Here is a 72,089-nt window from a genome sequence, read left to right on the forward strand (position 1 = left end):
GTGTTATAAATGATGATTGCTTTTCTAAATGTTCCTGCAGTTATTAGTATAGCAAAGGAATTTGAAATAGTTACTGCAAAACAATATTAGTAGATTGCATTTATTGAGTAAAAAGGAGATGATTTTCTTAATTGTTTGTGCTATAACATGAATGTTTAACATAATGTAAACTCTGACATTTTTTAGCACAAACAAGAATGACAGTGTTCTCATACCCTTTTGCTCAGAAAATCTGTCAAATGAACAAGTGTTAAAAAGCAGTTTGAAAACAGTCAATGCCTGCACTCACATGTTTTATTAATCACCGTAAACAGAACTGAGATCAGATACTCTGCACGCAGTATATCAACACTATTTGAAGATACAAACTTGAAAATTTCCATGTCCGGTTCTCACCTCACTCCACTTTTTAATACCAATTATGGTCATAAAGAGCTTAGGTGCAGTGTGTTAAAATACCACAGCAGTTACTTTGCTTATATCACTTGAAGTATTTGGTCTGGGAGACACACTTCAAAAACATATGCTGATTCTGCTCCTACCACAAATGGTGCCACAGGAGCCCCTCTGTGCCCAAATCGCTGTGCCAGCCAGGGAATAGGAAACGGGGGCTCAGTTCCCTCTCATCATCGTGTCTCTCCTGGCAGAGAAGCACAGCCTAACCATCTGGCTACCAATTAAGCAAAACGTAAGAAAGTGCTTTTGCTGCTTTCAGTTGAAGCTGATTTATCCTCCCTGCAGTACTCAAAGAACTAAAGAGGAAGACGATGTCCAAGAGCTGAGCACAAGACACCAGGGTGGTGTTTATTGGTTAAACAATTGGTTTAACTGGTTAAAACACCCATTCAGGTGTTTATTAGGAAAGGAACAGCATTAGGAACTGACTTCTAAACCTGTTTGAGCATTACATTCAACAGCCATCTGGTAAAATATTGAAATAGTAATTTCAAGCAAGGACCTGGAAAGAAATCACCTCTCTCCCAGAGCCTGATTTCAGGAAAAGGTTAAGGGCAGTGACCTCCACCAGGGAAATCAAAACTTTCTGCCAGGGCTATGTGAGCTACTTACTGCTGCAGCTCCAGAAAGCGTTTGGATTTAAGACAGCAGCAAGTCCAGGACTGCTTAGTGAGTAACATGGAGCTACGTACAGGCAATCTCAGCATTTCTTGGAGTCATGATTTATTGAGAATTGAGAGCATTTCTCACCTGGTGAGATCAGGGCCCCAGACAGCAACATATTTTCTTGTTCGCCAAGAAGCTCATCCACAGCTAAGAAATTAAAGAAGTGGGGAGAATTATTCAGCAGCACCAGAAACAACAAAAGAAAAGCTGTGTGTGAGCCTTGGCAAGGCTTGTAGCACAGCCCAGCTATATTTCAGCAGCAAAGAGGTTTGTGCTCAGCTAAAGGGGAACAACATTGCAGCAGGCAGCTGGGACCCAGAAACTGCTGCAAATGCTCAATCCTGTAGCTGCATAAACCCACTGGGATCCTGCTGTATCTGGGGGGAAAGGGAGGCTGAAATGTAAGCAATGGATGACATACAGCTTTTGAAAGAGAAAAGATTAATGAAGCCTACAATGAGCATGTCCTTCCCCCTCTTTCCCTAACCTTATCACGTGGCATTAGGGAAGGAAAAGCAGTAACAGAAACAGTAGTAAAATTAGAGGCTGTGAGGTCTAGCATGTCCCCTTGCCTTGCCTTGCTCGCTCAGGACTCCAAACGGAGCTAGTTAAAGACAAGCAGTGGGCTCACGCCTGCCAGGGCAAGCTGTGCTGGTGCCAGGAGGTGCAGGAGGAAGGGAAAGCTGCCTGCAAAGCTGCGCACGGGCGGTACAGCCTGCTGGAGAGGGAGCTGTGCCAGGGAGCAGAGCCCACCGCCTATCTGGCCACACCGCACCACCTCCAGAGCACCTCTTGTTCCAGTCTGTCTGGATTATTACAAAGCCATTTTGATAAGGTAGCAATGGTAACATCATAATTAGATATTAATAACATATACTTCATAAAGCATTGCACATGCTCCTGAGCACCACTGTTGTATAGAGTGAACTATCAATGACTCAGACTAAAAATGTATGTAAAGTGAACTGCAGCGGTTTTCCTGAGACTATAAGCTGGATGTACAGGCACGGGGTGATTCTGTGGGTTATACACTCAAATGGACAATTTCTTATACAGAATAATGTAACACTAACTAGAAGCTGCTGCGTTTCCCTGGTGTGACCAGGCCACCACAAAACTTTCTGTGAGTTTAGGTTGCCCAAACTGATTTTTAAGCTCCCCTTGGAGTGTCACGTCTGAAACTTCAGCTGAGTTTTCTTTAAACCTCTCAAACTGTACTTTTCATGTCTGATACCTCAAAGTGACTGAACTGATACTTCTGAAATGTTGCATTCATAATTGTTTCTAAGCTTGTCAAGCACGAAAATAAAGATTTATCTCTGGAGTGAAGTGGAGCCCTATCCCCCACCTGTATCACTAGAGCATAGATGAATTGGAGTTTAACAAAATTCCTTAATGCTACAGGCAATGACACAATTAAATCTTAGTTTTGCTTTTCATTTTCCTTTTTACTGTACAAGTAAGAAACTTAGAAATGGCTATAACTGTTACATTATCCCTAATCCCCAGTGGATAGAACCTTAGTGAGGTATGTCTATATGTAAAATTTTATGTGTTGAATTATTCTGGTGCAGTCTAAAGGTCTAAGAAGACAAGTAAACTCTTGAAGACATTAACTTTCCTTACATTCATAGAATCATAGAATGGTTTGGATTGGAAGGGACCTTGAAAGATAGTCTAGTTCAACTTCACATCATCTAGTCCAATTAGGCTGTGCAGAAATCTCTTCAGTAGATTCACTAGTCTTTAATTCAAGGGTCTTCTTTTGTCCCTTTGAAGTATTCGCTGTTGGAAGTAGGATATTGAACTAGATGATCCATTTGGCTGAGCCACTGAGGGGGAAAAAAAAAAAAAAACAAAAAAGGGATTTAGGGGTTTGGGTGTGACTTGTATTCAAATAAGTGTGACTTATCTGTCCCTCTAATAAACAACTTTCATTACATACAGCATAATAAAAGCAACTAACAAAAAATGGCTTGGGCATTTCTGAATATGTAGATCTGTGTAGTTAAATGGAATGCTTGTCTCCAAAGAAAATAAACACTTCCAAGTGATTTGACTTTGAAGAATATGAGAACAGTGATGAGTTACTAACCATAAAGTTTATTTTCGCTATCTGCCTATTAAAAAAATATATGACAAAATTCTCCAATTGCATATAATTTCTAATATTAAAACACCAGCTAAAATCAACTTAAAATATTATTAACTTGACACAGAGCAAAATAAAATGGCTCAGTATCAAATAATAAACTTAATTATTATGTTAGCTAAAATAAATATAAATTGTGGAATAAACAATTCCTGCAAAATTCAAAGGCAGAATTCATTTATTTATCAGCTACAAAAAACGAGGTGATAGCAAATCTAGTACTAAACATTGTGTTTTCACATTCAGTGTACTAATGTGAGAAGGATTGCTGCACCTGTAGGGAGCAAACCAAGTTTAAATGAAGTTTAATAACAACCATTATGCATTGCTGTAATTAAATAGACATTAATAACTAGCAGTTGAGAATGTCACAGAGAATTACAACAGTGGGTTATTTGGCTCTGTTACATTCAGTTTGATAAGGATTCCTGTTAATTAGGGACAATATTTACATGAACAGTTTCAATGAACATGACAATATTTCAGGACTTAACACCCGTTCCTTAGCCAGCCATATTTATGTGTTTGCAGCTCTGTCAGACAGAAAACCTGCCTTAACTGTTGGAGACACCGTCACCTATACATTATTTTCTCTGCTGGTGTTTCAGCCACTGGTGTAACTCCCTGTGCAACTCACCCTCTAATATCACTATAAAGACTTTGGCCATGAAGGATTAAAAGTGGGTTAAAATTCACTGGAGAGGGTGTACTGTTTCTGATGTGAAACAGTTTTCACTTTTTTTTCCAAGACTGTTGTCTTCTGTTTGGATTTTACATATTTCATGGGAAAGCCTCCAGGAGTACATTAAGCAATATGACAGTCATCCTACCTTGAGGAAGAATTTGTATGTTTGCTGTAGTGTTTTGTTCATCTAAAAAAATAATTATGCTTACGGCTTGTACTCATTGATTTCATCGTCACACAGTACTATATTGTTACATCTGACCTGAAGGTTATGAAAGTGACTGCTAAACTTTCAAGGTTTAACCCTGAAGGTAAACCTCAATACGTAGCTAGAAATTAGAAGGGTTTCCCTTCTTTTTCAGCTTCTAAGGGTTTGTAACATGGTTGTCTTCTTGCCCTTGAGAACCCCTTGTAAGGAGCTGTAGGACTCAGAACTGGAGGTATTTCCCTTCCACAGTCACCTGGCAAATACGTTAAATCAGAGCACAGCCATTTCATGTAGCTCAAGTGTTCCCTGTTTATTTTAAACATTTTCTCAGGAAAGTCACCCCATGTAAGAATGTTTAAAAGTATCTGACTAAGCTTACCACAGCAATGAGGCATCTGAACTATGACTATTTTATAACAGCCAGCCACTCAGGCTCCTTTTGGTCTTCAGTTATCTCAAGACTCCATGAAGCTGGTTTTAGATTTTTCTCTCTCCTCTCCACCCAATTAAGCTTTTAAACTTCTAGATAGTACAAAACTGTGAACAGTAGTCAAAGCCTTCCAGATACTCAATGATGAAAATTTTGAAGATGAGTAACTGTCTGATTTAAAGAAAACCCCCAACGTTTCATAATTTAAAGACAATATTAACCAATTCAGGACATCCAGGTTTATCCTGTTTCTAACAATGTTGAAGAAAAACCTTTCTCTCACCATCCTTCATGTCTGTTACTTTCCACAGCTTAAGTCTTCTTCCAAAGTAAAGTGGCTCAATAAAAGTTTGCTTTAAAAGACAGGAAAATAAACCTAGAAATACATTCTAGATTCTTGAATGTTCATAAATTTGGTTTAACTTTTTATAGAGAGAGTCTCCTGCTAATATGGAAAAATCTGAACTAATTACACATTGACATAATTTTAAATTGTCTGCTTTACATGCAACAAGAGATGTTGACCACATACTGAATTTATAATATATTTATACTGTCAACTGGAATCTGTGAATTTTTGTCAGGATGCAAGGGAAGAGACAATTTCTAAAGAACTGCTTTAACATATTGGGTGCTTTAATCTTCTCTGTCTTCTTTCACTCCCACCACATTGCTGTTCCATCACCTGCTCTGATGTTAATCAGAATGACAGGGTCATCCTCTTTTATAAGCTTGCTGGATTAATTCTTTTTCAAGGTCATCCATGAATTGACTTTAGTAACCAATTATAAATTGGATGGTATTTTAATATTCTACCCTCTCCCCGAGCTTTAATCTAGAAGTGATGAGAGAGAAAAAGAAACCCAAAGGAGTTTGCATTTTAGGAAGCAAGATGATGAATGCTGTTATCCAATACCTTTCTAATTTCTCCTGCCCTGGACATCCTTATCTTTCCCACTGAGTTCAAAGGGAGCTGAAGGAAATTCAACATCTTCCAGAAACAGTGCTTTCGTCTTTTAGCTAATATAACTGCATGATCTCTGGAGAAATCTGTCGATATTGGTATTTGAGACATTTAAGCTTGACATTCAGAGTTCTGTAGTATCACGAATGCATCTCTATTAAGGCAGCAGAAGTAGTGTGCACTCTCTCTCTGATGCTGCCTTCTGAAATGTAACATTAAAAAGCAATATTTTCCATCATTGTATTTTTAAAAGACTTTGAAACAGTTTAGGAAACTGCTTTTTGGCCATCATGCAGCAATAAACTATTTTGTGTCATCAAAGATTATTTCATTGATTTTTTTAAACCCTGTTAGATACCTGCAGAACCTTGGATTCAAAGGGCACAGATTGCAAAGACCAGTTGAACAAGGATTGCAGACCTACTGGTTAAAGATCTCACAAACATTTTCCAGAGAGACACTCACCAGATGGCTGTGTTTAGGCCCAACCACAATATGTGCTCTTAGGTATTTTTCAATGTGGCCATGCTAAAGCCATGATATTCCCCTGTCTGCCTCTTTCGTGTGTTTTCTAAAAATAGAAAGCAAGCTATGGCTTTCTTTCTGACCCCTCCCAGACCAGCAGTACAGCTGCCTCAGTTCTCCCAGACCAGTGTCTCCAAAGACCTCCAAGATATCTCCTCTACCTTCTTTTTCCTACCCCATAATAATCAGGTCAGCTCAAGAATTTCTGCAAAGGTTTAATCACATGCATAGCTTCACTTTATTCAACTTTTTAGCTGAAGAAATAGTTGAAGCAAACAGACACAGGGACATTGAAAGGCATCCGCAATCACGCTTTCTTCAGGCAGTACAAGAAATAGATATCAATTAAAATTAATTGTGTTCTTAGTTTTGTTTCTGTACTGCCCTGCAGTATTCTTTAGGATAAGTTCAGAACCAAAATAAGGATCACAGGATCTTTCCTTACCTATTTAGAGATTTTACTCTAAAATATCAACAAGTTTCTGAGTCAGTCTTTTTCAAGACCATGAGGAAAGGTAGACAGAAATTCTGTTGTTTTAAATCAAAAATGAAATGACAAATAGAATGAGAAATGGAGAACATGGTTGTGATAGAATTTGTTCCTCAAGGAGAATACTAATGTTTGACCACGAGGATTCTGCTAAGTATTTCAGACTGTGCTGCAGAAAGAGGAGATAACCCAAAACATTCGAAGTGCTATCAGCACAGCCAACCTGCAAAGCCAACAGAAAACCTGGAAGTAAAATATGCCCCATCTGCCTCAGTATTTTGGGGAAAGGAGTGAGTTTTGTTCAGGTCAAGACAGGCTTGAGTTATGGTTTTTGATGTGGAACTATGTAAAATTCTGGGTTTTGCTGGGCTTTTGTTCTAAACCACAAACAGGAGGTGACAGCTGCTTGGTGGTTTAATTTTGTATTCACAAGAATTGGAAACAAAGAATAAAACAGTTTATACGATGAACCTTTGTTCATGCTCTGTTTATGAGTGTTGATTTCACTGCCATTCCGTCCTGCCAAGGGCTGATCCATATAAGATCAAGATAATAAATTCAACTCTTGTCTGTCTCCTTTCTTTTATTTTCTTCTTTAAGGTACGTGCCAAGCAGATAGTGCTGGAAAAATAACTGCTGGCTTTTTCTGCAGAATGTATATCTCATAGGTAATTACAGTACATACTGCCCCACACTCATCAAGGCTTTAGCCATTATCAAGCAGATGATTGCAGGAATGAGAATTAGGCTCGACTCCTTGCCTAGACATGGGCGGGACATCCTGAGGCTATTCAGGTTAAGGATTACAGCATTAGGGCAGTGAAGCAGAGGAGAGTCTTAGGCTGTCATCAATACCCTGTATGAGTCTCTCACCAGACTGGGTACAGGGTTTTTTTAAATGCTTATCATCTGCATATGCTCATAATCTGAAGACAATAAGAAAGGTCCCTGTTACTCTACAGAACCGTATCAAATCTTTTGATCTTAAGAACAGAATTCAGGCTTAGTGTCAGGCATGCTGGAACGCTAAAGCCCCAGTAATTTCAGTAACCTACTTCCCTGTCACTGGATAATAACTACTTTTCACTTCTGCTGTGGGTAGTAACAAGACAATGTCAAATAAGAGAGATCTTTTTAAAAATGCATTCTCTTAAAATAGAAATGCTGTTTTCTCTTTCTGACAAAAAATAATTTTGACATTTCCATTTCAATGTCTTTTCCAGAAACCATTAATTTATACTTTCCAACACGCTTTGGGTGGCATTCTAGCCTTTCAGATTCTAGTGGCAAAAATCCTACTGCTTTAAATGGGAGTAAGGAGTTTCTTCTTCACATATGCATATTTATACAGTCCTTAGGTGCGCGCACTTGGGTAGACAACTTTAATTCAGCATTCACATACTGTTTTGCTGTGAGCCCTGCCCATTCAGCCACTTACCCCTCTTTTCAGGCACAGAGAGTTGATGTTTTAAGTGGTACAATCTACATGCAGGGAGACCGTGTGCATTCAGGCAGAGGATCTGTTGTTCATGTGCGCTAGCGATAGTCTATAAACCACACCATGGAGTACAGATTAGGGTCAAACAGGTCATCTTAGAAAATATGGCACTAGAGAGAGAGTTAGAATGGTACGTGGCTCCAAAATACTTGCCTGTGTTCATTCGGGCTTCAAAATGAAGCCATTCTACCCACGCCTGCTCACTGTTTGAATTCGCTTTCTGTCAGCACCGGAACAATTGAGTTTTACTCCTGCAAAGGTTAACTTTGTGGCTGTGTGCCTGACTATTTGAGGATGTATTGCACATTGTATGTAGCGGCTTGGCACTTCACGGGACCGTGCTTCCAGCCCCTCAGCAGGCAGCTGTGCCTAACAGAGGAGCCGCAGAAGCAAGCAGCCTGGGCCAGCTGCAGCTGTAGCCACAACCAGGTTTACTAGTGACCGCTGCAAGGGCCAGGAAAGGCAGGTGCTAGAAAATCTGGGTGTGACAGAAGTATGACTAGCATCCCTTCATTGGTCCTAGCCTCCTGAGGTTATTGCCCCTGGGCAGTGGGTAAAGGGGAGGATGTGCATGGAGGGTGATAACTTCTCAGGCCAACACAAGCTCAGGCTTCCTGTAAGTCCATCTGCAAATGCCTGAACTTGCATACATATGGACCAGGACAGGGGGAGCCGAGATGTGTCACCTGGCCCCAGATGCCCTGGTGCTCTCCCAGCCCTGCAACCCACTTCCATCAGCCTCCTTCATATCTTCTGGCCAGGACTCGAGCACAGGGATAGACCCACCCTGGCAAGCTGCTTCTCCTGGGGCGTTTGCTCCTGAGCAGGACGTACACCATTGCCCCCAGCCACATAAAGTATGATTTCCAGTACCCTCCATGCCTCTCATCTTTTCCCCTCTCTACTATTACTGCAATGAAAGAATTCAAAATGAAGACTCGACTGGGAAGGTGCATTTTCAGTCTGCTTGAGGTTTTTGTACAAGTGGCTTCTGTCAGTGATGCAGCTATGCTTCTCTGGACACAGTGTAATTTGGTGGCCTGTCGGGAACCCATTTTGCTCTGCAAAGTAACTTTTTCTTACTTTCTAACATGATGAAGAAGCCACAAAGCTGTACAAACTTACCCCCTGAACTGGGTGAGCCCTGGAATATCAAAAGCAGAGGAAATATCAAAAGCACAGACTTACAAACTCATTTATTTTCCTGTCCCGTTACCAGCCTTGTGTGAATTAGGGCTACAAGTATCACATTGGTATTCAGGAGGCCATTTGTCACACACAGAGAAATAAATTAGGGGGAATATTAATGGTAACAAGCATACAAGACTACTGAACAGTAGAAGCATTTCAGTCCCTTCGGGAATGAGGAGAGCAATGTTTTCACAGCCCTCTGGTCCAGTTGCCAGAAATCCAGCACATCAGCAATGAATGTAGTCAAGCACACCTCTGAAATGGCACTGCATATATACACGCGATTAATATGTGTGACTACACAAGTTTAAACTTAAAGTCTAAAGTTAAAGGTCTATGTAAAGCCGACTTTTCAAGGAAGGATTTTCATATAACATTTGCTTGACCTAGAAAGAAAGTAATTTAAATTATTATAGGATTCCTTAATCCTGTTTAACTTCTTTTCCTGAGAGAAACTGAAAATCCAGTGGCTCTTACAGACTTTTCTTGTGCTTATGGGATACTCCCCCCACATTAAAAAAAAAAAAAAAAAGAAAAAAAGAAAAAACCCATGTGTACATTGCATGGCCAACTATAATTAAACTGATAAGCTAATCTTGACAGTGCCAGAAGGACAGGATAAATTCTTTTTGTAGTGACTAATATGGCCAGTCTGGCAGGGGGATTCAGAGTCGGAAGCTTTATCTCATCTGTCTCCCTTGCCCGTCTCCTACCAAAGGAGTTTGCTAAATCAAAAATACGGACCAAGCCCCCTTCCTGTTTCCCCTGGAAATGTTTTCCATTGTGATCAGTGGCTTGAAGTCACAATTACTTCAGTGTCTTTATTAAAACATAATGTTGAGATTTGAGCTAAGATTAAGTATATTCATTCCCCTAAGTTGTATTACACCGAAACAGAAAGTCTTTGGGAATTACTGAAGCAAGTAATTTACCCCCTCCCCTCCCCCTTTTTTTTTTAAATATTTAAACATTAAAGAATAAAAATCCCTTTTTCATACAGTGGTGCAAAGCAAGGGTAAGACTAAAACCAATACGTTTAAAAGCAGATGATTCTCACTGGCTTTATGGCAGCAAACATTGCCACCCTGATTCTGATGTGGCAAGAGACTAATAGAGAACATTTCAGCAAAAGCACTGTTCCTCTAGATATTTCTGCAAGAGCTCCTTCCTTGTAATGCAATCCCAATATTGTACACAGGCCTCAATTTATTATTGATTTCAAAGGGACAATGCACTGGCTTATTTGAAGATGGAGACACACTGAAGCCCTTTCTGTTAGGGAAGAAGGAAGGAAAAGAGGTTTGTTTAGTCCAAAAATCCCCACTGGTTGACTTCCAATACATCAGAAAACTGATATGCAGTCAGCCTAGCCTCTCTAAATAAGAAAAAAAAAAAAAGGGGGGGGGGGGGGGAGGGGGGAAGGCAGCTCAGTGATTAATATGCTTACTTGAATGTCAAACACACATGGTCAAATCCTTCCTCTGTCAGACTGTGGAGCAGGGATGTGAAGGAAAACCCCATGCTTCAGGAGATCAGGCAATCTTAGATGGGTTTCCATGTCAATTTTTTTCAGTGGATATAAAACACAGAAATAATCACTACAGCAGAAGTAACTCTGCTTCATCATGAAAAATCCCTTAACCTTCAGGCTACAGGATTTCCGTCGTCTGTCCTTTTGCTATCTGACTGCATTTTGTGCAAGACTTTATGCAGTAGGTGTGTTTAGCTGATTTGATTCATCTCAGATCAAAGAATAAGAATAACACAGGAGGGACAACTCTTGTCAAGTGTGAAGTCAAGCTGTACACACGTGTCTAACAGGAAAAATGTAAAGTACTTTACAGGAAGGAAGATGGGTGTGTAGGGACACTGCCTCTGGAGGGTTAAATCACGGCATAGCTGAGGCTTTGAAGATCCATTCTTTAACTGGAAATGGCAGCACGATGCCTGAAGTCCTTTGCAGATCCAGTTGCATGCTCTCAGGGTAAAATATGAACAACAGTCAGAATATACAGAGGGTGGAAAGTCTGTGTAGAGCAAATCCATTGCCTTCCAAGCTTCCTTCCACTCCTCCATGGGGAGGCACGGCTGCAGTCCCATGAACCTGTCACCTTACCCTTATGCAATCTCCTTGTAAGTGACCTCTGCTCCCCAGAGCAGCCCCTTTGGCATGCCCCAACTGCCCTGAAGGAACAGGCATAAGCAGGATGTGTTCTGCCAAATAAGCATATCTTATTTGTAGCTGACACACAGTAACCATTGTTCTTGGGTTGTTTATGCTTTATTCCCTGTGGCATCTGCTAATATATTCTTGGTCTGATTCTTATCTTTTACTGACACACATCACAAGTGTTTCTAGACCACTGGGTGGAAAAGGGTTTGACATTTCTCTTCTAGTTCAGATCAATATCACATCAGCAGGGATAGGTCAAACACTTGCAGCTCTCATTCCTTTATTATTTATTAGCATTCATTTGTCTCTCACCTCTTATTGACCTTTTCAATTCAACTAATATGAAACCGAGGTCCTTTGGAGGCAGGTGCCAAGTGGTGCAGCTGGACTGCAGGCTATCGTCCCGAGTAACGGGCAGCTAAAGCAACAGCACGCAACACACGCTGCCGGCGCGTGCCTCACCTGGGAATAAGCTACTGAATATGAACTACCCGCCCAGGGAACCTGGCCTGGCTGTGGAGCTCACCAGAACCTAAAATAAATTCCTGCAGATCCTAGCCTCTCCCTCACCTTATACTGCATGTGATGGGCACCAGGGAACGAATTACTGGGACTGTGGTTTTTTACCACATAAGAGTAGACAAAGTGTGTAGTGGTTGAAATCTGAAATCAGCGGAGCAAGAGATGACAGCCTCTCCCTTCATGGACAATTTCTGCACGGCGGCAACCTTCAAGGGCAGCCTCTGGCTGGCATTGCTCTGAATGATGCCAGGAAGTGAGTCCCATTTTTGTTTTCACATCGTATTGTTCACGGCTTGTTTTAAATATGATTATATGGATATTAATTGGTTTTGTCTTCAGCTGAACAATAGTTAGGGCTTTATTTTATCCTATGAATAGATTGCATATCCTTCTCAAGGATCATCCAGAATATTAGGAGGATGAATAATCACAAATGTTCAGATACGGGCAGAACAGGCGTATGCATACCCATTGCACACAGGTGTGCAACTTGCATGTGTGCGCTTTTGCTTTGCCATACCCCCACCTGCACCAGAACAGATCAGCTCTAGGCTCAGGTGGGAGTCAGTCTGCACAGCTCTGCAGAAGACACATGATGTTTACATGTTGTCTGCAGCCCCTGAGATGTCAATATTGGCAGTACAAGGACCGTATCTTTGCTGATATTCTATGAATGGAAATAATAAGACAAGGAAACCAGGGCCTGACACACATCCATAATACAAACTTTAAAAAACAATAATCATAACAAAAAAAACCTGCTTCTGGATGCAAATATAGATCAATTCTACCTTGTGGATGCATAATTGCTAGTGCATGGAATATGTGACTGAATGTTCTGAAACGAGTTTGCTAAGCAGAAGCTTGCTTTATTCTTCATGGGAACAGCTGGTCTTTGATGCCTTTAACATTGATAGACCCTAATTTTTAAGACTTTGAAAAACAACATTCTCATATGTCATAACAGAGATGTTTATTTCATTTGAATTGTGAGAAACTGTCAGAGCTGTAGGATTTTAACCTTAGCATGAAAAAAAATGCAGGTACAACACATCCACTAACTGAGACCATGAGACATTTCTGGAAAACAGAGTTAAAGTGTGATTTTATTTTTCCTGTTTTAATTACACACAGACTAACACTCCAGGTCTGAATAACCCACATCATGGAGTGTCAGAAGTCCATAGGCAGACACTAATTTTGTTTCTTGAGCCGAACTGCATACAAAATGGACTTCTTACAGAGCATAAGGATAACTTCCTTGGGGGTTTATGTAAATTTTAGGACCCTAGGTACAATTTTATGAGTAAGTACCGCTGGACACACATTTAACATACAAGTGCAAAGAACAGCACTGTTGGCCTTTTCACCATGATAAACAGGAGAGGGAAAAAGCCATGTGTCATACAGCAAGATCCTCTAAAATCTTCTCCCTCTTCTATAGTATACAAATAAAGTGTCTGCTTCTATCTCTTGCAAGCAAACAATGAGGAACATTTAAAACATTAGACTTTCTTTAGAAGGAAATGCTTCAAGAAAGGGCATTATTTTAAAATGGGAAAATGCATCAGTAAAGTGAACTAAAATCTTTTTAGTCTGGCCACTCTTACAGAAAGAATGCCAATAAATATTTCTATAAAAGGTATGTACCTCCCATAACCTCTGTGATAACAATTATTTCACTAGGCTCAGAATATTCTTCCTTCCTTTTATTTTTTTTCATTTTGAACTAATTGCTTGTGTAGACAAGCATCTGCTGCCTCTCCATCTCACAGCTGCTCTCTCTTGAATTTATTCTTACTAGTCTGTATCCTTTGCCCATTTTCAAGCAAATACTTCAAGACTCTCTCTTAAATGGTCAGTCTGGGCAAAAGGCCAGAAAGTGAAATCACCTCTTTACCACTAGATTTCCTTCTATTTTACTTTATTTCCTTAGGAAACTTTGCCTCATCCCAAAAAGCCTGCCAGTCCCAGAAGTTTGTTGTATAATTACAATTCTATAGGAAGTTACTAAAAACGTGGCGTTTTCTCACTTTGAAAATTCCGTTATTTTTCACTTGTAAAATGTTAAGTGAAAATTTCAGTGTAAAATGTTTTTATTTAAGTCAAAACCTGATAAAAGATTAGAAATATAATAGGATATAGGTGAATCTGAATTAATCTCTCATTCTTCTCTTTTCTTGTTTTTTTCTGGGATGGAAGGACATCAGAACTGCATTCAGTATTTTCCCAGACCTCTGAAACCTATGGTCTTCACAGGCTGCTGATAGTATCCCTGTGGACCAGAAAGGAAATGGCATAAAGAAGGTGTCAAGCTTATTCTGACAATAATGCTTTTTAAGGATGGCCTTTGAGCCACAAAGTAGCTTTAAGGCTGTGAATGTCCCTCAGTACATAGCGGGTCTCCCACAGCTGCCTAAAATATCGTATTTGAAGAACCACATGCCATCTTTATGTGGTAACTGCCTTCTATTTTAGCTGTCATTGTCCTCTGCTCCATGCTGACAGCCCTGCACCGCCCAGCATCAGGCTGCTGTGGGGGCTGCCCAGCTGTGTGAACATGCCTGCGGTCACCAGCACCACCTCACAACCAGCGCATGTGCCGCACAGGGCAGTGGCAGCAGGGGCACAGCCCCTCGGCTCCCTCTGACACTGGTACTTCAGTGCTGGTGAATGACCTGACTCATGTCTTTTCTTTTGATTTCTTCCCTATTCCCTTGGTTCTGTGTCTACTCCTTTTCCTGCCTACTCATTTTATTCTGTGCTGCAGCTCTCCATTCCCTCAACTTAACCCTGTGCTGCACTCTCAGCCTATTCTATTTGATTTGATTCAATTTGATTCGATTCGATTCTATAGACATACAAACATCTAAATACAGGCACACACACAAAACCTGGAAGCTCAGATTCTGCAGCACGTAGACACTTTGTATGGACAAATAAAATATATCAAACAGTCAAAGCTCTGACCACTGCTGGGTTTGTCATTCATGGTACAGAGAAAAGAGAAGATGATGCAGGGAAGGTTGATTGTACCATGATGCATTTCAGTGCTTTTGCTATTTTTGACGTTGCTAACTGCAAACTAGACCATATAACCATACCCTACCTCCTGTTCTTGTGGACGCCCTCACACCGACACGTACTCAACATGAAGCTCAAATGACACAACCAGACAGTGCTACGTAATACAGGAGATGGGAAGAATTTGGAGGCTGGGGCAGAATCAGTACGAACTATCCCACCAACAAAAGGAAGGAGAGTGGGTTAGAGTGAGAATAAAAAATATTTATAGACCACAGTATTTTTGGAAAAGATTTAAAGTGTTTAATTTGAGAGTCCTGGAGTTCATTTCCCCCAGCTAATTACAGGATTGGAATCTTTCTTAATAACTCATTAAAGATGAATGGAAGTGTTAACTGAATACGTTATTTTCTTGCCTAATTAGTAATGGAAACATGAACATCTAAACTGAACAGGCTTTAAGGGGAACGTATGCATACTGGGTAATGCTACAGCGACATGCTTTTATTTGCTTGGTTTTGCCAATGCAGTCCATCTATTAAATGTCCCTTCAGCAGGTCAGGATTAGTTATATTTTATGTCCATGTCATAAACGTAACAGATATGCTACTGTGTTCACAACAGCAGCTAAGTACTATTCTTTTTTCAGAGTCCCATAGCCATGTGATAATGTCATTGGAAATTGTTATTACAGTAGACAGGAACTTGCATGACCCCTGCTGGGTTATCTTTTCCAAACTGTGTAAGTGAACCTTGTTATCTATGTAGCCCTTTGGAGAGATGAATAATTAAATTCTTACGGTCGTGCAAGTTGTTACAATAAGATATAAATTCTTACTTTTATCTCCTATCCCATTCCCTGGAAAAGTAACAAAAGCATGCCAGGTTCCACCTGGCGTTTTTACTCCCTGTTGGCAAGTTGCTTGATTGAATGCAGGGAAATTAATGAGAAATCTTGGCATACCTTTGAGACAGTTCTCATTGACTTCAAGAAGCTCTGATTTTTAACTTTGGTATTTTCTTGAAGAATATAACCTTTAGTGAGAAAAATACTTTGCTTTAACACAACTTACATGCGAAATGTAGGGTTGCCTTATTATGTTAAACCACTTCTTAAATACAGATATCAATTTCATGAAGCACTGAGTGAGGAAAGGAGGATTTAACCTGTAATTTTTGAGGCATCCTGTCAAACAACAGTGATTCTCACTTGTTTGAAACACCCGTTTCCATTGGGTTAAATTTTTACCTATATCTTAGCAGAGCACTGAAAGATGGGGAATATGTTTTGACTTCACTCATGATAAATTCAGCAGAAGGATGTCTGGATCCAGTAGAGAGATTGGTTGGGACAAGGGTGCAGGAGCGAGCTCACAGGGACAACAGAACCTCTCCACTGCCAACTGGCACAGACTCAGCAAGGTTGCGGCAAGCTGAAAGGCTGGAGCCATGCAAACAGGCAGTGCTGCTGAACTATCGATCTTCTTCCTTTCTCACTCCCTCTCCAACGTTTCCAACCCCAAAGAAATCCATATCATGCAACAGGCTGCAATAAGTTTCTTCATCTATACAGGCCAGGTGATAAAGGGGAGTGCACTTCAGCAGCCTTCCTTTATGTTAGCAGAAAAGAGACCGTGTAGGTGCTTCTGCCGTTAGACGCTCTTTGCAGGTTTTGTGGTAGAATGGGTACACAGATCCATTTCCAGACATTTTCCTGCACCCCCTGGGGGGATGAGAAGTATCATCAGGCAGTTTAGTGCCCTTACTTGTGCCCTACTGATCACAGTGTTATGTGATCATTTCACCTGTCCCCTTCGCAGCCAGGCAGATCTTCGTTATCATGCCACCCATCTACCTCTGCAAAGCAAAATACAGCTCTTGGTAAGAACAGGATACTGTATCTCTCTACAACACTACTCCTAACGAAAATACAACCCCTTAAGCCCTAGCAGCTGCAAAATATGTGCTTCCATATGACTGACATACTTCCTGGTTAGTCGCATAAAGAATAGTTTTAATTTACCTTATAAAAATGCAAAAATATAACCCATCCTAAATGAAAAAGTAGTTTTATTAATGCAGCCCTTCTCTCATTATCCTTAGTCAAAATGTACGTATTATTATAAGACAGACACAGTTACATAATGAAACAAAATTATTAATAGAGCCCAGTGAAACTACAGTTAAAGCAAGCCACTGCTTTTGCAAAGGCTCAGACCTTACAGGCAGAGGACTAAGGAATGACTACAGATAAATAAGGCTTTTACTACTGAGTAAACTGGCTACATCAGGACTCATATAACAATCGGCCATGTAACATTCACATTCATGTAATGAAGTCTTCTTTAAATGCAGAAGTTCTGCTGCCTCACATGCTGACTTGTATCAGCATTTGTGTGCGAGTAGCTAATCCTCTCTTTCAAGAGAGGATTTCTTCAGGAAAAGCCCCATGAAGACACTTCATGAAAGAATGTTTTCTTATTTACTTGAAAGCAAGAACTAGAAGAACATTCAGAACCAGACGAAGAGCTGTTTTCTGAAGATCTCGTTGACCTGGTATTTTTTAAATACTTTGCAGGCCTCTCAGGGGCAGCCGTAGGAGAGAAGAGCAAGTGTGCAGGCAGATCAAGCAGACATACAGCAACGGTCTCTATTTCCTAGTGGCGAAAGCCTTTGGCTTTGGCACGCAGTGTTTTCATCTTTCTGTGTGGTGTGAGTTCCTCTGACGAGAGACGGGACTGCCTGGGGCACTGGCGGCTAACCTGTTGTTTCCAAATTGCTGGTTCAAATATAGCCTAGGAAATTAAAGTCATGGCCTGTGTGAAATGAGCCAGTAGTGCCCTTCAATTACCTGGCAGAGAGGCCACCTCAGACAGCTCAAATCATGCCCTTGCTGACAGCTGAGAAGAGAAGCAAGGGAGCAAATGCTTTCACAGACTGAGCTGCATTCCCCTCCCCAGGGATAGACCCCTATGTTTGAAACATAAAATGGAAATTTGGGGGCTTGTGTATTATTCCTTCTACTTAAAAAGTTCAATTTCTATCCAGCTGTAATAAATTAACTCAGTTTTGAAAGAGAAAACAAACTGAAGCTGCAGGATTGCAGGGGCATATTAGGCACAGCCTTATCAGCATTCCCCAGCAAAACAGCAGTAGTAAAGCTGTAGCAAGCCCTCTTCACTCCCCAACCTATCAAACCCATCTGGGGAAAATGGCTCAAGATATTAAGTTGACATTTATTTGTAGAAGCGTAGCTTTTATACATCAGGAGACATCAAAGGGAAGGGCTAAAGGAATGGATTATTTAGTTTAGGTACATGTGAGGCTAGATGCAGTGAAGAACTAGAGATTTGAACAGTAGACAATAAAAGCTTCCCGATGTAAACTGAACTGCATCTTTCCAGCTCAGAGTGCAGGCCGACAGCGAGGATCCCCCCACACTCACCCGCACAGGCACACACATGGTTTGGTGCCTCTGTCCTGATGCACTGTGGAGAAGAACAAACGTAGGAGTGACAATTCCAGTAGGCAGCAGAACTCTGAAGACATAGCTGCTACAACACTGTAGATTTTTACTTCGGTGGCTGTATCATCTTTACACCTTGGTTAACCAAAATTCTGATTTCATCCAGAATTAAACCAACAGGTTCTTGTTTTGTTATGAAAACATATTTTCTGTAAAATCAAGTCTACTGGTACACAAATTTAATTACATTCCCAGTTGCACATAGCAAATTTAACATAATTATTTTTACCAAAGCAGCTTAATAGCCCTTGAAGCATAAAAACTATAAGAATATAGGCAATTTTTGATGTAATTTCATTTTTGCTCAATACCAAGAGAAGCAAAATACCAATTGAATGTAAAGAGCTGACTAAAAAGTTATAGATGTGTGAATTCAGCTTACCCCTCATCAACTAATTCTATTTCATGTATTTCAAAATGTTGCTTTGGTAACTCTTACAACTGTGATAAACACAGTTTCTGTATAGGCAATATCCAGTGGGGCTGTACAAGCATTTAGCAAGACATTTCCCCAAAGCAAACTTGAAGTAACTAATAGACGCATATTTTGGGGAGAAGCTGATGTTTGACTCTTGTATTTTTATATAGGTCTGAAATAAGTATTTAAATCATTCTACTTATCATAGAATCATAGGATCATACAAGAGACCAGGCTGGAAGGGACCCTGAAAGATCACCGGGCCCAACCTTCCGTGGGAAAAGGAGCCTAGATGAGATTACCTAGCACTCTGTCCAATTGCATCTTGAGAACCACCAGTGGTGGGGACTTTATCACACCCTGGGAAGGTTGTTCCAGTGAATAAGCATAAAAAAATTCTTTCTTGTATCTAGATAAAACCTCTCCTGGTGCAGCTTGTACTCATTGCCCCTCATCTTCTCCATGTGACTCTTTGTGAAGAGAGATACTCAATCCTCTCTGTAGCCACCTTTTAAGTACTGGAACACTTGAAAAGCCATTAACAATGCTTGAAAGTCTACTTTATTGGGTGGGTGGGTGTGTTATTTCTTGATAATTCACCAAACTGGACAATAAAGGTGTCGCGGTTTAACCCTGGATGGCAACCCAGCACCATGCAGCTGCTCACTCAGTCCCCTGTCATCCTGAGGGTGGAGGAGGAGAATCGGAAAGGAATGTAAAACTCGAGGGTTCAGGTAACAATTTAATAGGTAAAGCAAAAGCCTCACACGTAAGCAAAGCAAAGCAAGGCAAGGAATACATTCACCACTTCCCACGGGCAGGCAGGTGTTCGGCCATCCCCAGGGAAGCAGGGCTCCGTCACGCGTAACGGTTACTCAGGAAGACAAACACCATAATGCCAAATGTCCCCCCTTCCTTCTTCCCCCAGTTTATATACTCAGCATGACGCCATACGGTATGGCATACCCCTTTGGCTATTCAGGTCACCTGTCCTGGCTGTGTCCCCTCCCAACGCCCCGTGCCCCTCCAGCCCTCTGGCTGGGCCCAAGGAACCAAAAAGTCCTTGACTTAGTACAAACGTTACTCAGCAACAACTAAAAACATCAGTGTGCTATCAGCATTGTGCTCACATCAGAGCCAAAACACAGCACTGTACTAACGACTAAGAAGAAAACTAACTCTGTCCCAGCTGAAACCAGGACACAGGGAAATCAGAATTTACTCTTTTTTAGTATCTTATTTTTTGCTTTACTGCGACCTCTGTACTCAGCTGGGAAATAAGAATGCTAAGGCTATCTAGAATATTGTCAGAAAATGAAGGTTAAAAGCAGGTTCCATCAAGCTGCAGTTTCTCATCATCAAGTATTCTGGGAGAAGGCAGGCAAACCCCGGAATGGCTTGCACATTGTCTCTAACTCTAAAGCATACCGTATGTAGGAGGTACATCAGGTACTGGAGATGTCCGAACTCAATACAGATGGTATTTTTCCCCTTTACCCCTCTCCCTTCTTCTGTTAATGAAAAAAAGAGGAATTTGGGGAATGGAGACCACTGTGTGCTTCCTGCATTCTGTGCTGCCCAAGACACAGGGTCTGAGGCAAGTGGAGAAACAGAACTATAAGCTTTTGATTTTCTTCAGTACAGTTTACTGCAGTTCTGGCAATGCACTGGCAACAACAGAAGCTTTGTCCATCAAGAGAGTTTCCAGCTGGAAAACTTAACAAAATTTACTGAGTATTTAGAAATCATTATGAAAACAGGGTGTGCTTCAGAGCTTCATCACGCAGTGTGTCTGTACACCTGTCTTTCTAATCCTTCTTTGGGGTGCACAGAGAAAATGTGTCGTATCTCGGTATAGGCCTAGAGTCAATGAAATCTGTGCAGGTCAGTCACAAGCGGGCTGAAGCTGACCTGTCATCCACATTTATGCCCTCCAAAGAGAAATTAAAGTTCTTAAGAAAGGGCTGAACAGATGCAGAGCCTGCTAGCGTACCAGGGTGGTGAGGGCACTCTGTGCACCTGGAGCCTCGAACCACAACTGTAGAACACTCACCTCCACAGACTGCAATTACTGATGAAACTTAGGGGGTTTTAATTCCAAATAGATTACTTAGTTTCTGCTTTTTTGTCCATTTTTTTCTGGGTATTGAAACACTAGGAATTTTTATTGTATCACACTCACAAAACCAAAAACATTGACAGCGGTTCTTCCAAAGTGAAAGCTGGAAAACGGAATGCACGCATGTGCATGTGGGTTTGTGCCACATGAAACACCTGGGGAAGAGACTGGGACGCGCACTGTGAACATGCACGTCAGGTAACAGCGGGCAGGCAGCTGAGTAAGGAGGACGAAAACCAGAGGACTGCTCACGGAGAAACAGCTGCAGTGGATCAGTTCAACTCATTTAAGAACAGCCTACTGGAAGTCGTCACAGGTACCTGACATGCAATGCACTCAGGCCAACCTGCTGGAAACCTGTGCACTGAATCCATTTTTGGGGGGCTTAAGCTGCCTCACGTATCGGGAGCCAGGGCTGGCTGCACGGCCTCACCAAACCCCGCAGCCTCCACCCTCCGATGCGCAGGTTACCGAAGCAGCACCCCGGGACACCTTCCCCCCCGGGCGTGCTGTGCCGCAGGTGGGCAAGGGGGTGCCGGGACCCCCGCACACAGGCCTGAGACGGAGCCCGCAACCTCGGCCCCGCCGCTGCGGCTCCGGGCCTCGCCCCGCTCCGGCCGCTGCGACTGCGGAGCATCGCCCGGGTCCTCCGCCGCGCTGGGCACCCGCCGCCCGCCCGGGCCGGGCCGGGCCAACGCTCCCCGGCCGCCGCTGGCAGCTGCCGCGTACCCGCCCGCCGGCAGACGGAGGATGCCGAGGTCAGCCCCGGCTCCCGACACGCTTCCTCCGGCGGGACCAGCGGAGGGCGTGGGCGCGGGGACGGCGCTGGGGTGGGACGGCGCCGGCGGCCGGGGCCAGCCCGAAGCCCGAGCCGGGGCCGAGCGCCGCCAGAGCCGCCGGGGCAGCCCGCGCCCCCGGGCCCGCCGCGCCGCGCCGCCGGGATGAGGCGGGCCGGGCCCTGGTGCCTGCTCCTGGCCGCTGCCTGCGCCCTGCGCCGGCCCCCGCCTCCGCGGGCCGCCGTGCGCTGCCCGGCCGCCGGCGCCTGCTTCAGCGCCCACCTCGCCAACGCCTCCTACGCCGAGGCCCGCAGCGCCTGCGGCCAGCAGCGGGGCGGCCTGGCCTGGGTCAGCGGCGAGCCGGAGCTGCGGCTGCTGCTGGGGCTGCTGGCGGAGGCGGCGGCGGGGCCCGCGCCCTCGCTCTTCTGGGTCGGGCTGAGGCGGAACGCCTCCGCCTGCACCGACGTGGGGCAGCCGCTCCGCGGCTTCTCCTGGGAGGGCGCCGGCGGCGGGGCGGCCCCGCGGGAGGTGCCGGCGGCGCTCGGCCGGTGGGTGCAGGAGCCGGTGCGGACCTGCCTCAGCGCCCGCTGCGCCGGGCTGCACCTGGCGGCGGCCCCCGGCGGCGGCCCCGGCTGGGGCTGGAAGGAGCTGCTGTGCCAGCGGGAGAGCCAGGGCTACGCCTGCAAGTACCCGTACGAGGGCGCCTGCCCCGACCCCAGCCCCGCGGGCGCCCTCGACTTCGACTACCGCCTCCCCTTCGAGGCGCGCAGCGCCGGCCCCGGCTTCAGCCCGCCGGGCACCGTGCTCACCGTGACGTGCCCCGGCGGGGCGGTGCGGCTCACCTGCGAGCCCGAGCGGGGCGGCTTCGCCTGGAAGGCGGCGGAGGAGCCCCTCTGCCCCTGCCCCGGCGACCACCGGAGCCCCGGCAGCGGGCTCTGCGCCGGGGCCGCCGGGTGCCGCGATGCCGCGGGTGGCGTCGCCTGTGCCAGCACCCAGGACGGGCGGGCCGGGCCGCCCAGCGCGGCCACGGCGGCGGCGCCCCCCGCCGCGGGCAGCCCCGCGGAGCCGCCGGCTGTGGAGGCGGACGAGCGCCGGCCCCCCGCCCCGACAGCCGACGGCTCCGCGGGGCCGTCCGGCGCCGGCGGGGAGCAGACGGCAGCTCCGCCGCCCTCCTCGTCCTCCTCTTCCAACTACGTTTTTATCCTGGTGACGGTCGCGGTGGTGGTGCTGGTCATCCTCGTCATGACCGTCCTGGGGGTCTTCAGGATCTGCTTCAACAAGAGCTCCGAGGGTGGCAGGGGCAAGGAGCCGCCCGAGGCCGGCAGCAAGGCGGAGGCGGGCGCGGCGGAGCCCCGCGGGGCAGCGGGCGACGACTAGCCCCGGGCCAGCGGGGGCCCCGTCCGGCAGCTCTGCGCCCGGCGCCCCCCGGCTCCGCTGCCACCGTGGGACCTACGGATTGCCGGGGCGCGACCCCCGCCGCGGGGGTTTGAAGCCTTTGGGCAGGCAGGAGCTTTCATCGGTCTGAAAAGCAGTGATTTAGGTGCTGACATAAGTAAAATATAAATAACGCCAGCCTGGCCGGCGGAGCGGCGGCTTATCTTGCAGCTGCAACAGTTGCGGGTTTTTATCTTCTCAGAAACTGTTCTCCGGGTGCTTTATTTGGAGCAAGTGGAAAGGGGAACGCTGTGAGCGCTCCTATCTCATAATTTCGAAGCCACTCTGTGTCTGAGTGGTACTTGGAGGCTCTCGGGTGTTTTCCAATTGCTGGAACATTTGGAGAGGTGAACAGCCATAATTTTGGAAGGAGCTGTGACCTGTACTCTTTCAGGCTGACATTCTTGAAAATGAAGAGCATTTCTATACTTAGAAGGTCATTAAATTGCTGAGGAAGTGGGAGGTTAATGGGGAGCCAGTTTTATACTTCAGCTGATGAAAAGAATAAAGGATGATGTTAAATCTAAATCACTGCTGTTTGTTACTTCATGCAATATTCATTTTTATTGGGGCAGGGCAACAAATTTTTCATTTGTGGTTTTTCTCCTGAGGAGGGTCTGTACAGAGGCTGCTTTCTGCGTGCAATGCGCAGCTGCCTTACAATCCGCCCAGGAGCTGACAAACTTCGCCCTGTGAGAGGAGTGGGTGAGAATACATCATGCAAATCCCATTCTTTTTACTCATACAGTTTTTCACCCTGACCTTTGAGAATAAGGAAAGAAGGATTCACCCTTTGTGCCCCTTTCTAAATGAGGTGAACACTTCCCCTGTGATTTCCCTTGGGAATTCCAGTAGAGCAGCTTTCATCCTGGCCGCAGAGCTTGCTTTCTTTGCAGTTCCGAGTCGTGATGCTCACTTATTATTATTACTATGGTGTCGGTTTTCAATCAAAGTGGTAATGCCAAATACTGATTCAAAGTTTTCTGAGTGCAGTAAGATGCAACTAATTGGATCTCATCCAAGCCTTTGGGGTACAGGGAAGGCAGAGAAATACTTTCTTCCCTTAAAAGAACTTTAAGTTCTGAAATGTCTTTTTAAATATGCTTTAAGTAACTTTCCTTTTGAGTTTAGAGAACTTCTTTCAAACAATAATGTGTATCGTTACCAATTTTTCTTGCAAGCAAAGTCTGGAAGGTTAATATAGTATAAACATCTGCTAAGAATCAAGTATGACATAGCGTGGGGTTTTTCTTTTTCCTTCTCTCCACTTAATGATGGTAGGCTGTGGCTATCTGAGAAACAGTCTTTTGCTGTTGTTAAGGGGATCGCAGACATTTGTGAGCTATCAGGCTGTCTGTAGCCATGAACTCCATTGTATCGTGACGGGAATGAAATCCAGCTAGGTGAGAATGCTATTCGTTACAAAGCTGTCTCATAATCTGCATACTTTTCTAATCTGTTTATCTGACATTTGTATTTCAGAAGTCAGGCATTTCTCAGCTTCAGTAGGAGGTTTGATTCTACATTCAGGTGTGCACAGTTTTGGAAAATGACTTGGCCATTAATGCCTTTTGTCTTAATACCACTCCTGTTACTGTCACTGCGAGTAATTTCTGTTAGGGAGCAGTGTATGTGGAGCTTTGATCTTCTAGAAGGGGCTGTATAAGCAAATAGCAACTAAGATGGATGAGAGCCTCCCACATTTATTACTTCTATGCTTTCCCACGTATCAGATGGCTGAATTCTTAATGGGATGGTACAACTATCCAGGTATGTTTTTCTAAGCTGTAGAAATACCCTCATTCTGTGTTTCAGCACTCTTACCCAGCACACAGCTATGTGCTAAGTACCTGCACCTCACTACTTCTTTTGGCGTCTCTCAGGATTTGACTCTGACTAGTCAGTTAAAATGTGTAAGTTCATGCCCTTGCAAGCCATTCACCTGACTCATCTTATTACTCTCATGTCACTCTGCCTGTGTTTCCTGTGAAATCACATTTTGATTTCTGATTTCTTTTCCTCACACTCAAGATTCAGGATTAAGCATTAGACATTTGTTACGTTTTCCCTAGTTTATAATTTGTTAAATTCTGTTACGTTTTCCCCAGTTTATAATTTGACTCAGCTGAAACCAGACCCTTTTGCATCTATGGATGGGATCCATCTCACCAAGTGTACCCATCTCCAACAGCTCATCTAGATTCCACTACTCACTTAGACTCCTTTACAGCCTATGGAGAGAAGTATGTACTCGCGATTTCTTTCATTTTAGACTAGATGCTGAAAACAGGGCCAATGAATTGCATCCTGAAAGTGCCATTTCTCTATATTGACCGTAAAGAAATGCAGTCATATTTAAATGCATGTAAAACACAAATCTGAAATTAAATTGGAAAAATCAGTTAACCTAAGTCTCCAGCTGTGCAAGTCGCTTTCCTAAAAGCAAGCTCAGAGTGCCTTGTGTCTCGTCAAGACGTGGCTAAACGGGCATAATTTTACCATAGCTTCTGTTGGTTGTACGCAGTAGAAATTCTTGTTTTGTGTATTTGGGTTTCTTTACCTGTTTTTTTGCAGTCAGTAGAATACAAAGCCAATCGTATTTGGGTTTGATTGGAACCTGAGCAGGCTTGAAATGCATGAAGTTCTCTTCCTCTGATAGTTCAGACCAAGAAGTGGATGGTTTGGGGGAAAGGATAGATCATCTTTGCTTTCCACTCTCAATTTAAGTTGTGTCTCTTCTTAAAAAAGGAAACCAACAGGTAACTGGCTTGCAACATGGACTGTTGGCTCATAACCATGACTTGGGGGTCTGCAAGGCAGATTCAGTGCAGGGTTTGCTGTTTATATCCATAGGAGGCGAGTAAGTAAGGTCATAATGAGTACAGATAACCATAACAAGGATTGATGTAAGAAAAGTGTCTGGTTATGAAATTGGATGCAACCTCCTTTTAATTCTTATGTAACACCGTATGTAAAATACACAATCAAATATAACTATTTTTCAAAAATACCACACAGATGGAGACAAATTTTGACTTTTCCCCTCATGTTACATACGTGACCTTTGACTATACATATTACATAAGCATATTATATTGCAACTGTTTTTCCAGTACAGGAAAACCGTTATTTTATCCCAACGAAAGCCATATAAATCACATATGAACTTTGCATCGGTAAGTTTTACAATTTGTATGGAGGATTTAAAATAATTTAGTACTTTCAATTCTTGTGGTTCATATTAGGTCGTGTGTTTTTTTAAAAATTGTAAATTCCCTGGGGCAAGGCATAGTGTTAGAGACTCTGGCTGTTGTCTAGAGGACTGCATGTAGTAATGTAATGGTACTGAAATGGCAGACACAAGCATCTATGGGTCCACATTTAAAAACGGTGGTTTCTGCCAAGAATAGGAATGTCCAAACCTCTCTCATCTATCACAGTGGTTCAAAAAGCATCCCCTGTTGCCAATTATTAAATCTAATTTTTAGAGTTCCTTAATTCCTCCAAAGACAGTTTGACTGGTAGGCACATCATTTGTCAGCTGTACATATTATTCATGAACATGTGATGAATTTTTAACGGTATGTATTCATCAAATAATCAGAAAATTTTAATTTTCCCCAATTTTTTAATAGTGATTTATACTGCTGAGGGCTTGATTAAGTGTGTAATGGGATTGAAGTGAAATCTAAAAGTGGAGATGGGCAAAATTCAAATACTTCAAAGAACCTTTTTCCTTTTTTAAGTGTAGTGTATAGCTTAAAGAAGATTAAAGAATGAATGGATTCCATGCTTCCCCCAGGAATAGTAATTTCCTATCACTTAATCAATTTTTTTTCATGTTTCCAGCCCTCATTATCTTTCCTCATTTATTGCATGGAGCTTAATCACTGGTACATGCTACTTAGTTCCTTCTAGAAGTAATATTTTCTATTTCTTCAGGATGTGGACATTTATCAAGGCTGTGGAGTGATGATTCATACATTTCACTAATGAGATATATAGCTGACTCGAAAGGCAAACACAGCAAGGCAGCAGCAGTAACCACACTCCTAGGGCTTCAGAATAGGTTAAACTTCATGCCTTTCCTTCTTCCCCCAATATGCAGCCTTGCCTTTCTCATCTGGACCTGTAGAGCTCTGGGACTGGGCAACCAGCAAGTGAATATGAACAGGGAGTCATCTGTTTGCAAGCAAGTCTTCTCCCTGTTTCACATTGCAGACTTGGATGACTGCTTCGCTGTAGGCGAGGCACCTGAAGACAGCAGGGAGGTGGGGAAGGCAGAGATGTGGTGGTGGTCCCACGTATTAAGTCCTTTCCCTCTTGCCACCCACCAGTCCTTTTGCATTGCAAGTCTGAGGCAGAAGGATGGGGAAATAACTACTATTATGTATTTCATGGATAATGTAAAGAGTGAGAATTCTGCAGGTCCAGGGAGAGGATGAGCTGAGGAAGGAGGGATAAGACAAACAGTCAAGTATCCGTCTTTACCGGGATGTATCCATCGTCACCATCCTCTCGCTGCATATTTTTTCAAGCATCTGTTACTCAAAATGTGGTGGCTTGTAAACAAATAAACGTTTTCAGTCATTAATCCAGGAACAACACATGGGCTGTAATGTCAGAAAAGTGTGGTTTGGCTTTTGGAACATAACCAGCAGGTCTTGTGTTTTGGGCTGATAAGAATGGTTTACACTGTTCCCTGGAACATAATATAGGAGCATAATAACAGATAGTTTGAGTAAGATTAAAAGTCATCTAAGTCAGTAATCTCTCTGTGATGATAGTAAATACTTTAGGAAATAGAACAGAAAATCTGACATCTGTAAATGACACTTCTCCTTGGTACTCCAAGGTTGCAAGACTGAGTTTAAGACTGAGCTCATGTCACACTTGGTAGACTTCCATCAATTTGTCTAACAGAGTTTGGATTTGATTCTATTACTTTTGGCTTCCAACCATCCTGTATCAATTAGTGCTACAATTTATTTACATGTGACATGAAAAAGTAGACCAGTTTGTCTCCTTGATTTTTCCATACCTTTGCTATACACTCCTTCACTCATCTCTGCCCCAGGTAGAGGAGTCTGTTCAGTTTATTCTTTTTTAGAAACAAATCTATAGATCTGATTGCTTTGTTATTATTTTTTTGCACCTTTTCTTGGGAAATCCAAATTCAGAAACTGTTGGAGATGCAGGTAGTCTTCTACAGTGACTTAACAGTATTTTCTGGTTTTTAAAAGTTATTAACTAACTATTTGTTTGTTTTGACTGCTGCAGAAAACTGTGCTGATGTTTTCAAAGAATTATCCCTCAGTTTTTTTCCAGATCATTTATGAGAAATTTGGGCAGGACAAGTCCCAGGGCAGGGCCCTGTGGGTTTCCAGCAGGTTTCACCACAGTTAATAGTACAGCTCTTTCATTAGGGAATTCCTTTTGAATTCTTAGGGGAGCACAAGCCTCTGCTAATAGTCTTGTACTGTCCACCATCTGATTTACTCCAAAACTCCTACAAACTCTTTATTCTGATGAACTTCCACAGACTTATCCATTGCTGCTATTAAAAAAAAAATAATAAAAAAAAAAAGGTCCATAATGAACAGAGGCAATAAGATTTTGGGTTTCTTCCCTATGGCTCTTTCTTCCAGAAACAGTCTTAAATGCAGTTGTCATTTATCAGCAGTAAGTACACTGGCGGGTTTTCTGCTCTACTGGATTTTGCATTGGTAGTTGCTACATCTTTAAGCAGACATTTCTCAAAAAAATTTTTTTTTTGGTCTGCTTTAAAATTTTACTATTTTTTTGCTGATGTTCATCCTTTCTTCTATTTTCATTATTTGTACTTTATTTCAACTTTAAATTATGTACTTTTCTGTTGTGTACTGTTTAAGCTTCTAGATTTTTTGAAGGGAAAGTGGTCCTCTAATGCCTTCTTTTGATAGGTAATAGATGTTTAATCTAATCCCCTAATATTAAATTCACCTTCTCCGTGAAGAAATCAGATGGGTTCTTTAAGTGTTGAATTCAAGGACACCATACACTGCCTGATGGTCTCTGCTGTAGAGACCGTCTCAAGAGGCAGAGATCTACACGTGGCCATCACCTTTTTCATCCAACCCCAGATATCAAGTGCCTCTGTGACTGCTCTGGTTCAAGCCCACTGACTGCACATAGCAGTCAGCCCCAGGACTATGAGATGCATCGTCTTTACTACTGCAGTGGGAAGCCTAGCGATAAAGGAGAGAAATTCCTGGCTACCCTCCTTTGAGTGGGAAAATGCTGCAGAGGTACCTGATGTGTGTTCCATGTGAAGACCATTCTTCCTTGCGCATACCACGGGAAATACTCCAGCCTGCTGACTAGATGCTGTTCGGAGTGATCACACTGTTGGGTGTAGGTCTTAGGCTAAACAGAGAACAACGAGCGTCGCATGGATTTCAGCAGCACAGGGCCAATTGCCGTGACAAAGTGGTTGCAGTATTTTTAAAATATTAAACTCATGGGGGAAAAGCAGCAACATACTACCGGTTATAAATTACAGTTTACCCATTTGTAGATGAATTATGTTACAGCTGTATAAAGAGGCAAAATGTCAGCAAGAAATGTCACTGTACTTTTTTTTTTTTTTTTTTTAGTGAATTAGGCATTAGTTCAAATAATTTCCATATGAAATCTGAAGACCTTTTTGTAATTTGGAAAATATTAAGATTAATTCCCTTTGTTTTCTAATGTTATTTCATGTTATTTCACAAGGACAACTTTTTTTAATATTTTTTTTTCTGGTAGGGATAGTCTACTGTTTAGAATAATAACACAGAATGAAATCACTTTCTTTTTCTTCCAAAGCAAATGAAGAATGATTTACAGCTGTTGATCACCTCTCCCACTGCCAAAGTCGAGCCAAGCTCAGAGTGAAAAATAGCAGGAAGAACTGTTAGTTTAGGATAAATGGGTTTTCTTTCCAGTTCTTTGCAGTTTCCAGTTCTGAAACTGCAGAGGGTGTTTCAGTCAGTAACGTCCAGGCTGTGCTGGCTGGAGGCAGCGCGTCCATCTGAAGGAAAGCCTGCCATCTGCCATCTGCCGAGGCACCCACAGCCTCTGCCCAGCACCCGCCTGTGCTGCCCGGTACCAACACCACCCTCTGCGATCTGCCTGCCAGAACCTGAAATTAAAGTGCATGTGCTGGTAGGTGTAAATGCATCCACTGCAGCTCTGCTTAAAGGCAAAGTCAAAAATTAAAATCATAATAATAAAAAAAACCCCAAGAAACAAAACCAGGCTCAACTTCTCATCAAAGCTGAGTATCAGGTATGAATCGCTGCTTTAAAACTTCTTTCTCATCGTGTCTGATGTTAAACAAATCCAATAGTAGTAAGCAGACGACTCCCTGTTTAATCTGACCATGCATAACAATATGCCTGGGTGAAAAAACACTTAAGATTATGAGATTTATAGATTTTGAAGAGACTGTAAGTGAGATTTTAAGTGAAGCTCTACAAATAGCATCATGTGGTATCGTGGGGCATTTTACTGTTTTGACAGATATTTGGTTTCTGTGAAAAGTTAAATAAGCTTATAAAGAGATTTCATCCTTTTTTCCCCCATATGTGCATGTAAAACATTATCAGAATTAATAGATGCATGTTTTCTGTAAATGAGGTCCACTGGGAAGTGAAAGAAAAGAAACTGTACAATTGTTAAACCTTTTCACAAAATATTTTAATAAGGATGTAACATCTTCACATTAGCAATTTTTAAACTAAAAGGAGCTGACTCACAGCCCTTTGAAGTGAATTCGTGTTTTTTCACTCGTTTCAATGGGCTTTGAATCAGACAACTTTTTAATACTAAATTTATACATTCATTTAACAGTACCTAATTTTTGGTGAAAGAAATGTACAAAGTAGTATTCTGCTTTTTGCTGCTGAGAAAAGTTAAAAGGGTGTAAGTTAACAAAAACCTGTAGTAAGTCCATGACTGCAAATGCTAGATGCCTTAATTGTCAACCTTACACAACGCTGTACTTAAGCACAGTACTTAAGCTACCAGTACAATGCTATGGGTATGCTGCTACTAGAGATTTTTCCCAATCTCTTGCTTCAGATTGCCAGTAGTTATAATTAATACAACCACAGTATTGTGCTAAAGAAGTGATTTGTCACAGCTACTGGGACACCTGCCACTGTGTGACACTGTTAACACAGGTGGTAGAAAGCAAGAAACATAGCTGCTTATTTCAACGTAGTCCGTACCGATTCTTACATACGGGATAAGAGGGAGCAGGGATAGAAGATTTTGTTTAATCAGCTGTCATTTATCAAACAAGAAAGCTTCATTCGTCTATATGAAAATTGTTCTGTCATAGAGGGGAAGAGAGAAAATTCAAGAGAATTTTTGTGGGGGAGACAATGTAGATGAAGGAGTTAGAAAAAGTGACAACCTTTTTATCTGAAAAGGAGCCTTCTTGAGCATCATCCATTTTAAATGCAACCTTGCAAGTAGCCACCACAGACATAAGTACACAGTATAAACTGCTTCAGAGAAACACGTTCACGACACAGTGACAAGAATCAAATAAAAAAAATCAAACAAAAAGAGGTCAGGCACACACGAAAAACAGGAATTCTCAGAAATGAAACATCAAGCAGCTCTGGGCCAGTATATTACATTGGCAACATACGAACACACACCCCCTTGTTTTTTTAGTGCAACAGAAGAAACTGAAGCTAAAGGTAATAGCTATTATCAAACAGCTACTTTTTTTTTTTTTGTCAAGTATTTATTTCAGAGCCTGATGGAGATTTTGAAACCAATCCCTCTTTTTCCATGTAGGCTAAAGTGACTTTGTGGCTGCCCCAGGTCATTCAAAACTGTCTCAGCTCCCTTCATTGCTGTTTCACAGCTGATGGAGCAGGCGCAAGACAGCAGCTTCACAGTCTAGCGCTCCCTTTAAACTTTATTATTAGCACACTTTATTGTACATATGGACATATTCAAACATTTCCCAACTCAGTGCTCCCCCCCGACTCCCGGCTCGGTGCTCTGCTCCCTGTGAGTCATGGGACTGTTTATCTCTCATTATCAGCAACCTGCTGCGCACCTCTGAAGCACGGCAGTAATCACATTTTTTTCCGAAGACCTTTTCTGCCCTGCTTCCCCTGAGCGTAGCACAGAGAGCCAGAGTCCCAACCAGCTGAAAGCTGTCTCTGAAGCGAGAGACGGCTCCATGTCTATGCCACTGCTTTTCCCAGGGCCTTTTTGCTCCCCATTTTCTTTTTTATTCTGGGGGCAGGGGAGGGGCTGGCAGAGAGAGGCTACTTGCTCCTTCCTGGAGGAGGGCAAGGTGTGTGTTGGGGGGGGGGGCCTTTTCCCAGCATTTTTACTCTCTGAGGGGGGAGTGCGTACTGAGAGATGCGGAGCAGGGTCACGTTCAGCTGGGGGGAGCCTGAGTCTGAATGCTGGGCTTTGACTGAAGCAGGCTTGGCTCAGTGGCCTGGAAGGGTCCCACCAACTGAGGGGGGAGGGCAACCTGTACAAAAGGTGAGGGGAGAGTCGCTGCAGGACCCGGACAGCCACTTGTCAGACACACAGAAGGGTGGCAGAGCCTGGCTGCCAGACCCTAAGTCAACCCACGAGCGTGGCAATTTGCCAAGTGGGCATCAAAGCATCAGCAACTGCACCCGCTCTCAAGGGGAGCACTGGGGGAGGGATGGGGTAGCAGACTGAGGATGTGGGGTTTTCTTCACTCCTTCTTGTGCCAAACACCACTGTTGGTGGGCAGGACGGAAACCCCCTCCCTCCCGGCCTCCCCATGCCACAGCCCTGGCCTCGCTCACCCTCCTGCTGGGGGGCAGTAGGGGCACGGGGGGCAGGAATGCTTCCTCAGAGGGTGGTAATCCTGGAGGTGCAAGTGCCATTCCTGTACATGCTCCCTGACTCCAAGTTGTCTGGGGGAAAGTCCTCCACGCTGTATGCCCTGCTCTTGAGGGCAGTGGCATAGTAGTCGATGGGTTCTTCTGCAGCATTGTCCATCCAACTGAGGCACAGCAGCCGCTGGAAGGACCGCTTGAAGTTGTCTGAGAGAAAGCCATAGAGGATGGGGTTGGCACAGCTGTTGGCGTAGCCCAAGATGACGGAGAGCTGGCTGATGGTGGCATCATCCTGCTCTACAAAGACGTTGACCAGCTGCACAATGTAGAAGGGCATCCAGCAGATGACAAAGACCATCACCACCATCATGACCATGAGGGTGATCTTGCGCTCCGAGCGTTTGCGTTGCTGCCAACCAGCCTTCAGGGCCACCATGCGCATCTTGGCAATGATGAGGATGTAGCAGAGACAGATGGCCACCACGGGCAGCAAGAAGCCCATCAGAAAGGTGTAGACCACAAAGACCACCAGCCACCTCTGGGTGGGCTCTGGCATGAGCATGTTGCAAGCCACTGTTCCATCACTGTTGGCCGCTGTGTTGGAGAAGATGATGATGGGCAGGATGATGAGGATGGAAAGCACCCAGACACCCAGATTGACCATCTTAGCCACAGTGGGCCGGCGGTACCTAGCCGCCTTGATGGGGTGCACCACAGCAATGTAGCGGTCCACACTGAGCACGGTCAGGCAGTAGATGCTGGTGAACATGTTGATGGCATCCACGCTGAGCACCAGGCGGCAGAGCAGCGAGCCAAAGGGCCAGTGGTGCAGCAGGGTGGAGGTGACCAGAAAGGGGACGCTGAGCATCAGCAGCTCGTCCGCAATGGCCAGGTTGAGGATGTAGATGTTGGTGGCCGTCTTCATCTTGGCATAGCGCAGGATCACATAGATGACCATGGAGTTGCCACACAGCCCCACCAGGCACACCACGGAGTAGATGAAGGAGATGAGGATGGCGCTGCCCTGAGACTCGCTCAGGGTGCTGTTCGGGGCTCCGGAGGAGTTCCTGCCGCCCGAGTCCATGCCCCCCGCCGCCGCCTCCTCCGAGGCGCTGCCGGCTCCGCCGCCACCGCTGTCGCCGCCGCCTCTGTGGCTGCCTGCACCGCCCGGAAGCCTGGGGCAGGTGCCATGGGGGAGCATCCTCGGCGCCCCCCGCCCCCGGCTCAAAGCGGCAGGCGCCGGCCGCTGCCCGGGCTCGGCATCCCGGCGGGGCTCCCGGCACGGCAGGCGGCGGCTGCCGGCACCGCTCGCTCCGGCTGCCGGTGACCGCCGCTCCCGGCTGGTGAATGATTAATAGGCAGCGGCGCGTCACCGGCTACGAAAAGGAGGAGGGAAAGAGAAAAGGGAAAAAAAAAAGCAGGAGGAGACGTAAGTGGGTGTCCCTCCCAGCCCACCCCCCGCGCCCGCCGACCTCCCACCCGCCCCCCGGCGGTGCGCGGCTTGGCAGCGCCGGGGCGGACGGGGCGCAGCTCCCCCCGTCCCCACTGCCCCCCACCCCGCAGCGCCCCCCGACACTGCTCTCCCCATCCAGTTTGGTTTCCCCCCCCCGCGCTGCTGCCCCGCCCCCCCCCCCCCCGCCTCCGCCAGCACCTTCTCCTCCCCCACCGCCCTGCACTGCTCCCCCTCCGTGGGCCGGACCGGGGTACCCCAGGCAAAAGGGACCATCCTTTCTCCTTCAGGAAAGACGCCCTGGTGAGCGGTGGGTGGGCGGTGTTACCCGGCAGGCATGCCTCTTGCTACCCAGCTGCTGTAACCCTCTCCTGTCACCGTGGGTGCTGGCACCGGGCATGACACCCACTGGCACGGCCCACGCAACTTTCATCCCTAAGCACACGGCAGTGCCTGAGCACAGCAGCCCCCGTGCCCCCTGCCACGGCGCAGATCTGTGCCCCCGGCCTTGTCCAGTCCCACCACCACCAGCAGACATCACACAACAGCAGATACTTTACAGTCCTGCCCCTCTCTGCATGCTCTGTCCCAAAACACGCCCTCCTGTCCCATTCTGACACCCAGCACATGCTCTGTCTCTATCCATCACACACCCAACAGTGCAGGCACCCGTCTGCATGCTACAGCTCACCATCGTTACACCACAACGGTGCTGAGACAGTCCTAGCTATGCTGCTACACAAACACACCGTCAGTCCGCTTTTTTGTCGCCTCACATACTGCTTCCACTCAAGGATCACTTCAAGCTCAGCCATCACATGCTGCATCACCAGCGCTGCAGCCCCTCTCTTAATATTGTCCTTAAGACATATGCATAGCCCTGATAGGGTTGTATCCACACGGGGTGAGGCTATGAACCCTTCTCAGCACTATACAGTGACACAAACCATTGACACCATCTCCATTCATACACTATTTCTTACATGTATGTAGCTATCACTACATAAATGACTTACACCATGCTATATCTGACTTTTACCATGCTATTTCATACACACAGCCTGATCCTGGGCAAACACAGTCATACACACCGTTAGCTACTCATACAATCATCTCCAGACAGGCACGACTGCCTTACACACCTCATTCACACCACCAGTTCCAAACACACATGAGCACCAGCAGATAGTCCTAATACTGCATCTCTATACCCTGACATGCGTACTTTTTTGTGTTTTTTTTAAATGTATGACTTCGCATACACCTCTCCTTCAGAGCACTGTGTCTTACCTCCCTATGTTATTGCTCCATGTATACAGTCTGTCCTTACGTGATTATACATAACTACTTGATCAATTTCCATATACCACCACCACCTGCCCATTCTTTATTAACCAGACATGGTTGCCCACTAACACACACACCCTCACACTTGCTCACTGCATCAACACACCCTCAGCACAGGGTTACATACAAAATGCTCAGTAACTGCTGATTCTGTTGGCTGTAGCCACTCCTATGTGCAAGCATATCACACCTGTACGGACACCAACCTCTCTCTTCACATGAACTGTCGCCTATGAGCACCGCCTACTTTTGTCAAGAACAGCAGGTCCCCGCTGCATAAATATCACCACAGTGCATATGCTGCTATACGTTCCCCACAGCACCACCATACTCAGCATCACACATGCATCCTTACAACCTACTCATTTCACCATGCATGCCCATCACCTCCTACAGTTCACACATCTTGTTATCACTGTCTGCTCACCATCACAATTACACATATTATCACTACCCACCACTTTAATATGCAGATACTCGCAGCATTACCGTCAACTTATTATAAGCCGTCATCATGAATTTATTCCCCCTAGCACTGTATATACTCCTATATCCCTTATCACCAGCAGCAGCTATTCCAACACATATATATAACCTCTGTCTGTATGATTTCCCTTGTGTCAGTCCTGACACTCCAATGTGACCAGAGTGTGCTCTTTGACACCTTGTCAAAGGTATTACAGTTAGCACGCACACTTTTGCACGACTCTTCAGCGAGCTGTTTCCTTTCCTGCTCTGACTAAAAAGCAGATTTTGTATGCATGTATATGTATATATGCACACCTACACATAAATTTAATGATACATAAAAATAACCCTATTCAGTTTTTAGTAATTACACACAAGTTCTATCTGGGTGGTACTCTGTGACCCTTAGGGCTTTTTTATTTATGTTTTAGTATAGAAATACGTATTGAACAGCTTTTGCGGGTGATCTTACCGTTCTTAGGACTATTGCTGTATATGAGTCTTTTAGCTAGATGTTTAGAACACTTGGGGACGTCATACACATTTTTCTCAGAAAACTTATCCTTACATTTGGAGTTTTAGAGGTTGTATATTCTGATGTGTTAGCATCAGAGCTTCCACTATACAGTGGGGAAAAAAAAAGATCTATAAATATCTATATTTAACTACAACATGCAAATTCTTTACTTGCAGTGTGCTATCTGACACTGCTTGAGTCTCTACAATTTTGTAAGTTCAGCTGGAGAGTTATTTTCTTTAAAATTTATATTCTGGGTGAATATGAAGCAGCCTTTAGTCACTGATATGAGCTGGAGCAAAAGTCAATAGCTGCAAATCCATCAACAAGAACATCTGGTTGCAGCGCTTTAGTCTGTTTGAAAACCTATAGTTCAAATATAATACAATTTTTGTTTCCATGAATGTTTGTTTTAAAGGGCATTTACTTATGGAGCATTGATTGAGGGGTTTCCTTTCATATTGTTATAAATTGACATTTAGCAATAGTATGACTAGAAATGTGAGTGCTTTTAGATTGCTCTTTACTGAATATGGGAGGAAAAAGGATTGGTTTTGAAACTATTAATAGTAGTGTCAGCACCACAGAATTTCCGTTCTTGACTGCATTGCCCTCCATTGCATTTGCATACATATAAACACATAGTCACTCATGGACTCATTTAAGACATTTTATTCACGCTTAAGCCCATTTGAATTAATTACTTTACAATACTAGCATTTGGCCATGCCCTGCACCCAAAAGGGCCAGTAAAAGCTCTTCTGTTGAAAGGGATGTGAGCATAATGTTCTTTCTTACTGCAATGATTCAAAATAATATACCTGTAAACTGTAACTCCTGCAAAGGTACTAACCTCATTAGGTATCATAACCTCATTAGGTATCACAGACATACCTGCTTGACATATACGTCCAGAAAAAACAAAATGCCATCATAGGCATAATTATAATGAGGAACCGTGCGCTATATGTCCCGCTTAGAAGGCTTGAAAATTTCTGTATCTCCATTCATTGAAGTTCCCTTTGGGTATAGAAAATTCCATTCACATTAGAGAATGATATAATTTTCCAAAAAGGAATTTTCTGAATGCCTGTCTAGTCACTTAGGCTGATTGCTCTAACACAGTTTATACATATTAATTTACTGAGAAATTCCAGCTACCGATCTTTTCCAATCTCAATTGCTTGTTGCTCATGATCCAAAAGCATGTATTTCTAACCTCAACTACTTGATAAAGTAACAATGACTGATTAGAAACAACACATTTTATTATCATATTAATGATATAATACTGTTATAAATACCAACATTGGCTCATTTCAACCTCATGAAACAAAAGGCATATTTTGACAATCCAAATAGTCTTTAAAGCAGAAATCCTGATATAAACCAACTCTAATTTTGAAAATTATTAGACATTTTATTTTTGTAATGGTTTGTTCTTTTACCTAAGGAGTTTGGCTGTAAAGAGTAGGCCAGAGGTCTTAGTTTGTGTTTATAATCCACCTGTCACAAAAAGGGGAAGGACAGCTTGACCTTCTCAACACAGTCTGCAGGCTGGCCTAAGACACACATCAATACATTCCAATACCCCATTTTTGTAGCAACACCTGCCTCCCCTGGAAAGCTGGAAAAAGAATTAATCTCCAAAAAATTCTTGCTTCTGGGCCATGCCAGGAAGTCTAGGGCTAAGGCTTAGCCCATGCCTAGGGTTAGAGTTAGGGTTAGGAGAGACATGAAGCCCACAGCTCCAGGTGCAGTGGGAGTGCCAAGGGGGAGGACCAAGGGTAGGGGAGGCTGTGCAAAGAGCGCATGCCTGAACACTTGTTTGTTCCTCTGGGACAATGCTGGTCATCTCAGGATACAGTTCATCCCATGCCTAAGCTTATGTTTAAGGTCAGGAGAGACGCAAAGCCAACAGCACCAAGCTGAAAGCAGTTGAAAAGGGTTTAAAAGCTGCATAAGGTAAGGGAAGGCTCTGCAGATGCTGTCCTCTAACAACTTTCTTCTCTGGGACATAGGTTGGGGTCTCTGGATAGAGTGCAATCCATGACTACTTTTATCTAACCCTTGGATTAGGGTTAGAAGAGAGACAAAGCCAAGAGCTCCAAGGGAGCTGAGCTGCAAGAAGGGCTGCCAAAGGGTGAGAAGAAGACTTCACAATCTTTTCTCCCCTGCCCACATTCTGCTCCAGGACGTGGCTTGGGTGTCAGGGTAAGGTCCATCCCAAGCACATCTTAGGGCTGGACTTACATAAGGCAAAGCACAGAGCTCCAACTGATGAAGCACTTCCCACTGATATTGGCAGCTCAATCCTTAATTTTCTTCCCGCAGCTGAATGCTAGCCCAGTCAGCTCCGTCTTGAGGGAAGAAGCCAATGGCAATTAGAAACACCCTACTGACAAACGTTGACCCTGACAGCAGGGTAAGACTGACTCTCAAAATCTCCCACCTAAAAAACCTCTACAAACAGCTCACAAGGCAGATGAGACATTTTCTGTCAGTCAAGATGCCTTGCACCTGGGGTCACTGTGTCTTGAGTATTGCGGCAAGAAAAAGGAAACAGTCAAGGCACAAGGAAGCCTGTGGTGTTTATTAAATATGTACAACCCAGGAAAATAAATGAATACCCTTAATCAGTATCCTTCAACTTTTCAGCACAGTAATGATGTGGTAAGCTGTGCAACTGCTCTAATTAGTACACACCACAAACCAGCACATTCAAAAGAGTTTTGGTAGGTTACGTCATTTCAGTGGGGTCTACTGACTGATTCGGTAAAGTGTCTCCTATTCAAACTGTAGATGCCCTGTGCACCATTCAAAACGAATGTTTCATAAATCTTGCTGATAAATTAAATTGAGTGAACACTCTTTTACAACCATCTATTTCTACAAAATAGCAAAATATTATATAGTGTGGGTAATCGGTTGAATTGTAATCCATTATAGCTTTGTTAAAAATCATTCAGTACCCATTTCAATTGCATATTTTTGGAAGTCATACATTTTTCATGACCTTTTGATTAAGATAGAAAATTTCGGGGCACTTAAACCACTCGAATGTAAATTCTGTTCCTGCTTCATGAGTATCACTGGATGTGCTGTGACTCAGCAGAGATTTTAACTTTTCATTAGAATGTGTCACGTTAAGAGTCTGATGAGTGGCTGGGAGAGGGGGAGAAGACAGCCCTCCTGTTGAGTTATGAAGTTTGGAAAGGATCCCCTTGCTTTCCAAACTCCTCAGAGAGGACTCTAGGTGTGGCTAGATCCAATTGTAGTCTCAGACTTGGTCACTGGTTTTAAATCTAAAGGATCATATGTACAACCACTCATCAGAGTTAATGTTTGCCTGTCAGAGTCCAGTTAAGGACTTTCACTGAAACAGCTTTGCAAAGTTATAAAAATAGATTATTTATTAAAGAGACAGATATAACAAGTTTGGAATCGCCATTGATAAATACACTTACTGCAAAAATCAAACTCGAGTACAGTGCTTTTGCTAGTAATATTGTCCCTAGTAACACCTAACGTAGTCGGAGGTGCATGTCTCACTGAAGAGGCGTCCCTGCGTTGGGAGGAGAGACATCCAGGCCCCTCGACCTGTCCCAAAATAGAGTTCTTGTCCTGAAAAAAAAAATGATTGTAAAATGCCAGATTTTATACTCATGGCGAGGTGGGACTAAGTCACTTACTGTGTGCTGGTTGGCCCTTGACAAAGTGTCAGTTCAGGAAGGGCAGTTGGGCCCGATGGCTCAGCGCGGAGTGGGGAGGATTCGGTACTGATACAGACTCATGGTTACGGATGTGGGAGGCCTTTCCCAGCCTTTGGTGACACAACCGCAGGCTGTGAGGGCCCCCCTCACCCGGGCATCACTCAGTTGGCTTGCTTGTCAGACTGCATCTGCTCCCTGTGTGGCGGGATAGGCATGCTGCTCGAGGCAAAGCCCCAAATCCACTTTGAGTTGTTCATTGTTAGATCAGGATTGAGAGGGGGGGAGGCACAGCGCCACAGAATGTCAACTCATATTAAAATGTTACCTTTTTAATACAGCTATTGTATCTTAGATGTTGTAATTCCAGTGTCATGAAGACCAGTGGTGAATGGTGTTCCTGAGGGGGTCAGTGGTGGGACCGGTGCTGTTCAGCATCTTTGTCGGCAACTTAGGCACTGGAATTGAGTGCGCCCTCAGCAAGTTTGCTGACAACGCCAAGCTGTGTGGTGCGGCTGACGCGCTGCAGGGAAGGGACGCCATCCAGAGGGACCTGGAACAGGCTGGAGTGGTGGGCCTGTGTGAACCTCATGAAGTTCAACAAGGCCAAGTGCAAGGTTCTGCACATGGCTCAGGGCAATCCCAAGCACAGTACAGGCTGGGCAGAACATGAATTGAGAGCAGCCCTGAGGGGAAAGACTTGGGGGTGTTGGTGGACAAGGAGATCAACATGGCCCAGCAATGTGTTGTTGCAGCCCAGAAAGCCAACTGTTATCTTGGGCTGCATCAAAACAGGTATGGCTATCAGGCCGAGGGAGGTGACTCTGCCCCTCTAGTCTGCTTTCACGAGACCCACCTGGAGTACCGCATTCAGCTGTGGGACCCCCAACATAAGAAGAACATGACCTGATGCAGTGAGTCAGGAGGAGGCCACACAGATGATCAGAGGGTTGGAGCACCTCTCCTGTGAGGACAGGCTGGGAGAATTGAGGTTGTTCAGCCTGGAGAAGAGAAGGCTCCTGGGAGACCTTATAGCAGCCTGCCAGTACCTAAAGGAGGCTTGTAAGAAAGATGGGGACAGACTTTTTGGTAGGGCCTGAAGCGATAGGACAAAGGATAGTGGTTTTAAATTAAAAGAGGGTAGATTTAGATTAGATATTAGGAAGAAATTCTTTACTGTGATGGTGGCGAGACACTGGCACAGGTTGCCCAGAGGAGCTGTGGGTTCCCCATCTCTGGCAGTGTCCAAGGCCAGGCTGGATGGGGCTGTGGGTCTGGTGGAAGGTGCCCCTGCCCATGGCAGGGGGGTTGGACTACATTACATTTGAGGGTCCCTTCCAACCCAAAATATTCTATGATTCTGTGATTCTGGTTATCATTTTACTTTTAGCAGAATGACTAAACTTTACATCAATTTTAGTTATGGTTGAAAATGCAGTGCAAATAGACAGATGGAAGTGATTCATTATAATGGTATGTTAGAAAGCATTTTCTCCTAAACAGAAAATTTTGTCATTTGAACTTTACAATTAATTGAGAAATTAACAACTATTCTGTAAAAACAGATGTTTTAAACCATATTCATCAGAGAAAGAGTCAAGCTGTTGCTTAGTGAACACATAAAAGATTCTTTGTCTCTTGATCCAGATGCATTTATTTCAGACTTAGCTGCTGCAAATATTAGAATCAGATGCTTGGCAAAAGTTGCATTTCATTGCAATTCTTCCCACTTTGTTGTATTTTCTACTTTTAATACTTAATAGCTGACAAAAAGTACCATTACTGAAATCAATTATCTGGCAGAATCATACAACAAACTGCTCTGCGCCATTGCTTTTTTCAGGAAAGCTGAGGGCTGAACACATGTGCTGACAGCACACTCCCCAGGATCTCATGGGCAAGGTTGTTGCCCCAGCAAACAAGATAAGACATAGCACCAGATTCTGATCTCAGACATGCTCTTCCAAATCTGCGTAGTTGTATTGACTTGTAATTAACCAGGTTTGTATTAATGTGTCACTGGCTGGAACCTCAGTTTTCAGTCCTTGCCTCCGTTTGAAAAGTTATTTGGTGACAAGTGTCATCAGCAGTAGGTGCAGCTGAAATGCTACTGAGCATGTTTTGGCCATAAACATAGCCAAGGACAAACTGTATTTAGCAGATTTTCATCACGCTTCGTTAAAACCTGCCTGGAGCAGGGCAGATAATTGTACATAAAATCTTGTTACTGCTTGATTAACTTGAATATTTGAAAAGAATGAGGGAGTTGTATATGTTGTTTTAGCTGGATAAACAATATCTGAGAAGTCAGGCTCCCCAAATTGTACTACCTTGTTCTACGCTGTAATGCATATTCCAGTCGAAAAACCTGATGTTTTAAAAAGGTAAGGCAACTAGTCTCACCACTGTCAAGGGCATAAGCCAAACAAATACTCATAGCAGGAGAGCTGCATGCTTTATTTCTTCCTTGGAAGTAGGAGTGTCTTCCAAGGGAAAATGTCTTAATTTAGTGAAAATTGGCATATTTCTATTGACTTTGCTGAGCATGGATCATTGTGTTAACTGAGCCTGGCCTCTGAGGTTTCACAGTGGTATGTATTCCATCCGGGGAAGAATATTTATGACTCGGTTGCTAGTCATTATTACAGTGTAACTGAACAGACAGGACCTCAGTGTGTTTCCTCGAAGGGAAAGAAGCGTGGAGCTGTGATGTGATACCTACAGACATCACTGGCATCCAAAAACATCAGAGTTCAGATTGCAACACTGGTGTCAGAATTGATTTCACCTGTAATTACGTCTCCCTGGAAAGACTTGTATAATTTTAGGTGTATCTTGAGGAGAAAACTAGGATCCAGTTATATTTTTTCGGTAACATTTAGAAGCCTAGCTAGCCTAAAGCACTTTATAAAACAATAAAATAGCTGCTGGTCAGTCAAAACCATTCTGTGGAGCTCCAGGTATGGAGATTTGTCTTATCTCTGGGTATATTCTTCAGAGAAATGGTTATGAAGCTTCCACAGAGATCTGAGAGCATTTTGTTTATTATCTTTATGTTTAGCCTCTATAAAATTGCAGCACTTCAAGATGCTTGATAGATAACACTGTATTTACACAAAAACATTGGAAACAATTTAGTTGGGCTTGACACAAAGATAATCTCAAAAGACATTTCACATGGTAAAACATTGTGGTGGTGTTTATAGCAGTTTCCTTTAGTTTCTGTAGCTGTGCAGGATGAAATGTCCCAAATTACCTACGGGTAAATGGGCAAAACTCTGTTGAAACCAAGAGGGGCTTCATCCATTGCCTCTGAACAAAATTTTGCATGCTTCCTTTATTTCAACTGTAGAATATATTTGCTTTCACTTACTCTCTTTTCACTGTAAGAGATAATAATGAAAGTAAAAGAAAACTTGTTAAAATTGTCATTGTCAAATGGAAATGTCAGAAACCTCTTTTGATGGGACAAGCTTGCATTTTATTCACAAATTCCTGTTATAATCCCCATGCCAAGTATGTTGTATAACCACCTTTTTAATTCTGTGGACAGTTCTATCCAATTTTAATTTTCTGCGTGTTCTTGCTTCTTTCTAGTGTTGCTGTAATTTTACTGATTCCCTGCTGTGTAATCTTTGGGGTCTTGGAATTGTTTCATGTGGTACAAGTGACTCACTATAAACTCTCTATTTTGAAGAACTGCTTAATCTTTAAATAGCTTTATTCATATAAGCTACAAAAAGAATGGGAATTTCTCATCATTGAAGCAGAGATGTAAATGCGCATACAAAGAACATGCAAATCCACTGAAAAATGTTGGCATGAAAGATGTCTGTAAAAGTGAACTTTCACAATAATTTGATGAATGTAGCTCCTTGAACTACTTCACAACTGATTTAAACAAAAGCACCTGTAACATTTATGACTTTAAGGTCTGAGATGTTGCCGTGAGGGTGACACAACTTGTCAAGAGCACAGACCCATCGCTACTCCAAGTGGGCATGAATGACACCACAAGCCAGAACCTGGGCATAATCAAAGACTGTAAGCCTTGGGGGTGCAATGAAAAATGTTGGTGACTTATCTTTTCTTCCACTTTACCAGTTAGGGGAAAGGGTGCAGCCAGAAGCAGATGTATAATGCAAAACAACTTACCGTTTGTGGCTGGTGCTGTTGTGAGGGTTTTGGCTTCTATAACAATGTGACATTCTTTGATGATGATAGGGAGGGATGCGATCCACCTGTCTAGGAGAGGCAAGGGAATCTCTGGTGGCAGGCCGGCCAACTTGGTGAGGCAGGCTTTAAACTGAAGGGCTTGGAGGGAGGGGTCCAAAGTGGCAATGCTCATGCCATCGCATCCTACTGGAGAATAAGCCAGCTCAACCACAGCAGTAACAAATGTTCCTTGACTGCCTCCCAAGATGGGGTCCAGAAGGCCAGCCACCTCAAGGGTGTGTGTGTGGCTATGGTGGATCCTTTTGCACCTCAAACTGAAATGCAAAAAGTTCCTTTTGAATATGAGGAAGAATTTCTTCACTCTGAGGGTGGCAGAACGCTGGGACAGGCTGCCCAGAGACCCTGTGGGGTCTCCTTCTCTGGGGATGTTCAAAACCCACCTGGACGTGACTGCAACCTGCTTATGGTGAAGCTACTTTAGCAGGGGGTTAGATGAGATGATCTCCAGAGGTGCCTTCCCACCCTGACCCTTCTGTGATTCTGTGATTCCGCGATTCTGTTACATTCATTGTGTTGGATTGTGTCTGACAGTAAGCACAAGGAATTGCAAATAATTATTGTAAAACCTAGTTGAGGAAAGAGGTGTTAGGTCTTTTGCTCTTTGTCTTGTAGTGAGGTGCTTCTTTACAGCAGATACTGTTCCCCGGTGCTGTGTCCAGCCTAGTTTTGAAATGGCTCCATTACTAGTCTTCACCGGCCTCTTTACGGTAATTGTTACATTTAAATGTGTGCTGGTTTGATACTGTTTGCCAGTGCTAAATATTTATTTTGGCAGGCCTGGATACAGTCAGAGAATAAATATTGCACTAAATGCAAGAGCAAAATGAGAGGGTGATCAGTTATTAATGGGGTGGGCTGGGGAGAAGAGGAGGTACTGTTTGCATGCAAATAACTTTAAACACATCAGGAAATATTGCTATGATTGCAGAGAACAAAGTAAATTTATAGGATAACTAGAGCTGTTGTATGATATCCAGTTTAATTTTATGACTTATTTCATCTGGCTTGTGGAAAGAGTTCTCAGAGTTTTCATTTAAAGGTCATATGAATAAATGATGCAGATCTTCCTAATGGATAGCTTCTCAGCCTTTTGAAACATATTTATACAGCAAACAATCATTTAATTCACAGTAAATCTTGTTAAAAATTGATGTCTCATGATAAGTTGGCATGTAATTGTTTCTTTTTATTTGGGAGCAATGGGAAGCTATTTTTATCATGGAAGGGCTAATACACAATTAAAGGGAAATATGGCTGCTGACAACTGAAGTAGCAGTACACAACATATAGCGACAGGACAGTCTAGTTCGTGTTGTTTGAAGTTCAAGTCCAGTTGCATAAGACTGACTGAAGAAAAGCATAATCCTAGAGTTAGCTTTGGTTATCCATGGTACCAGTACATCTCTGAAGATAGCTTGGCATTTGGGGCACACTATTTTGTACATCTAACAGTTACTGAAAATATATCAATTTTTTCTTTTTTTTAATCTGTTATCTTTGGTATTCTGCTATCCTGTACTTTGAGTAGCCACCAATGCTACTGCAAAAGGATATACAAAGATGCCTTTATGATCTTAAATATAACACACAAATAACCACTTACAGTGTGAAGTACTGGAAAATCAATCATGAATATGAATCAGCATATCCAAATATGTTTCATAAAATAGGGTGTGCTGTCATGTTTTATGGGGAATATACTGAGGAAAAATTACTCACGAGTTCTAAAATTGTATAAATAGAACTATCCATTCACTGAGGATGACCTGCAGCTACAAGATTTGCATATACTGCCACTGAGTTCAAACCAAAGGGCAAACCTAAAATTCCCCCTCCAGCAAAACTCATAATGTAGTCTCTTATTGTGTACAAGCATCTAGTTCATAAACTTCCTTATGATTTTTGCTCTTCTTTGAAATCTGAAGATAAGTTTACATTGTGAATTCTTTTAATGGGGAACTTCAGTTTCTGCTCCTTTAGGATGCAATAGAAAAAAGATGCAGGACTTAACAATTCTTTCTTTTTAAAGTAGCCTAGGATACTAATGTTTAGTAAAACATCAAAGATAATCAGCTTCTGAATATGATTAAAAGTGCATTTGATGAAAAAAGTTTATTTTTTTATTATAGAAACTTTTCACTGAGCTCTTACACTGGAAAGCTATGCTGAGTGTGGTGCTGAAATTTTTATTTAATAATTTATCTTCCTTTAACATTCAATCTCACTTGAACAAAATCTCTTCTTTTGTAGTTCTTCTATTTAGGTATGCAAATAGTTCTCATTAAGGGATTCTGAAAGTTTTACTGCTTACAAAAATGAGGAAATTGTATCAACATATATGTAACATGCTATTATTTATATACTGTATACTGTATTGAGCAAAGTAGGTGCTATGTTTGAGAAAATACCGTGATGTGACAGAAAATCTCCACTTCCAAATCCCACTCCAATTAAGGTATTTGATGTAGTCCCTGATGGTATATGATGCAGTAAACCAGAAGACTATACCTTCCTGTCTGACACGATCAAAGATTTTTTTTAGTTTTATCTTGCATATTTTATTAAGTTGAAGAACTTTTGTTTATTTCTGTAAATGACCAGAAAAAAGCCAAAGTCCAGGTTTTGGGTTGTGTGTTGGTTTAGGTTGTTTTTTTTTTAAATAGAGCTTAATAACTTAAAATGAAGTTACAGAGTTACAGCTAAGTAAATACAGTTGTAAGAGGATTTATTGCAATAGTCACCTATGGTCGGTATTTTAGGAAATATTCCACCTTCTAAGAAACTAATAAAATTCCAAATAACAGCAACAATAAAAAATTTTAGGTGATGCATCTCTTCTGAGTTGAAACCTGGCCCAATGCAGATGCTCCAGGACTAAACTCTGCAGTGATTCAACACCTTCATTGATTCTTCCTGTACTGAAAGACCACCAGGAGTCTGTGGGGTGTGAAACAACGAAATGTGTTATGGTATGTAACACAGACGTTCACATCCCTGCCTCATACTGTGGACAGGGGTCAAAGGGAATCTTCATGCAGGCTGCAAACTCATCTGCATGTCTGGAGTGAAGGTACTATTAGTCATTTCCACAGGCAATTTGCCCAAGGTAAGTGTCCATCTCCATCCATAATGTTATTTTCACCTCTATTTAAAATCCAAACTACTTGGGTTTAATTTCTCACCTACGTGCATCATCTTTTTTTGACACAAGAAATAAAAATTATTGTTCCTTTCCTTCATGCTATCTACTATTTACCATCAGATTTATCCGGCTGCTGCAATTTTCAGACAGAAAAAGCATTTTGCAGTGTGCAAAGCTGTCTGAAGGAGAGGATGACTAGGTGAAGGTCATGAAGCAGGCAGGGATCGTAAATGGTTGTTTCATCTCTGTGTCACGGTCAATAATGTACCTCATGTCATCCCATCATCTCAGAATGCAAACTGAGCATGATAATGTACAAATGAAATACGGGAAAGAAGAGAGTTTTTAAGTACGTGCATTTGGTTAGATGAGTGTTCAGACTTGAGCTCTTGGGTTAACCAGAGTGCATGTGAGGAAAATAAATGTTAGCCACAGCATTTGTGTTTACCTTCCTGTATTAATAATGACTCACATACTTTTTAGCTCCTTTCAGACCTTATCTTTTGGCAATGGGAGAAAGCCACCACCTTTCCACACTGTTTCACCCAACTTTTCTGAGAGCTTCAGAGCATCTCTCTGCCAGTCTCTTTGTGAGCCATGCTGCTAAGGCTCCTTCTGCCTCTGCCCTTGGCTCTCCTGCCAGAGCTTTCTCTCATCTCCCCTTGCTGGCTGAAGCCAGAACCACTTAAGTAGCCTCTTGCACTTTATCAGCGTTTGCTAACACTTGCAAAAAGTGTGTGTGAGGCCAAGTTTACATCAGCAAGTAGTGCAGATCAATAACAGTACATATGTCGAGTGAAAGAGTGCTGAGGTCTGAATGTCACACTGCAGGTTATTTTAAATTTTGGGCCAGTGCAAATCTGGTCCATGGATTTAGTGCCTGTTTGCGGTGGGAGTACAGTAGGTGTGCTCCTGGAGCACGTATTCCATTTCTGCACTGACACCACTCCACAGTGTGAATCTAAGAGGACTAAACAGTGATATTAGGCGATATACTTGAAAAGTGATCCAAATTGAACTGCACATTTATAGACGTTGAGAGCTTTGTTGTGGTATTTCATGCACCACTTCCCTCACCACGATGAATGGATTTTAAAGGGCATTCCCTGTTTTTTATGCATACAGAACACTACTTTGAGCAGGAAGTTTTTTAGCATTTGTTCAAGAGATGGGACACCCTCTCTGTTTCCCTCAATCTTTCAAATAGTATGTTCTAAGAAACAAAACTTTTACACCACCATACATATTTAGCTTCTGTCATTTTAATCTCTTTTCCTGTTTTGCTATCACCCTGTGCATCCCTTCTCCACTATTTTGTATCATTCCCTTTTCATGGCAAGCAATTTGTGGGGGTTTGTACTATTGGACATAATGGGTTATATGTCAAAGCATATACTTAACGTGTTTCTCACCCTGTGAAACCTGCTTGTCCACAGTGTGGTGTGCCCTCATTTCCCCCAAATGCCTTTGTTACTGCTGCTTCTGAGATCAAACACATGAATAACTGAGAAATTAAGAAGTGTGCAGTGTCAGCAGCCTTAAGAATAGTCCGTGTAATCTAACATTTCGCTCTCTGAAAGGATAATGGCAACCATTACTGCAGCGTCTGAGATCTGAGCTTTGGGGGTCGTTTAGGGACCGAATTCCCACCCAGTTAGGTGCCTAAGCTGTGGGCATGCCTGGTGTGCCAGTCTGCATTTTAGGAGCCAGCAGCTCCTGTTTTCAGCTGCCAGCTAACCCTGCTGCCAGCCTCTAAGCTTTAGGGGAAACCACAAGGCTGGACTGTGCGAGCAGAAGTCTTTGTGTGTTCTGTAGGCATGGCCAAGACTTAATTTTTTTCCTAGAGTTCAGACACCAGCAGAGCTACACAGGAGATGAGAACGGGGAGACAGCTCTGGTGTTTTAAAATGCAGACAGACATACCAGTCGTATCCAGCTCACACTCACTATTTTGTTTTGCAGTTTTTCCGGATAACCACAAGGACTCCTATGCAAGAGGAGGGGAATAAATCTAGATGTGGCTAGTTTTTTTCTCTCATAAAACCTAGCATGACTAAAAGTTGTTAATTATTTTAAAGTACTCAAGATAGGATGTATGACGTGCCGGTCCAGCTGTGGTAAAACTTCTACTGAATTAAGGGAGGCCAGAATTTTATGTGGAGGATGAACAAATAACTCAGCATTCTCTATACTGATGGAAATAAAGACATCATGTTGTGGTAGTACATGGTTATCAGGTAAGAAAACCATGACTATGAAGATGGGGCTTTCTAATTAGATTAGAAAGCATATAGATCATGCATGGTACATTACAGCTCTTCTACCTACAGTAGACTGTAATCTGGAAATATGGGACAAATGTGTGGAGATAATTCTTAACTAGACTATACCATTATCAGTGGTGAAAAAAAACAAGAGCGAGTGCAGCTCCTTCCCATTTGCACCTCAGCATTCATTTCTGGAAGAGTTTCAGGTAACAGTGGACAGGATCCTGGTGGCCAGATGGACAGAAGGGTTCCGAGATATTTCTCCTTGGTAGTCACCGCAGATTAAAGATGAAAAATTCACCTCATGACCATTATCATGCTGTGGGATATGCAGAATTATTTTCAGACTGATGAATTTGAGCTGATCAGGCAGTGAGGATTTTGTTTAACACTAACAAGAGAAGAACAGGGAGAGGAGGATTTTCTGAAGGTATTTCTTGGCACTGTTTTAATTTTGAATGCTCTTTATCTGTTCCCTTCTGATTTGATGCCTCTTACATCAGCTCTGATGCTGCCATCTTCAAGCACCTCAGGTATTACCTAATGCCACAGAAGATGGTATGAAACAGATTTTGAATGTTTAGCATGAGAATTGGTTGCAGAATTGACCCTTTTGAAATAGGTATTTGGCATTGAATTTCCCCTGGTTCTGAAATTAGGCCTTTGAGAGAAACTAAAGAAAAAACGTTCATTATTGACTGTGCATCATAAAAGCCCTTTGCTCATCACTTGCACTGGCTTCGACCTTATACTTATTAGCAAATCCCGTTGCTGGTTTAGGGAACAATTCTAGTGACTTCAGTCAAAGCATTATCGGGCTTATTTTCTGATGTGGAGGGAAAAATAAACAAGACAGTTTTGGAGACTGCTAACATTTGTATGATGTGAATATTTTTAAGCTTTTGTCTTAGCCTCTTAAAATAAAAACGCTTCCACAAAATAGATAGAAAATAGATTCAGGAAACTGTTACAGAAACCTGTCTCATCTTTTAATTTCTCATAAGCTGCCAACACCCGGGTTGCCAAAAATTTTGCCTGAAACCTCTGTTATTTGGATTCTATTTTTAGAAATAGAATACCAGTCTTAAAGATGCAGCATCATTATTTTAAGGCATACGAATCTATGGAGAAATAACTGTCTTCAGCAGCATCAGTGAGCTATGTCTTGATTAACCAGTCAGATTCTTGCCGAATAGTGATTGACACCAGAGACAAGTCAGTACTTGGCATCCTAATGGATAAATTCTCATCAGCCACCTGTGACTTGACAGGCCTATCTAAGCTCCCCAGTTTGGTCGTTATTTTTGTCTACTCCGCTAAGATTACAGGGCTGAAGAGTTACTGAAATATGCAGTCCACTTTGTTTCAGGTCTGGTTAATTAAAGCTCGTTGTAAAGCAATGCTGCTTCTCTCTGCAGCCGTGCAGAGACCCAGTGAATACACCTGGGCTCTCTTCTGCCAGGGCCCAGGTTTCCCGCTCAGCACGTTTCAGCAGCCGTAACTCACACAAGCTTCCCAGCCTTTCCATTCATCACCACTCCTTCAAGAAAGCAAGGCAGAGGTAGCTGCAGTAATGTTTCTTGCTATCTTCTCTCAAGAATGAAAAGAGGATTTCATCTGCAGGTTCTGTCAAACTTTTAATTAAAACTCCAACACATTCTTTGCACTTATATGGTCTTAGTCCTGTTATTTGTGGACCTGGTTTTGAGCTGGACTGGGTGGTATGGTCTCAGTGGCAGCATTTTAGGATGCATAGAAACAGGGGCTGGTGAGATAGAAGGATATGTTCTGTAGTCACAGCTAAGGATATGAAGGGTTGTTCTTCAAAAAGTTATGAATAAAGTAAAAGGGAAATGGATTTTGCAGCAATAGCCATTGACCTTCTTTCTCCTTTCTACCTTGCAGTTTAATGAAGTTGGTTATGAATTAGCTGAACACTGTAGCAGAGTGAGCTCTTACTTCACTGTAATTTTTGCTCTATGCATATTTCTTATATATATTCGGCCCATGCTTTTAGCATTGATTTTACTCTTATGATTTTATAGTCTGAATGAATTTATTTTCTTTCTCATAAGAAAAGCAGTAAATAATCCTCCTAAGTGCAGTTTGAATTCACATGTAGGTACAAAACCATGTTAATATTTTTCTGCTGTATTTGTCTGAAAGGCTTAGACAAAAGAATTTCATCTTTACTATGAGCTAGTTAGTCTATTTAAGATGAATAAACCACAAGCACTATAAACCAACTACAACACTACCTTCCAAGTATTTGAAGATACAGGAAACCATACTTTTAATTTCTTAACTTTTAAAAAACTTTTAAATTATTTACTTTACTCAACATTTTTAACTTCTGCCTTGGTGAACTTCTAGATTTTCTGGGTGTGTACGTGAATGCAGGAAGATTTACTGGTTTATAGAGATCAAGAAATACACCCCCAAAGGCTTCCTCCTTTGCTTTATAAGCTGATAACGCATTGAAGTGTACCCTGTATTCTAAGGGATGGGGGAAAAACAGGTCTGTGAAACACGCAGCACAAATTGTTGTGGAAGCTGTCACTTTGGTTCTGTCAATCATCCTTCTGACATATTCAGAAATCTCTACACTACAGGAAAGCCCTCAGCATCCAGTGTTGCTTGGGCAATGTGAAAAAGAATACAGTCAAAAAAAAGAAATTAATCATGTGTATTTTCCCCATTTAGAGTCAGGATATGAGCAAGGAACATGACCAAGCTGGTCTGAGAACAGCCTGCCTTCATTTTTTGAGACTGTTCCCTTGAAGGCAGGAGTAATGTGGATCCTCTCATGACCAAAACTGACCAAAAGTTTCACAGATACTTTAGTGAGCAGGAGCCATGACTGGCCTGGAACTAATTACACATATAATGCTGAAAAGGCTTGTTTGGAACAAACAGAGATTTGAAGCTACAGTCTACTGCACCGATTGATCCAAACATTTGTTTTAATGAAGTGTTTCAGTTAGACCAGCTGAAAGAGCCATGTGTATTGTTTCATAGTGGTGTCAGTCCAGAAGTCTCCCTTGTTCTCCCATTAATGGTGTGAAAACACAACTCCCACAGCACTGCAAGGGCAGGGAGCTTAATGACACTGGGACTGCTTTGAGCATTCAGGTGCCAGCTTTGCATGGTAGTATGCACATTGGTTTGTGTTTTCTTGTCAGCCTCAAGATCTGATCAAGCTTCCCTTTTATTCGTCTTTTTTTGTTCCTTGGTTGCTGACACTTTGGCAGAGTTTTAACCTCATCTTTTATCAGCAGCTCTATTAGTTTTACATTCTACATTAGGAATTAAGTTTTACATTCTAAATTCCTCGTTGCTAAGATCTGACAGAGAACCTTCTTTAATCACATACTACTCTTACAGACTATTAGTTTTACAGTAGCAATAATCCTCGTGAAATTGATTTATTACAGCAATTATGGCCAATTTCAGGTTTGCTACCAAGTCAACTGTTGTCAGCAAGCCCTTATAACTGTTTCACCATATCCTTAATTATAAATAATGATTATAAAAGAGACCATGCTTCAATGTTGATAAAGAGTGAGTTTTCTCTAATACTGTGTTAGCAATGCGAGTGCAGTTAGGGTGGTTAAACAATGCATGATCATTCAAGTGACCTTTATGACTTGACAATGAAATAAGAAGTTAAATATACTTTTTAAATGCCCTGAAAAACTTAACCCTCAGCAAGTCCCTCTAGGCAAAGATCTGAAGTTATATTTTTCCCCCCATGACAGTCTACATGCATTCTAAGATTTTCCCACCCATGTTTCTGTAAAACATTAGGCCATCTGTGGGCAGACATAGAGCATGGAGTAGAACAGCCCAGCTCTCCCAAGACCTGAGATTACAAGCCTTGTTTATGTGTACTGGCCATACCTGATGAACTGACATAGTATTTTCACAGGGGTGGCAGGAAAAAGGAAAAGTTCTCATTTTTGTCCGTATTACATGCTGCTGTTCCCCTGCTGCGATCACCTGAATACCTCCCTGCTTCAAAACTGCTGTAAACTCAAGTACCAGCAGTCCTTGATGGTCTCCTCTGCTCTTCCCATAGCGTGCAACAATTAAATCTCCCGAGAAAAGAAAGACTTCAGTTTAATTATGCTTTGTGATTTGAATATAGAGAACTTACGTGCTTAGCAAGAGGTCTGACTGGATGATCCCTGTGAAGTGTAATCTCTATGAATCTATGAAAAGATCTTACTGTGTCTTCTCCACTAGCATCAGCTGCCTGTTCCTATGCTGAGCCCCCATTGTTATAGAGATTTAGAGGGAGAGGAGTGAGTGAGTAAGAGAAGCACCTACATTTCCTCCTCCCCTTTCACCTTCCACTGCAACGCATGGTTTGGATGGAAGAAAATGAGGAGCCATCCATCACAGCTTACGTTTGTGGTCTTCCCTCAATTATTTCTGTAATGACTATACTAACATACAGTGAGCCCAAGAAAAGTCGTTGTCCTGTTATCCTGCATAGAGACATAATGAAACAGAATTCTCAGTCCCAACAATTTATAGCCTGAAGGACAGAAAGCAGAGGAGAAAAAACATTATAACTTCCTCAAGACACTGGAAAAATGAGAGAATGAGGACTGGATTTTTAAATGTATTTTGATGTTTATATATTGAAATATTGGTGGGCTAAATATACATAGGAATATAAGACTCAGAGCCATAGTTTCTCTAATTACTGTAAATTAATTGCTATTATACTCAGAAATATTACTAGCCATTTTAAAAAGCTTTTAGGTGAAAAAAAAAGTTTAAAGCAAGGGATTGTATTAATAAAACTTAATGGTTCCATACACTAGCTGTTAATTGGGTAACCTTCTACAGGAAGGACTTTTGCACATACCCCGTTCATAGGAGCTTTATAAATGCAAGGCAGCAGAACAGTAAAAACTTGATGAGGCATTCCTTTGTCTCAATTCTGCTAAGCAGAAAAAGAACTCTCAGTAATGAGTCACAACAATGGTTCCGTGGCCAACATACTTAGAGGGAAAAGGGCTGTTCTGAGTGCTTGTTAGGGGAGATTAATTCAAGTTAAATGAAATAAAAAAGATTACAGCTTTCCAAAGCAGTTACCATTAAACCTGACCAGCACCAGATGTCACCAGTTAAAGGGAGCACAGAGTGAGTGTGCTCAGCTTCATGAGATACAGTGGGGACAGTTAATAATAAAAACTCACTTATCCATAAAGTTTAGGCTTCTTCAAGGCTAGGCACCAACTGAGCAGGGTTTTGGTCATCTGAATTTAATCACTTGACAAAGGAAAGGGTTCAGATGCTGAAACTGAATCTAGAAACAGAAAAGATACCAAAACCAGACTTGTAAATTGAGTTCCCACAGTTGCTCTGTGGCTATCTAGGGAAACCAAAACCCTGTAGATACTATCCAAATCTTTATTAACATTCCACAGACATGATGCCACTGTACATAACCGCTCCATCTCTTCGGTCCACTGCCCAGCCTCAGTGCCAAGGCTGGCAGGGTTCCACAAGTCAGCCATTCCCCTACCTAGACCTCCTGAGATCTCTGGGCAAGGACACACGTTATCCCAACACGATGACAGAAAAATCCAGCATGTGCTGATAAGACTGTTTCCTCAGAGAGACCAACCTGCTTGAAAACAGCCAGACAGAGAAAATTCTCGCACAAGAAATGGAAGTTCTCTATCCTGAGCTTAGGCTGATATGAGCTACCATCTTCTAACAAGGCATCCATGTGGATATCTGCTGTTGTGGACAAGGCAAGTTTCATCTCAGATTGTTCACTCAATTTTAAAGACATCTGGAAGGAAATGGTTAATCACTGCTGTAATCTCGGCTCATTTCAGCACAATCTATAGAAAAGAAACTGTGAAGGGGGCAGTTGCTTTATTTCTGACACAAAGCCTTCTCTCTTTGACATATTAATATGTTTCAGCTGGTAAGTCAGGTGGGGGTTCAACACAAATGTGAGCTTGTATCCATCTGCATTTCCTTATCAGTCTTTATACAGGCTCTCGGCTTCTTTAGTTGCTGCTATTTATATTTTTAGCACACCTTTGTGTTTGTATGCAACAACAATCATGCTAAATAAAGATTTAGGGATACAAAGAGTAACTGAAAACACCTGAAGACAAAAACCTGAAGAAATAGATGTAACAAACAGCTTCTTGATCTTTAAGGCTTTGCTGCTGCAGCCATTTAAGCACATGACATTTATTCTAATAAATCCACTGTTTTCACTGATTACAGATGTGAATAACATTAACTGCATTTACATTAATTGCAAGACTGAGGCTGAAATCTAGAAATTACACAACTGCATTAGTATCTATCATTGCTTGCAGAACAAAGATATGGTATTTGCATGGCATTCAATGTGTATTGTGTGCTCTGGCCAAAAAAATCTGGAGGTAGTTATCCTTTTGTTGTGTCCAGCTAGTAACTTTTTTGATGAAGTAAAAGAGCTGCTGGATGGCAAAAATGTATCAGACATGTCAACACTAGGCTTTATTGGGTCTCCAGCTAAAGCACAGGAAAATACTCCTTTTCTGTCTCTGCTTCTTTATTGTTGGAGACATTTTTAAAACACTTCTTAGCATCATATCTAGCAGACCTCTTCATATAAAGAGCTGATAACATGTTCACCAGTGACGACACAGGGCTTTCTTCCTTAGGAAAGCAATGCAAAACACTGTCATAACTGCATGTGTTAGAAAATTTTGCTGTCCATGTTCTGTAACAGGAAAATCTGAATTAGCATATTGCAATCTGAAAGGAAAAAAAAAAAAAAGATGAACTCATGAAATGGAAAGAAGTAACTAGTGCATTGTGCTCCTGCCCCCTTCATCTTTCAGTCTAGAGCTGAAAAGTCTAAAAAATTCATCAGCTGCAGCCTTCATGCAAGCAGGCATAAAACAGACTTTCTCAGAGTCAGCCAAATCTTAAGGCTTTAGAGATAAGGACCAGCGCATTGAATTAAAACCAGGCTCCAATGGGTGGCCAATGTACAATTTAGAGATTAGTATAATGTTTTTCGTCTCTCTGTTCTGGCAGACCACTGCATTTTGAATCAGCTACAGTCTCCAGGCAGCCTGCAAGCTTGGTCCTAGCAGGCATCACCACCTCCTGTGAAAAAGATGTCACCATCAATCCCAGTATGTAGTCTTGCACCTTAGGAAAAATGCTGCAGCCTTTTAGCCTGCCCAAATGGTAAAAGACATTTCTGGCTACAGTTGCTTTTAGAATACAAGAACAAAAATGAATCAAATCACCTTGAAAATTAGACCACTAAAGAAACATAAAATGTTCTGAAGCTTGAAATATCACCCAGTGGTGTTAAATCTCACAACTGTGCTGTTATTTTAATATCTGCATAACAAACTGTTTCTCAAATATCAAGAATTATCATAAAGGGCAGCAGCAGCATCTTACTGTGAAGATGGCATTCATTGTGTTTGTGTGGAAAGTGAAAATAATAGTAATGAGATTACTATAAAAGGATAACCAAATGGAATGAGATGAGAAAGATTTTTTTCTGGGAAAAGGACTTTTACAGATGTGTACATTTTTTTACTTCTTGCCTTTGCCTAATTAGCTACCACAGCTCAATATTGCCAATATTAGACTTTGTAACCACTAGGAGAGTAAGGTGCAATGGATTGGCTATATTGAAAGTATACAAGGTCTAATCACAATCCTCAGGGGAAAATCCTCTCTTTGGTGTTCCAGATGAACTTCATTAGTCTGCAAGTACCTATTGCACATTATCCATTTATGCAGTGTACCTGAGGGAGGAGGCTGTCTAATGATTTATTTACTACTCTCCCAGATTTAAGAAGATATTGAGTAACCTGACTCTTCTGGGGATTTTCTATGTTCCGTCATAGGTCTGGACTAGACTGCTTTGAAAGTAACCTGGATTTAGTTTCTCAGGACGACACAGTGAGATGCTTGAGACCAATAGAGCTGCTGTCCTGGCATTTAGTCAAATTCAGGGTAGGAGCCCATGTGACTTGGACAATTGGAGGGTGAAGCACATGCAATGAAAGAAGAGGGTTTCCAGAAGCCAGTGTGCTGAGGAAGAAACATTGACATTGCCAGCTGGGGATGCTCAGGAGCAATATGGGCAAGCCGTGCCTCTGGAAGGTGGGTACGCGTTGACACCAAGCCTGTAGCATATGCTGCTTGATGCTCAAGCACCACCTACTCAAGTCGTTCCTTGGAGGGAGAGAAGCCCCTTTTCATAAGAAATTGGGATCCTGCCCAGAATATTCTCTTTCACAGAGATTAAAGTATGCCACTGGAAAGTTAGAAACCTTCTTTCAAACCTTCCAAACTTTATGTTAAAGTTCAGTCCCAGTTCCACCTTGTCTTCTGAGACCAGAGTATCGCCTGCTGAAGCTATCCCACTTTGCATAAATAATGACCTACCCGGGCTGAGTAGCTCATTACATGCGTTGGCTAGGATACTAACCTGAGGACTCTCCAGTTCCATGTCAACCTCTTAATGAATCTTTGCTTATTTCTTAAACTGTTTCTTTCCACCAGGAGCTCTGGGAGAGGGAATTTAAAATCTGGGGAGAGGGTGAATTGGTAAAAGGGCCTGTGCTGTCCTTGTTAACCATGAAGGGAATCAGCTGAGCAGTACAGATTCGGCTGGTTACGTAGCTTCTGGAGAGCAATCTCAGGAGCCAGGCCCCACAGCCCTTTCCAGGGGCACCTGCGAACACTTAGCAGTATTATGCCAGCACTGAGGGAAATGGAGGAAGAGGGGGCAGACATCCCACTCAGTGGTTGGGATTTTGTTTGGGAAAGGCTGCTTCACAAATTGTGTTTACTTCTTAAATCATTGCTGAAATGCAATCTGATTCCGGAGAGTTTCTGAACTTCCTTGCTCCTGAATCGCTGCAGCAAATCTCAGAGCCCTAGTTCCTCTGTAGAGGAGAGCCAGGGCTGCTCCCAGGGGTGAAGAACATCACAGGGAATCTAAAGCAGCTTCCTAGCCCACAGCATCCAAGAATCAGTATAGCTTTTTCTGTTCTCTTAGAGAACTACTCCAACTAATCAAAGCAATTATATGACCTTAAAACAGAGCTTTTCCAGAAATTTGTGCCTATGACAAATTTTAAAACCTGATTCATTTGGTTCCCAAATAAGCTGTACCTTTGCTAGTGTCAGGATTTCCTGGAAATGGAAATCAGGCATTCAAGACAGCTGTGCAGGCTGGACTCCTCCCACCTTTACACTACCAGAAGTGTGTTTTTCTAGTGATGTTAGAAGTGTCAAACACACACAAAGCAAACAAACGTGCACACACATTACAACCCACACGGGGCAAAGTGAAGTTTTTGCATTATGCTAGAGGAGCTGAGCTCCTAGAGTCAGTCAAACAGCTTCCAGCTACTGTCATTGTCTCTCAAAGCAGCAGCTTGGTCAATATTTTGAGCAACAAATGTGTTGAGTAGAAAATAGAGAAAACCTTGACGCAGGTTTGTGAGCAGAATTTGTCCTTTTCAGTTAGAGCCACAGCAGTATTGCACTTTGAAACCTTTAAACATTAACCAAGAATAAAGAACATTTTCTACTGTTTGGGACGCTCACATTACATGATCAAGGTCTTTTAGCAGTTGAGAGGATTATTCTGATTCTCTCTTTGATTTGCCTCTGGTTTGCCAGGCTCAGTATTATCACACGCAGGCTCCAAGTCTCAGTAGTGGGTGGATTGCCTTTCCCTTGAGTAGTAGGCACTCGTGATGTGCTTACACTTGGCTCTTTTTGTCCTTTTCTGCATATTATGCACAGATCACGTAGCAATTTATGAAAAGCAAGAAAAAAATTTTGTCCTGTCTTGGATTGTCAGGGAGCAGCGAGGAGGACAGGCCTGCTCTGAAGTGAGCTGGGAGCCAAGGGTGACCCCAGCCCGGGCAGTGGCCTCCCTGACCAGGGCATGGTCCTGCAGCACCTGAGCATGGCAGGCAGAGACAGGTGCTGGGAACAGGGTCCACCCACAGCTCCATCCAGAAAGCTCCATCAGGAGCAGCAGGAGGCAGGGCTGCAGGTGGGACTGGATACGTGGCTGCAAGACAGGTCTGAGGGGTCTATGGATGGGATGGGAGTGGGGATGGACACCTCTACAGCATAGCTCAAGCAGGGACTGGGGGCTCACGCCTGAGCTGACACGGGGTTCTAAGGCCCATGGGAAGAGCGTATGGGTGGGAGTCCCAGCTGAGGCTGGCCAGCTTCATTAAGGTCTACTGGTGCTCTCCGGGCTCTGACATTAATATTTATTACATCTGATAGAGGCCAAATTCTGTGCATTTATTTCTGCTCCTGTTTTTGCCTCTTGCATCTGTTCTATCAGTGACTTTCTTCTTCTGAGCTTCATGTGCTAGATTCTCTTCCAAATGGTCACAATGAAGGTTTTACCACTGACATGTTTTTTGATCATTAAAAATTTCCACAAGGTTTGCTCCTTTTGGAAGTTCCCAAGTGCTGGAATATCTCGGTAGGGCCACAGCATCAGCATCACAGCTCTGAAATGCAGGACAAAAAGAATAAAAATAAGTACAGCAGAAAATCAGATATTTTGTGAAAACATAATTGATTGTACTCAAATCATGAATTGCACAACTGTGTGTGAAGGCCCTACTTTTGAAAATTCCGCCTGTGATCAGGTACAATATGTCCATTCAGAAACCGCAATTAATATCCCTTTGTGTAAAAGTTTTAAACAAACAAGTATTTAATAGGCAGTTTTCTTATATACACAATATATTTCAGTTTCATCTAATTAAAAGCCTGAAACTCTCTAAATGACATTTCTGTGCTTTTTAAACTGGAAGCAAATTCTGCCTACAGGAGGCCACAAAGGCTCTAATTAAAAAGCTAAGTGAATGATGAGCAAAAAGACAATGCATACGAAGAGAAATATATTGGACCTAAAAAAAGATGCAGATAAAAGCTATTGAAGGGCTGTGGGGTTTTTGTTATTTTCATGCAATTTTTCCAAACCTGCTGCTGTTGTCTTCCTTGAGCTTACAAAAATAAAAGCTTCACTTTGATTTGTGTCTCACTCAGGGAAATCCTAAGGTAGCTGGTAAACGGTAGAGAGCTCGATACCTAGGAACAAGGCAACCCTTAAAACTGGGGCAACTGAGGGAGCTGTCAGGAAGATTGGGCTGCAGCTCACTCTTGTATAGTGTGAAAGTGGTAAGGACGAGAGAGTTCACACTCCCGCTGTAGCTGTGCAGCTTGGGAGCAGGTAATGCAGGTGTCAGTGATGAAGATATAACTTCTTGTGAGTAGTCCTATCTGGAATTCCATTGGCAAACAGGAGGACAGGGAAAAGACTCTTCTGAAACTTGCAATTCTCAGAAAGTGTGTGGCAGTCGCTGGGATACAGAGAAAGGTAGGTGTGTTTGCTGATTCGCATGAGAAAATTCCTTATGGTGCAAATAAAATTGTACTTAATCTCCTGACAGTTATTAGTGGTTATTACAATCAAAAGAAGAATTCTGGGATTTTCTAGGAATATAAAAGAAAGGTATATCTGCATTTGAATTGTTTATTTAGCTTAAGATTTCCTGCTTACTGGTTTGACAGAAGGTTAAGATTGGTTATTCAAAACACTTTGACTGCTTTGACTGAAATCAGTCCACCCACACGGGGACCATTTGCTAACATTCCTTGGTATTGCGTGTATGAGCTTTTGTGTCGGCAGCTGAAGGCTGCAGAAAGGAAAACAGTCCAGAAGTTTAAACCTCACCCTGGAAAAGCTTGTACAGTTCTCGTTCCATTTTGGCAGCTAAGACCTTTGTCGTTTTCTCTGTTCTTGTCATTAATGAGGAAATATCTGTGTCAAAAGAGTATTTTCTTGAGATTTCATGAAACCCATGCCTTTTCCATTATTCCATTGAGGTAATAGTTCACCTCTATTTGCGGTATGATACCCTGGTGAGGAGAATGAGGTCACCAAACAAATATTTTAGCTTGTGAGCTAACTCAGTTTCTCAACATGAAAAATTCAGAGGCTGTACACTATTGTCCTGATTTGCTTTGCCAGCCCAACCTAGCTTTGCTACAAGACTGAAGTCTGAAAACAGGCAGAAAGGTCATGGTCTGAGGAGGATTCATTCTCTATATTAAACATGTAAATGTAGAATAGATAATGTCCATGCTCCACACAAACATCTGTGATTTTGTGGGGCGCTTACTGACACAAAGGCAGATGGGGGCATCTGCTTATGAAAGGCTAAATTAACCTTGCAAATGCAGTTTAAGAAATTCAGATTGCTTTAAATTAAAACTTAATGCTTTGAGTTTTACAGTTCACTATACAGTAATCGTGAAACTGAGCAACAAGATGCAGCACAGCGTGCATCCCGGCCTCCCGTGCTGAATCCATTGCTCTAAAGGAGCCTGCAGATCAAATACTGCCAATTCACATATCAGCAGGCATGAATTACTGCAGAAATCATTTGAAACCCCAAGTGTTACGCAGTGATGGGATATGATTTATCAGGTGAGATTTTATCTAAAAAAAAAATAAAAATTAGAGTAACTAACAAATATTAAATGCAAGCATGTGCATTTTGTAAACATTACCCACATTTTCAATTTTCTGTTAATTGAGGAAGCTGAAATTGAGTCTGCAAAGGACTTGTGGTTTAGAGCCCATGCAAACCGGCAGCAGCCACTATGGCAGCCCCTAGCAGGACAGGTACGTCCGTGGAACGCAGCAGCCTTCTCTCTGTACTTCCTCGCTGCTCTGCAGGGAAAGGGGTGCTGTGGGGCTTGGCGTGGTGGCAGGGCGGTTGCTTGAACTTCTCCACAGAGTCCAGGTGACAGCTGACCCCAATATGGGCTGTACTCAACCTCCGCAAAGCTGATCACCTTGGTTCTAGTGCCAGCCCAGAAGAAAAATTCTCTGCCACCTCTTTAATCTGCCCATGCTGTACGTCCGTTGCCCATCATTCACATAGGCGTGGGACAGATGTAGTAGCAGCACTGCATCCATTAGTTTCTCACCCTTCTACCTATTTATAAAGAAGATGAAAGAGAGGAGATGTGATTTGCTTTCAAAGACCTCGGGGAGGTTCATGGACTCACTGGCAGAACTATCAAGAACCTCATGTGGCTCTTTGCCACTTACTGCTGCATGTTCCCAAATATAGCCTAAGCGCTTGCTCTGTCCCTAAAGGTCAAGAAAAACCAAGAGCAGTGGTGCCATTCTTGTGATGCCATTTTTCTGAGCCCATGTTAATTGCTTGCGGAGTGTATTTTCTTCCGTGGCTTTGTTTCACCACAGTGAGCAGGTCCATCTCCGTGCAGGCCTCAGGCAACCTGTACTCCAGACTTCTGTTTATTATGGACTGTTCTGGAAAGAGGGCAAAAGTGGAAAATCCACATGAACTGGCCCAGTGGAACTGGGTGGTATACATACATCCTCAAACTTTTCTCCTTTCTCCATGCTGGGGTCAAACGGAGTCTGCTACTTTTACTTAAAACAATTTTTGAAATGCCATTGGCATAGAACTTTTGGTCACAAACAGCTTGCTTGGTTTTGAGTTCAAAAAAACACCTAGGCAATCTCACTCACAGAAAATCACAATTTTAATGTTGCCATCTGAGTTAGCTAAGAACTGCTCAAAGAACCTTATGAAAATCTATCCAGAAGCCCTTCAAAGCAAGAAAAAGCACAAACTGTTTCAGGATCTTACAAAAAGCAATTTTCATGGTGTTCTGAAGCCCCTGAAAATGGGGCTGTAGACTGTAAATACTATCTCATGCATGCCTACATATTGCCACAAATATGAGTCTGAAACACTCTAGGCTCTTCAAAATCAAATGTTTCTTCATAGTATGTAAGATAATTTAGAGTTCTTTCCTTTTTTGCTTCTCTAGATAACTATGAAATACCCTTGGAAGCCTCACAGTGGAGGTCAGTAAGATCTTTCATCAAAGTTCTTTAGATAATTGGAGTATTTTCCATCTTCTTTCCAGTACTTACAAAGCTATTAATCTCAGAAGGAAAGGGTATTTAAAACAAGTATATCTTGAAACAACAACTTGTCTTCACTGACCCTTTACTAACCGTTCTAGAGCATCAGATACTAGCATGTAAGCTCCCATGAGAGATCTTAGATTCTATTTGATTTCCAAATGTGGAAGTACAAAATAACAGGGAAAATTGTCAAGATTTTTCCCTGGTATTTTCTACACCACTTTATCAGCAAATTCAAAAGAAGGTGATTTTTACTTTCTTTTGACCAGATAAAATCCTCCTTCTTTCAAGTCCTGTATTTAACCAGTCTTCTGTTACCGTCAAACTTCAGCACTGGTATAATGTATGTTTACTCCTATCAACAAATCCATTACTGTAGGATAGGATTATCAAATATATTTTGGGTTTTACTGCAGCAAAGTTGCTGTTGATTTCACGGGGAACAGTTAGCCCAAATCTACCTGCAGAGCTGCAGCACAGGCAGAGAAAGATGGGCCAGTGCCTTTCTGAAGGAGCTGTATAACATGGTTAATATCTGAACTTTGCCAGCTTCAGCTGCTTCCCAGTGAGGTGAGGGCTGCAGCTGCAGGGAAAGCAGAAGGTGACAGTTGTGGTGGGTGGAAAGAGGTGGTCATAGAGGGACAGTTTCTTGCATCCAAATGTCTTGTTACAAGTCAGTTGCCAGTCTTGGCAGAGCTTTTGATAATTTTACTGGGATAACTGTCTTCAAAGGATGCAGTTATCTCCACAGCTGGCACTTACTGAAATCACTTCCAGCAGTCTTATATGAAGACAGTGAGATATGAGCTTGATAAAATCTACATTCAGAAACAAGGATTAGGTTATTCTGGACATTTGAGGCAGATGGGCATGCAGGCTGCTTGCTGCTGCTGTCTGAGTTCACCAGAACATCAGAGAACTGGAAAGATCTCACATGAGGTTGTTTCAGGTCTTCACATTCCCTACTTCTAGTCAACACAACTTACAGTGTCCTTGAAGATATGTTAGATGCACATAGAAAATGTGAAAAGAGCTTTATAGACTTGATCTCACATCATCAGTTACAGGAGTATGATGCCTTCCTCTCTTTAGTGGGTGGGCAAGTAAAAGCACATAATGTTTGAACAAAGGTATAATGTAAGCAAGTTACAGATCTAATAATAAAATCCAGAAATCTCAGCTCCTAACCCTTAGCAATGCCACTATTTTCTGCACAGGACAGTTAAAACCAACAGATAAGTCTAGTCGGAATAAATTTCACTGGAATTGGAGAGTGAAGGTTCCCTGGATGTCAAGAAACAAATGGGAAATACAAGAAAAGCCATTCCCAGAAGGGCCAATTACACTAAGAAAAAGAGATTAGCTAATCAAAACTGATAAGCATATTTAAGCAAGTTCTATATTTTTCAGTTACATGACTTCAAAGTGGATAATCGTTCTGGTCATCTGTGAAGAGAATGAGTCCGGTCTGGTTTTTCTGCAGGCTGGTTTTTCTCTCTTTGTTACAGTGAATAGTTCTCAAAAGCAGCATTATCAAGTGAAACAAGAATGGGAAAACTTGTTATAAGCTACTTAATTATGCCAGACCTTCTCTCTACCATCATTTTGATAATGCGCCTTTTAAAAATCTGCTGACATCAGTAATAAAAGAGAAAGAACAAAAAAGTGCAACTCCTTTAGAAGTACTTACTTGGAAATTTGGAGCACCATAAAATCTATAGCAAACCAGAAAAGATAAAAGAGGTATGTGGGTGTGAGAAAATGCCTTGGTTTTCAACCAGTTTCTTCTTCACCTCTCAGAAGACATTATCAGTGATGAAAAACAGCCACATAACATACTGTACCCGTGATCGCCACAGGCATCCTGGGCTTTTTTCCCCATACTGTTATGGCATGCATTAGTCGATGATTTTCTAAGACTGAGAAGTTTATCAGTGACCCAGGGAGATTCCATTTTTTGCTACAGTGGACAGGATGAAACATTACAGGTATATTATTCTGGTTTTATATGAAATTAGTGTCATCTTCCAGTCTGCATTATATATTTATTATATATCAGTAGTAAATAGCAATAATAAAGAGAAGACTTTCAACCCCCAGAATTCATGCACAGCCAAATCAAAACTGGCTCTCTAAATGCGAAGTTTATAAACTAAGCATTTCCTTGGTTTATTTGCTCCATTTATTTGTTTACTCAATTTTATATTAATGGTGGTGGTATCCTTTTGACAGCATGAAGTAATAATAGCTTTCAAACAGTAACGGTATTTTAAAAGCCCTTGAGACCATGTCATTGATTTGTCAACTTTGTCTTTAAATGAATGCCATTCCGTCATGTTACAGATGGACTGGAAACATGCTTAGCCTAAACCAGCTTTGCTGGTTTGGGCATTAATGGGCAGCCAGACATTCATTTTTTCCATGGCCCAGGTGGGTTCCCAGTCACTGCAGCCTGGAAAAGGTGGAGCTAAATGGCAAGGAACAGAGCAAGGGTGGAAGAGTTAGTTAAGCATCTAGTCCAGTGAGCGCTTTATTCACAGGTGGCCAGGCAGAAATTGAAGCAAAAGGTAGAAGAGCTAAGCTCTGTAGTTCCCTCTTCTTCCAGGTGTCCCCTGCAGCAACAGGGAAGGTATTTCAGACAAGTCTCGCACAATGACACAGGAATTGATGCAGTTACAACAGTAACTAGAAGGCGTCCTCCCTACAAGGTGATTATGACCATTCCTACAAACAAAATAACATTAATGGAAAGAGGCCTCCTGGAGAAGGGGAAAGCTGAAGTCAAAATACAGCAGGACAATTCTTACTTGGTGATATTGCTTTCACCTATTGTATCTACAGTGCCTATAGCAGGACAAGACAATCTGCCTGCTTGGGTTTGTCTTCGTATCCAAGCAGAGTCCTGCTGTGCAGCCTTATTGCTGCACGTTCCTTACAGCATCTGTCTCTGCTAGAGCCTAACCCTCACTGCATCAAAAAGGCATCTAAGGATTTAAAAACTGGATGAGGGTGGATTGTACATGTTCCTTCCAGTCTTTTCCTAATTTCCTCCAAAATGAATGTATTAATATTAATTTTTGCCATCTTCAGTTCATATCGATTGATGAACCAATTTGCCTTGTATGGATTATTGCTCTTAAGATGTGCGGATTGGCCACTTTTGATAAATTCAGCATGCTGTCTTGAGGATAGTAATTTTTCATTCTAAATTGTTGCACACAGCTTGCTTGCTTTATTTCTCGTTGAAACTCAATCTTTCTGAACCTCAGGCTAAACACATTTGTCCCAACATACTTGACAGGAACTACACATTGCTGTCAGCTCACTTTTGGTTTGATGGTTACACTACAACCAATACAGGTAGAATAACTAGCTGTTGGAACATGCCTGACAGTAGTGTGCTGTTGTAGCTTGGCAAAGCTTGTTGTAGCTTGTTGTGCTTTTCCATCTTGGCAAAAAACCTGAATACCTAGTTCCTTTTTTTATCTGTCTGTACTAACCTACGATGACCACAGATCCTGTCACCTTTGGTAACTGGAAAAACGAAGGTAATGACTGTGTTTCAAATTTTAGAATGCATCTGCCCTCAGTGTCTTAATGCTGTTTTGTGTTCTCCTTAGCCCTGATGGCTTCTTAATATCTTAAATTAAATCTTGATATCTTAAAATGAGCCAGTACATCATTAAATCATTCTTGCATGCCTGCTTGTGAAAAGTTATTAACATAAGAACAGTATGTTTCTGTATTCCCTTCCCAAATCATGTTTACTTGAGAGAGGAGCTGATTTGCTTTGATTTGTTGGGAGTCATCACCCTTCCGTCTGAACTTTCTGCACTAAAACCAGGTGAATATTCTTAAGATGGTATTTTAAAATTGCCTTTCTTCTGAGTTGTAATTATGACTCACCATCTCTCAGTCTTATCACTTTATAATTATAGACACATCAAATTTATATCAGGACCCATTTCAAAAGTGGGCTAATGAATGGAGTTTCTCAGTCTCAACAGTATTGCAATTTTCATCTAACACAAGGAAGTTTTCTTCAGACGTTTGAAATCCAGAAGTAGCTGTTACAGTAATTAGTGTTGTGATTCTATCCAATATGCAATAGAATCTCCTTTTTCTTCTCTTAATTTCCCATATTTCATCTCTAAGAACATAAGGACTGTTAGATGGATTAAAGCACATTTCTTACAGTAACCAATAAAAAATATTTAGGGAAGAGAGCATGTGCTGAGATACTTCTTACAGAGTATTTTTTCTCACATTTGGCAATTTCAGGACAGCCTGTGATAGAAGTTGCATATGGACCATCGTGACTAACAGCCCTTGATGAATCTGTCCTTCATGCCGTATGTACTCCCATCTTTTTTTGACAGATACATCTTCCAGAGAAACCATTCGTGATTTTAAAGTAACCAGGTAGTGGAGACACTAGCACATAACATTGGTAAGGTGGTCCAACATCTAACTGTCTCTGTTGTTAAAATGTGCACCTTATTTTTACCTGAAATTTGCACAACTTCAGCTGCCAGCTCTTTTCCTGTGCTTGCTAGATCAGAAAGCTTTTGCTATCTGTAAGCTTCTTCCTAGACAGGTGTCCACATATAATCATTATATACTTTTATATTTGCTCAGACAGGAGCCAGTTACTTAGCTATACAGATCAGGCAACATTTGTTTTGTTTTCTGTTTTGGCTTTGGATGGTCTTTTTTCTTCCAGAAGACTGAGCTTATAGTGGGTAAAGTACCTTCAGTTTAAAAAACAAAAACAAACAAACAAACAAAAAACCCCAAAAAAACAACCAGAAGGAGAAAAATCCCTTGGGAACATCAGATTATAATTTTTCACTGGACCTTCAGCAGACTTCATTTAAGGTGCCAAACTATTTTGGATCTCTTTCCAGTTTCCTTAGAAACACTTACCTCTGCTTTTTCTTCCCTTGTGGGAAAGTATCTGGATGGTCTAAGCAATTTGCTTACCTCTCTCAGGTTCTGACTTGGTGTTTCCTAGAGGTGAGGCTCTTTCAAAACCCAATAAGGTCTGGCAGGATTCCCCCATGAAATCGTAAGTACCGTGTGTGGTTTTATGTATGATTGCCTATCGATGACTGGGTAAGGGCGAAGGAAAGGAAGGAATGGGGAACAAATAAAGTTTCTCATTTTAAAGATCATTCTAACGTGATGATGCTTTTATACAAAATAGGGACACATAAATCATCTTGTGATTCAGAGTGAGCTGTAGTGTGGGATACCTTCACATAATGCTAAAAAGAAGAAGTGATTAGGAGATGCTACAGCTACACAATACACCCGAGAGCTTAAATAATAGATTCAGATGAAGGGTGTTTAGAACATAAACCCCGTGTTAAGTAGTTGACTTCAGTAGAAATAATGCATGAGCTGCAGCTCAAATTTAGTCAGTATGATACAAACCCAAGACCTGGTGCAGATCCGAGGTTGGTGAGAAACAGCGTATTGGTTGGTCTGATACAGCCCTGCCAAGTCACTGTAGCTGGTGACCTGACTGTAAGTGCATGGGCAGGCGCTGGGCTGAAGCTCTGAGCAGCAGTAGTGAGAAGTGATTAACAGTGTTAGGAATAACTTCCAAAATGAAGGTGTAACACTTTTGAAAACTTTCTGGAGATGGCTGAGACAGGTTGTTTATTTTAGTCTGTTGCAGAGGTCTGGGACTGTAAATGATAATTTCAGCCTCTCACAAAGTCTGATTTCAGGTGTTATTGGCTGTGAGAGGAGGAGACACTGACAATGGGAGACCAGCTATACTCCCCTCCTCAGGTACATCAGGCGAATATGGGTAACGATTTGATGGCAAGGTTAAATTTGTTGACAACATTAGTGACTAGTAATTAACATTTGTCAGTTAATGTGAAAGAAGTTGCTCTTGCCTTAGTCATGAGCAGTGCAGAGAACCCGGTTCAAATGTCGTTATCCAAAAACCTCTCCATAAGAGTGACCTAATTGGCTTAGATTAAACATTTCTGCAGAGACAAAAAAGCCAAAAAAATCGAATACAGTAATGTTTAACTTTGACAAAGGGAACTACCTAAACTAAGGACTGTTGCTAAAGGAACATTCAGTAGATGAAAGGACAAAAAGCTTCAATTATCTTACGGGAGGTCTAAAGACATCATGTTAGTAGTTCAGAGCAACCACATACCAACATATCAAACCAGTTATGTTAAAACTGCTGGCATTATTAACCAGAAGGCAAAGGGAAATCATTAGCATAAAGACATCCCTCAAAATCATGGATAAATGAGGAAAACAGAAAATAATATAATCTCTAGGTAAATAAATATAAAACCTTCTAAAATTATTTGGTGAAAGGTAAAAGCATAGATATTAACATATCCCTTTTTCAAACAGACCCAAGGAAGATGACCTAGGGAGAGAGTGGTAAGGCTAATAGACAAGTAGAAGAATGCATTGATATAAATTAAGGCCATAGGAAAAACACTGCATGAATTCTACACATTTGTGCATACTGGAGGTTCCCATGATGTATTTTGTTTCTTCACACAAGTTGCTCTGAAGGGTGTCTCAGATTCATTGTTAAGTGGTTTAAAATATTGAGGACGAAGAGTACAGTGACTGAGCAGTAAAACTGAAAGTCATCTGAGTTGGAAATAACTTCTCAATAAAAAACTGAGAGCAAAGGATGATGATGCTAATTCTTGCTTTTAAAAGAACAAAATAGGTCAATGTCAAAAGCCAGTGGTAACATTTTCTGAGGTGGAAAAGAATCTTTGGATTGCTAGAGTCAGCTGAAATTTAAGGGAGATGGGTGCAGGTACACAAGCATTTACAGAAAAGGCAGTCAGATGGAGGAATGAGGTCAAGAAAAGGGGACCTAAAATCCAGGAGATGTTGGCCTGGATAAGAATACGCAAGACCAAAAGGAAGCTAAGGCAAGGAATCAAGAAACAGAGTTTTTTGATTGAAATCTATGGTTTGGGTCGTTGACAAGTGAGAAATTGTTTTCACTGGAATTTCAAATTCAGGATTTTGCCTTATTTCGTTGCTCGAAGACAGGTCCTGGAAGGAAATGATGTGAGGACTCGTGGGCTTGAAGCATTAGAATTGATCCGTTAAGGCACTGGGGAACGTAGGAGTTGGCACTGCTTTGGGGTTAGGGCAACCCTTCTGCAGGGTTCCTATCACAAAACAGGGAGCAGGATTAACACGGCTGACCCAGCAAGCCCAAATGCCAAAGCAGCTGTCCGTGCTGGGAGCCCTTCATCCATCTGAATATGGAGACTAGGTATCTGACACAATATATATATTGCATATATATAATATACAAAGCAAGGCTTGGCCGGCTACATGTTTCTCAGTTCAATAGTTGATTTTTTTTTTCCTAATAACCATAATATATTGTATTTATCTCAATGCTTAGCCTCCTGAAAAGGGACATCTCACCCTTCCAAAGAGATAGTAACATCATTAAAAACCAAACAAAACTAAGTTAATTAGAGAGCAAGACTAAGTCTATTTAGCTAAACATGTCTGAATTGCAAAAGCATAATACATGCAAAATAATTAAATTACTTCTTGGGATAATATCCAGCATGCCTCTTTAAAGATCAAAACGTACACACATCTTATTTAATTGCAAGACGCAATGAGTCAGCCAAATATAAAACTAGTCGTGACTGAAAGACTGTCTCAAAAAAATTGCTTTCATGATGAAAAATTGTGACACTGTCACAATATATATTTATAAATAACATTTACTCATAACATTTATGGAGTGAAAAGGTAAATGGTGCATGAGAGCTTTACTCTTTT

General features: G+C 42.4%; 2 protein-coding genes and 1 long non-coding RNA gene across 3 annotated transcripts in view; 2 read left to right on the top strand and 1 right to left on the bottom strand.

Moving 5' to 3' along the window:
• The first annotated feature begins 21,873 nt into the window (after window positions 1–21,873).
• CLEC14A (C-type lectin domain containing 14A) lies at window positions 21,874–23,785 on the top strand. Its single transcript, XM_055793752.1, has one exon. It carries the CDS (start codon window positions 21,989–21,991, stop codon window positions 23,198–23,200), a length of 1,212 nt encoding a protein of 403 aa, XP_055649727.1. The 5' UTR covers window positions 21,874–21,988; the 3' UTR covers window positions 23,201–23,785.
• Window positions 23,786–30,954: 7,169 nt separating this feature from the next.
• SSTR1 (somatostatin receptor 1) lies at window positions 30,955–34,518 on the bottom strand. Its single transcript, XM_005243856.3, has one exon. It carries the CDS (start codon window positions 34,325–34,327, stop codon window positions 33,140–33,142), a length of 1,188 nt encoding a protein of 395 aa, XP_005243913.2. The 5' UTR covers window positions 34,328–34,518; the 3' UTR covers window positions 30,955–33,139.
• Window positions 34,519–71,936: 37,418 nt separating this feature from the next.
• LOC114013984 (uncharacterized) overlaps window positions 71,937–72,089 on the top strand; it is a 5,306-nt gene continuing 5,153 nt past the window's right edge. The window contains exon 1 of the long non-coding RNA XR_003557308.2: window positions 71,937–72,089. This exon is cut by the window's right edge and continues 855 nt beyond it. This is a non-coding gene — a long non-coding RNA (uncharacterized LOC114013984).

This window comes from Falco peregrinus, chromosome 1, assembly GCF_023634155.1.
Source record: "Falco peregrinus isolate bFalPer1 chromosome 1, bFalPer1.pri, whole genome shotgun sequence".
Lineage (NCBI taxonomy): Eukaryota > Metazoa > Chordata > Aves > Falconiformes > Falconidae > Falco > Falco peregrinus.

Coding starts and splice junctions, on each gene's coding strand:
- SSTR1 (XM_005243856.3), bottom strand. CDS start 34,327: ATGCTCCCCCATGGCACCTGCCCCAGGCTTCCGGGCGGTGCAGGCAGC.
- CLEC14A (XM_055793752.1), top strand. CDS start 21,989: ATGAGGCGGGCCGGGCCCTGGTGCCTGCTCCTGGCCGCTGCCTGCGCC.